Consider the following 71,843-nt stretch of genomic DNA (forward strand, 5'->3'; position numbering starts at 1 on the left):
GTGGGTGTGTCCCTAACATTCAGGCTGCAGTGGAGTATGCAGTTGTTCAGAGTACTGAAATCACTGAAACATGTTTGGGCTAGAAACTAAACATAGCATTTGCATTACATTTTTTTACTGCCTGTTTAGCGGGTCAGAGGGTCATCAGACCATGTTCTCACTGAAGGATGACCTTGACTTTGCATCTGATCTGTGACTAACTGATGACACTTGAATTTCTCCTGCCTGCTGGTCACTGGTGAAACGTTTCTCATTTGAACAAACAAATTATTGTACGCGAGAAAACAGTTAGACAACAAATTAATTCCTCAATGCTGAAATGAAATGAACTAATGATCTGCTGCTTGACGTTATCAAGTAAACCTCTGGCCTATTGTGGCCCTCACAAGGTTCAATAACAGCTGAATCAGCACATACTCTGGTTACAGAGCACTGAGTCAAAAATCTAATATGAATTGTCATCTTTGCGTCGCTCTGTCTGTTGGAAAATATGAATTTCTGTGAACAAAAGTCATCCCTGTCTCACTTAGAAAAAGACTGAGACCCTCTGCGGCACTGTGTTGAGCTTATCAGCCCAAATATTGGCCAGGTAATCATGGCTGGGATAATGAGAGAAACCAGACTCGAGTTTAAACAGGACAGGAAGCGCAAACACACGTACAATAAAGTGTTAATCATTACACTTGCAGGTGAGTGAAACCGGCAATCTAAAAATAACCACAGGGTCCAATAATGTTGCTTCAACGATAATGGTTTATTTATAGCACATGGCTAGCAGACGGCTGTCAGAAAGATCAAAAAGTCCCAGGAGTCTAAAGTACTAAAGTGATGGGACAGAAATCCATGAAGCGGGTTGGACAACATTACACAGCAGAAAACTTGGCAAGCACACCTGCAGGTGTTGGGAAATTGACGTCAACATTCGTGTGAAGAAAGCAGCTCCTGACTCGTCCGGCGGGTTTATGTTATAAATAGTGTCAATATGTGTTGCAGAGAGTAGATTCCTGCAGATTCATCAAAAGAACATATGAACACATTCATAATGATTCATTACTCTTTGAGTATTCTTTCAGTCGCCATGTCATTTAAAGTGGAAGCCAGTTGAGGAAGCTGGATGATGCAGTCAGAATGTCTCCTGGCCACACTTTGGTCAGGTGTTCTAGGGGACAGTAAGGCGTGTCGCCCGGAGGAAAACAGTGGGCACACTCAAGAGGTCATGTCACTCAGTTGGCCATGGGATGCAGCAACCTTGCCCTAGAAGAGGAGGTCACTTGGTAGAGCAAAGTCTGGGACTGGAACCCCAAGTCTTGATCAATATCAACATGAATGGAGAAATTCTTACTTCATTTATTTGCCACAAAATAACAGATCTTTTGGATCTCCTATCAGCCCTCACTCTGTGAAACACCACTGCAATAACATAGACACTCAAAACCTGTTGGTACTGTTATGATAACATCAACAGCAATTCACTCTATGATGCATTTTGCTCTCGTGCTTTGCGTACTCACAGACCTCCAGACAGTGGAACTCTCATGTATTGTGGTTGTGTTAATGGACTATCGTGTACTAAACAGCTAACCTGTTGGATTGGGTTATTTCGCATGTCTGCCTTCCACCAGAGCTATTTTGCTGTGTAAAACTGTCCAGCAGTTGGGGGGCGTGTGATTTGCCGGTGTGGATGATATTGTTGTTCAACCGTTCTATTGACTTTAACAAAAAGCTTTTCAAACAGCACAGTTTTGGGAAGCACTGAATGAGACAGCAAAATCTCAAGGATGAAAGGATGCAGAACTATGGAACATGAGCCGTGTGACCTATGAGATAAGAGAGCTCTGGTTAACCTTTCCAGTAAGTGTGGAGGAGTGAAACCAAGATCCTGCTGTCTCTGGTCCACGAGGGAATTCCTCTCCAGAGCACAGCCATGGCGCATGGATATGCAGTTTGAAAGTCTGTACATGACCATTGCTCCGTGTAAAATTGAAATAATAAAGAAGGTACAGCAGGTAAAGAATGTGTGCAACTGTATGCTTTGTGTTGAGAACACACACACACGACTAAGGCAGACAGTTATCAGCAATTTCACTTCTGAGGTACACAGACAGCTTGAAAAAAGAGAGACATCCAGACAGTATTACATTACATTAAACACATTATATTTCAATTGTCATAGGCCTGTAGACTGAGCGAGGGCCTCTCTGAACCACAACGGTCAGCTTTATAGATGATACCATATGACATGATCCCGACATGATCTGAAGTCATGATTTCTGACTCTGTTGTTCAGGTCAGAATATGGAGCTCCCTGCTGCTCTGAATTTCTCTGGGACTGACATTTCCCTCTAAACTCTTCAAGCTCTCTGAACTTGCAGCCAGAGTCAGTGATGGCCGGCGGAGAGCCTCCTGGTACTGGGGCCAGGTCTCGCAGACACGGTGCAAAACACGGCCGGTGGCTTGCACTCGCTGCATCAAGCTCTGCAGAGCGCCTCCCACTTTCTCTGGGGAGCATGATGTTTGGTACACGCCCTGTCGAACTGTGAGTAGCTTCTTCGTCCAGCTCTGCAGAGACACAAGGTGAGCCAGGTTCTGGCAGAGAGGAAAGAGACATGAGGAGGGACGTTGTAATAGCCTCAAAAACGTTGAGTGGCGGAAAAAGATTTTGGGTTGTCCCAAAAATGATGTGACTTTTTTTCAGTTTTGAACACATTCTCTTATTTGTTAACTCCGATATCAACAATGTTGAGAACTGACCTGTTGGAGCTGTTACTAGTTTTTCTGGTAAACAACAAACAAACAAAAACTGCCAAGATTTTTCATGATAATGTCTGAAAACTGTACATTAGGGCTAAGTGTATTCTGTGATGGCTAAAGTGCAGGACTTGTGTCCCAATGGAAAACACTAAAGATAAGGACTAATGCAGTATGTAATTATCAAAAAGAAAAAAGTGCACTCAAATTGCATTTCATTGCATTTCAGCACAGCATTAGGTGCTCATTACGATGAGTAATACAATGCAACACTCACAATTGCATGACGTGTGGCGAGGTATGGGGGCTATTTATAGAGTAGGACCATCTCAGCATCACATGACAGTGTGCAGTGTGTGATTTGTCTGTACCATCCGTTTTGATACAGTTGTTGAGAGCAGCTGCAAGGAGAGGATGATGTCCTCAGGCAGAACGGAAGATGAGAACCAAATTCAAATTTAGATTTCTTGCTGTTGCTTTGTTCATTTGTTCTGCTGGACATGGGATCACTTCCTCTTTCTTAAAAAGTGGAATATATGTGTCACAGTTCAGTCAGCAAAAAAGGATGATGCCAGACTAAAAACTTTCTAATCTTGTTTCCTAACCGCAGTACATTTGATTTTAAAAAATGAGGGATTGAAATGAATGAAAAGTAAGGCTTAACAAACAAGCTTTTACAGTGTCTTTGATGAGTGACGTGAACTTCCACTCAAGTGAGATTTCACTCAAGTCAGAGGGATTGCTGTCCAGAGGCAGCCTGCTTCTTGTTGCTCGGTGTTGGATGCGTTTTTTTGTTGATTCCTTTTTTAAAATATTGTACATTTGAATTCCAATACCACTCCAGAAATAAAGTTCTGCAGTTTGTTTTCAGACAATTTATTCTGAGGAGTGCCAGAAATGGATTTCATTAATAAGACATAGTTTACGATCATTGTAGTTTCCCTTCTGCTGCTTATGTTTCACTGGTTGAAAGAAAGACCAGCTTATACAAAGAAAGACGCAGAGTGAATAAAAAATGTTTAGACTGCTAAATTAAACTCTATTTAAATGGACTTGTCTCTGTTTTCAAAATTAAAGTTCAGTATTCATTATCGCTACATGATTCAGAATCCATTATTAAAAAAAACAAAACACTAGTTGAGACGTCAACCTTGTAACTAGTAAATAAACCAATGACAGAAGAGCACAAAATCTATAGACTTTAAAAGAGTCTTGTCTGCAACCCTCACCTTGTCCTTGATGTCTCGCAGGCTGATGAAGTCAGAGTCCAGACCATATCTGACGCTGCACAGTTCAGTGATTTGCTGCCTCTGCTGAACAAGCCTTTCACTCAAACCTGCCCGGCTCTCCTGTACCTCCCTGATCTCCTGCTCACCCTCTGCCACATCCTGAAGAAAAGGCTTCAATGTAAGGGAACTCTCTGTAAGAGCTAAGACAAGTACATTGCGGCTCACTCACCTTCAGTGTTTCTTGAATCTTTCGCTTCAGGCCGTTGATGGTGAGACTGAGCTGACCACTGCTCATCTGCTTGTGAGAGTTTTGATTGAGGATCTCACTACGCAGTTGGATGCTCTCCCTCCTGGCTACAGTTGCCTCACTCTCCCTCAGAAGTTTCTCCTGCTGCTTCTTCAACTGGTTCACTCGCACCTAAGCGGGAAAATACACCAGACACTCCTGAGATCGGTCTGGTGGAAAAGAATACTTGTGGGGCAGAACCGCATAGAAGTGTGACAGAGCCTGGTGGTAGATAGTAGTAGGTTGGTAGAATCAGAACCAGAGATGGTGGAGACCAAGACTAGATCTGTCTCATAGAAGACAAAGACACCAACAACAACCGATTGGGGAACAAGTTGGATGGCTCTCACAGAATGCAGAAGTGAGTTGGCTCGGCCACACGTGTATAAGATCAATCCCAGAACTGCAGACTGTTCCAACAAACATTTGTGAAAGAATGTGCCGTCTTCAGGAGCTCTGTGAATTCCAATGTGGAACTGTCATAGGATACCACCTGTGCAACAAATCCAGTAGTGAAATTTCCTCACTCCTAAATACTCCACAGTCAACTCTCAGCTTTATCATAAGAAAATGGAGGACTTTGGGAACAATAGCAACATAGCCGCGAAGTTGTCGGCCATGTAAACTGATGGAGAGGGGTCAACGGATGTTGACGCATAGTGCAAAGAGGTCGCAGACTTTCTGCACAGTTAATTGCTACAGAGACCAGGGTTTCCATGGCTGAGCAACTGCATCCAAGCCATACAGCACGTCACCAAGTACAATGCAAAGCACCGAATGCAGTGGTGTAAAGCACCTGCCACTGGACTATAGAGCAGTGGAGACGCCTTCTCTGGAGTAATGAATCATGCTTTTCCATCTGGCAATCTGATGGGCGAGTCTGGGTTTGGAGGTTGCCAGGAGAACGCTACATTTCAGACTGCATTGTGCTAAGTGTGAAATTTGGTGGAGGAGGAATTATGGGGTGGGATTTTTTTTCAGGAAGTTGGCCCCTTAGTTCCAGTGAAAGGAACTTTGAATGCCAACACATACCAACACATTTTGGACAATTCCATGCTCCCAACATTGTGGAAACAGTTTGGAGCGTCCCCTTCCTCTTCCAACATGACTGTGCACCAGTGTACAAAACAAGGTCCATAAAGACATGGTTGACAGAGTCTGGTGTGGATGAACTTGACTGGGCTGCACAGAGTCTGGACCTGAACCCGATAGAAGACCTTTGGGATGAATTCGAGCGGAGACTGAGAGCCAGGCCTTCTCCACCAACATCAGAGTGTGACCTCACCAATGCGCTTTTGGTAGAATGGTCCGAAATTCCTATTAACACACTCCCCAACCTTGTGGACAGCCTTCCCAGAAGAGTTGAAGCTGTAGTAGTTGCAAAAGTGGACAGACATCATATTGAACCCTGTGGGTTAGGAATGGGCTGGCACTTGGGTTCATATGTGAGTCAAGTCAGGTGGGCAAATATTTTAGGTCATATAGTGCAGTTTTGATGCCTTAAGTGAGCATGTACAATGTTGTTGTGAGAGGTCTGTCCAAACTTTTGTCCTGTACTGTATGTTCAGTGCAACAGATTTTAGTGGGCTGGTCAGGACCCAGACGTCCAGTGCCAAATGTTTGACCCAGGTCCACCCCTGCACCAAGGTGGCAGAATACTGTTATTATCATCCTGTTGATATCCAGTTTGAATGTAGTGTTGTTTTTGTATTTTGACTTAATACATTTGTTTTACTGTGTATATGAAAAATGTATGAATGCTGCTGGAGATTAACTGAATACATATTCAAGTTAATTTGACGTAACATTTCTGAAGTGTATTTTAAAGCAGTGGTGTTAGGTGCTTGACAGCCATACTGTACACGTAAATGCATTGATCAAATCTGACCTCACCTCCATTCGGTGGATCTCTGCCTTCATCACCTGGATCTCTCCCTGACCAACTCCAGAGTCCACAGTTGAATAAATCTCTTTGGCAAGTTGTGCCTTTCTCTCCCACAACATGATTTGTCGTCTGCGCACAAGAAGTGACTCCAGTCACAAATGCTTCTGAAGAAGACGCAGAACGAGCTGATTCCAAAACCTACTCAGCTTCAAGCAAACTGTTGATGAGTTGCTCCTTGTCCTCCTGGGTCTTCTCTTGTTTCATCAGGAGCTCGAAAGACTCTTGCTCTTCCTCCTGAACACACAAGTCAATAATTATGTCGCAGCAACGCTAGCCGTCGCCACATACTGAACATGAAAGCTGTGCCTTGAGTCTGTGAATGATGTTGTTCTCCATCAGCATGTTCTCCTGCTCCAAGGCTTCAGTCAGATGTCCACTCTTGTTCACAAGGACGTTGAGCTTCTCCAGCTCTTTTAGTGTCTCTGAATTCCTCTCCAGCTCGGCCTCTTCCCTTTGCTCTACTTCTACCTCATCTGTTCAGGCAGTCAAAAAGAACATGACTCATATCTGACCTTGCCATCACAAAGCAGAATAAAATGTGTCATACCCTCCAGACGAAGGGTCTTCTGCTTCCTGGCTGTGAGCTCAATCTGAAGGTTCTGTAAGGTGTCGCTGTTGGCCTGCAACTCCTCACTAAGTCCCACTAGCGTTCCCTGTCTGTCCATCCACAGCTGCTGGTTCCTTCTGATGTTTGCACCCAGGTCTTGAATCTCGCTGCTCTTTGCATCCAACTCAATTTGCATTGGACTAAGATCCTCATTCTGAAATGATAGAGAAGCATATTTGTGGAGTCTATTGAAAGCTTGACAAAGTACAATACAAGTCAGAAGGAACCCTCACCCCAGTGGAGGCTGCTATCTGACTGATCTTTCTGTTGTACGTAGAGATGGCCGTCTGTTTCTGCCCAATAAGTGTCACTGAAGACGCAACCTTGGCCTCACTGCCGGTGACCATCTTGTTTAAGGTGCCGATCTCTTCCTCGAGGGCAGTCTGGATCAGCTCCAGGCTGTCTAGACGCTGTCCTAACACACTGCTCTCTAATCCAGCACCTGCCAACTCATTTTCCAACTGCCACGTCAGGGAGACCTGAGGGGCAAAACACAAGATGGTTAAAAACAACAATAGGCTGCTGAATAGAAGCAGTATCTGAGAACGACATGACAATGTTAGAGAGAGCAGAACCAAAACATTCATTGCTTCCCGTGTATAAATAAGGCACAGAAAAATACCATGAGTGACACTCATCAGGTTTCCTCTCGTAGCAAGAGCTCAGACAGAAAATCTGTGATATTCACTTCCTCATCCAACCGTACAAGTTGATTCAACAAGTACCCTGTGGTCATTTCATTATTTTTTGTTTAACGACAGAACAGCTGAAGTCTGTTTCAACAAATTGTAGTCCAGCCACTGTCGAACCGGTTTCCCCAACAAGAGTAAATGTATATATGGCATGACATTTACTGTACAAGCATGGACCACAAGTTGCTTGGAAATAAATAAGCTTTTTCCCACACACTTGCATGTGTTTAGTTATCTTTATGTGAATGTAATTTGCACACGTAGCGCTGTGCACTAAGGTTCGTGCCAGTGGTCACTTTTGAATGCAGGCAAATGCTGTGACCTAATCCTTGTAAAGAACATTATTCCAGTGTCCAGTTTCACAGTCTTCTGTGAAAAGAAACCCAAACTCATATGACAATCCCTACATTGCCCACTGCTGCTGCTGCTGCTGATGTGCAGCACATGCTATCTTCACCTTCTCCTTCTTGAGCGACGCTGTCCTCTCAGCCAGGCGCTTGGAATACTTGGCAGCCTTATTATGGGTCAGCTTCTGCTCCATGGTGGCCATGATCTGGTCCTCCAGGTCCAGCCGCACAGCGTTTTGCCTCTCAAGCTGTCTCCTTTGATCATTCATTTCAGTCTGGTAGGTGCTGAGCTCCTACCGAAGGTGAAAAAGAGGAAAAACAGGAAACCATGATCCCCAATCCAAGGCAACCAGGAATAACAGAGGTCCGCCAAGAGATGAGGAGCCCAAAAGACCAATACTAGAGCACTCAGAGTTATTATGAATTTGTTTTTTTTTTTTTTTTTTTTAATTTGATATGCTTTTATCTTAGTAAACTCACCCCATCTAATATGCCCCTGCATTACTGCCCTTCCAGGAATCATGAACTGGTGCTCACCAGGATTCTGCATCATGTCATGCTGTCACAGGATCTAACCACATAGTCACTAGCGAAAATGTGGCAGAGCTGCCAAATAACGCAACAGTCACAAAGAAAGGAGAAGTGTGAAAGTAGGCCTGGCAAATGTACATTGAATGAATACATTTAATGAAGAGAATAGACACAGTCATATTTTTATCTTCATTCAATTATCTAAACTAATCTATTTCGTAGACTTTTTATTCTTACAGATTTTTCTACATTACATGTTTTTTAAAGACATTATTATGCATTAAATTTTCAGTTTACCACAGTCATGTTGTTTCCTTTATAATATAGCTATTTTCCTCAATATATTGCTGTAGTTGTGGCATAGTTGAATCAGGGAATGCTTTTGGAGCACAGCAAACTCTGAACTGGCATGTGCTTTTACAGGGAAGGCCACTTTGGTTAACACACACTATTGGCCCCTGGATGGCTCTTGGCCTCAGTCAGGTCTCCCGTGTCTCACATGTTGGGTTCAGTATAAACATGACACTTGTTTTGTGTGGTGTGGCAGTGCTTGTTTATTTTGGATAGATGATCTTAGATGAAGATCAGAGTATCAGGTTGACAAGCTTGGTGAGGCAGTTACTGTCATGGCTCCGCTTCCAGGCTCCTAGTCCTGGTTTTGCTTCTCTCCCTCTGTTTCCTTTGGCACACGGCTGGAGCCGATTACCCCCTGATTACGGTCTTCAAGAACACCTGGGCTCCAGCAACGTGTGCCAGATCGTTGTCATTGTTTCCTGCCAGTTCTCCAAGGCCCTGTGTGTTTTCCACATCCCCTGTGATGTTTCCTCTGGTTCCTGTGCTGCTGGACTCCTCTCGTTCCCCCGTGGTAACTCCTGATTCTCGTGTCTCTCCCTGTGTTCGGCTTCTTTCGTTCCATTTGTTAGCTCTCCTGGTTCTCGTGTCTCTCCCTGTGTTCGGCTTCTTTCGTTCCATTTGTTAGCTCTCCTGGTTCTCGTGTCTCTCCCTGTGTTCGGCTTCTTTCGTTCCATTTGCTGGCTCTCCTGGTTCTCGTGTCTCTTCCTGTGTTCGGCTTTTAGTTCTGTTTGCTAACAAGTTAATTTAACTCGTGGCTCTCTTTGTTTTCGTTCTCTTGTTTCTGTGCGCTTGCTAGTTCTTTTGTTACACTGTTTAACCCTGCTGCCTTGAGTTAGTGTTTTTGGTTTCTTGCTGTTTGCCGTGTTTCTTTGGTTTCTTTTGTAGTTTATTCTCGGTTTCATTTGTGATTTAAGTTCATTTAACTCCCGGTTCGGTGACGCTTTCTGTCTTGACTTTTTACTTATGTTTGTGCACTTCCGCTAGTATTGGTTACTCTGTTTTTACATTCTGTGTTCGCTCTGTTTCTCCCGGTTCGGTGACGCTTTCTGTTCTGTTTTAGTTTGTTTAATTATTAAATATTATTTATAATTCCCTCCTGCCTCCTGTGCCTATAACCACTTGCACTTGGGTCCTACACCACGTCCCCCTACGTGGCTTTAGCTCCCTCGTCCCTTCGTACTCGTGACAGAAACGATCTGGCCATAATTATGGACCCAGCAGTGGTGAAAGGCTGGCAGGAGGAATTAGACGCTCAGGCCACCAGTATAGGTAATATGGAGAGGATGACTCTGTCCATTTTTGAGGTGTTGGACTCAATAGCTCAATCAGTCACGCGGCTTTCCTCCCGCTCTGCTATGTCCGGTGTTCCACTTGCTTCTTCTGCTCTTCCGTCGGAGCCAATTCTGTCTGTTCCCGTCCGTGATTTTTTTTTTCGTGACTCTTGTGTTTCCCCGTCTTCGCCTCCCGTGGTCTCCGGCGCTGCTCTCAAGCCGCCGCCTCCCGTGGTCTCCGGCGCTGCTCTCAAGCCGCCGCCTCCCGTGGTCTCCGGCGCTGCTCTCAAGCCGCCGCCTCCCGTGGTCTCCGGCGCTGCTCTCAAGCCGCCGCCTCCCATGGTCTCCGGCGCTGCTCTCCAGCCAGCGGCTCTCCAGCCGCCGCCTCCCGTGGTCTCCGGCGCAGCTCTCAAGCCGGCCCTTCCCGTGGTCTCCGGCGCAGCTCTCAAGCCGGCCCTTCCCGTGGTCTCCGCCGCAGCTCTCAAGCCGGCGCCTCCCGTGGTCTCCGCCGCAGCTCTCAAGCCGGCGCCTCCCGTGGTCTCCGCCGCAGCTCTCAAGCCGGCGCCTCCCGTGGTCTCCGCCGCAGCTCTCAAGCCGGCGCCTCCCGTGGTCCCCGGCGCTGCTCTCAAGCCGGCGTCTCCCGTGGTCTCCGGCGCGGCCCTCCAGCCAGCGGCTCTCCAGCTGGCGCCTCCCCAGCCGGCGCCTCCCGTGTCTTCCGGCGCGGCTCTCCAGCCGGCGCCTCCCGTGTCTTCCGGCGCGGCTCTCCAGCCGGCGCCTCCCGTGTCTTCCGGCGCGGCTCTCCAGCCGGCGCCTCCCATGGTCTCTGGCGCAGCTCCCCAGCCGGCGCCTTCCCTGGTCTCCGGTGCGGCTCTCCAGCCGGCGCCTTCCATGGTCTCCGGTGCGGCTCTCCAGCCGGCGCCTTCCCTGGTCTCTGGCGCGGCTCTCAGGCCGTCTCCTCCCGAGGGCCCCTACGCGGCTCCCAGGCCGTCTCCTCCCGAGGGCCCCTACGCGGCTCCCAAGCCGTCTCCTCCCGAGGGCCCCTACGCGGCTCCCAAGCCGCTGTCTCCTCCCGAGGGCCCCTACGCGGCTCCCAAGCCGCTGTCTCCTCCCGAGGGCCCCTACGCGGCTCCCAAGCCGCTGTCTCCTCCCGATGGCCCCTACGCGGCTCCCAAGCCGCTGTCTCCTCCCGATGGCCCCTACGCGGCTCCCAAGCCGCTGTCTCTTCCCGATGGCCCCTACGCGGCTCCCAAGCCGCTGTCTCCTCCCGACGTCTCCAGCGTAGCTCACAAGCCGCCGCCGCCGCGGCCTCCCGACGTCTCCAGCGTGGCTCACAAGCTGCCGCCGCCGCGGCCTCCCGACGTCTCCAGCGTGGCTCACAAGCCGCCGCCTCCGCGGCCTCCCGACGTCTCCAGCGTGGCTCACAAGCCGCCGCCGCCGCGGCCTCCCGACGTCTCCAGCGTGGCTCACAAGCCGCCGCCGCCTCCCGACGTCTCCAGCGTGGCTCACAAGCCGCCGCCGCCTCCCGACGTCTCCAGCGTGGCTCACAAGCCGCCGCCGCCTCCCGACGTCTCCAGCGTGGCTCACAAGCCGCTGCCGCCGCGGCCTCCCGACGTCTCCAGCGTGGCTCCCAAGTCGCCGCCGCCGCGGCCTCCCGACGTCTCCAGCGTGGCTCCCAAGTCGCCGCCGCCGCGGCCTCCCGACGTCTCCAGCGTGGCTCCCAAGTCGCCGCCGCCGCGGCCTCCCGACGTCTCCAGCGTGGCTCCCAAGTCGCCGCCGCCGTGGCCTCCCGACGTCTCCGGCGTGGCTCCCAAGTCGCCGCCGCCGTGGCCTCCCGACGTCTCCGGCGTGGCTCCCAAGTCGCCGCCGCCGTGGCCTCCCGACGTCTTCGGCGTGGCTCCCAAGCAGCCGCCGCCGCCTCCCGACGTCTTCGGCGTGGCTCCCAAGCCGCCGCCGCCTCCCCACGTCTTCAGCGTGGCTCCCAAGCCGCCGCCGCGGCCTCCCCACGTCTTCAGCGTGGCTCCCAAGCCGCCGCCGCGGCCTCCCGAAGACCCCAGCCGCAACTTCCCACCCGCCACCTCTCCAGTACCCCAGCTTGTCTTCCGGGTCGCTGCAGCCCGGCTCTTCCAGTCGCTCCAATGGGCCTCCTCCTCCCCTCGTCTACGACGACCGTCCATCCAGGACTGGTGGAACACCAAGAGGTGTTCTTTAAGGGGGGGGTACTGTCATGGCTCCGCTTCCAGGCTCCTAGTCCTGGTTTTGCTTCTCTCCCTCTGTTTCCTTTGGCACACGGCTGGAGCCGATTACCCCCTGATTACGGTCTTCAAGAACACCTGGGCTCCAGCAACGTGTGCCAGATCGTTGTCATTGTTTCCTGCCAGTTCTCCAAGGCCCTGTGTGTTTTCCACATCCCCTGTGATGTTTCCTCTGGTTCCTGTGCTGCTGGACTCCTCTCGTTCCCCCGTGGTAACTCCTGGTTCTCGTGTCTCTCCCTGTGTTCGGCTTCTTTCGTTCCATTTGCTGGCTCTCCTGGTTCTCGTGTCTCTTCCTGTGTTCGGCTTTTAGTTCTGTTTGCTAACAAGTTAATTTAACTCGTGGCTCTCTTTGTTTTCGTTCTCTTGTTTCTGTGCGCTTGCTAGTTCTTTTGTTACACTGTTTAACCCTGCTGCCTTGAGTTAGTGTTTTTGGTTTCTTGCTGTTTGCCGTGTTTCTTTGGTTTCTTTTGTAGTTTATTCTCGGTTTCATTTGTGATTTAAGTTCATTTAACTCCCGGTTCGGTGACGCTTTCTGTCTTGACTTTTTACTTATGTTTGTGCACTTCCGCTAGTATTGGTTACTCTGTTTTTACATTCTGTGTTCGCTCTGTTTCTCCCGGTTCGGTGACGCTTTCTGTTCTGTTTTAGTTTGTTTAATTATTAAATATTATTTATAATTCCCTCCTGCCTCCTGTGCCTATAACCACTTGCACTTGGGTCCTACACCACGTCCCCCTACGTGGCTTTAGCTCCCTCGTCCCTTCGTACTCGTGACAGTTACCTTGCTGAGCCTGGTGAGGGCCAACTCGGTCTCTCTAAGAGTTCGGACGCAGGTGCTGTAGCGTGCTCGTAGAACTTCCTGCTGTAGTTGCTTCTGACTGATCTGATGATTGGAAGTGGCACAGTCCATCTGTGCCCAGTTAAGACGCATCATCAGTGTCTCGCTCTCCTCCTGTTCCTGTATGGTGGACTTCTTGTAACCCTCAAGCTGTCTGTCCAGCAGGATCACCTGGTGCTCCACCTCACTGAAAGAAACAGTGAGGAGAATTTCTCTGACTGATTCTATCAACAGTATTCAATAGTTTTTAGTTGTTTTTTTATACATTCAGTAAATAGGGGGAGGGTTGTTCATTTTAAAAGTACTTCTTGAACAAACATCCAAGCAACATGACCTTGAAGAGCAAGAAGAGCCACAAGAATGAATGTGAACAGACAAGGGAGTTAAAAACAGCAAGAACCCACAAAATCAGGCGACAATAACAACAGACAGCAACAGTCCACAGCACTGATAAAACAGTGTTAATGCTGCGGTGATGCGTTACCACTGCATGTTCATGAATTACTTGGGAATTCATTCACTTGTTGGAAGTTGGTCATCATGAAGACTTTTGAATCCAGTTGTCAAAGAGCCAAAAATATTTCTCAGACTGATGATTTCTCGCGTAACTCGGATATTTACTGGATTTTGTTTTGCAAAACAAATAAAGCATGACTTCATTTCAAATGACCTCTTGGTTATACACTGAATAATGAAAAATGAATGGATCAAAGGTCTGCAACATCAGGACCGTGTTCTCCAGTGACTCCCGGAGGCCCCTCAGGGTGATCTTGATTTATGTCAACAGACAGTCATCAAAACCAAATTTAAAACATGAACATGTGGTCCTCACCTTATGGCGGCCTGCATGGCAGTAAATGCCTCGTCTCGTCTCTTCAAAACCAGCAGACTGTTGTTCCACTGCTGTAGGAGCTGCTTCCTCACCATGGCTAAAGACTGTGTCTCCATCTTAACCTGCTCACACACGCCACCACAACCAGTCAATGTTTTGAGTATGGTGACAGACGTAAGTGAGTAAAAGTGTCTTCAGTCGAAGGTCAAAACGATTTCATCTATGTATTCATAGTTTTCTAGAAAAGAACTGCAGTTTATCGTGCTGAACAATTGGCACTAATGATCAGAGGCCAGAACAAATGAATGCGATTTTTGGAGACATTTAAATAAATGACATTCAGTCCTGAATTCAGTGGCAGGAAGTGAAGAAGTGAGCTGCCATATCAAGACAATGAACGCACTCTTTGTTAAAAGCCATTGCGTGTCCAGTCTTTACCTCTGAAAGTGACTCTCTAGCTGCCTGTGTCTCCTCTGCCAGCGCCTCGGTCTGGACCTGGTACATGTTGATCTGCTGGGTCACTTTCTCCAGATCATTTGTCAGTCGATCCACATACAGGTCCTAGTGGCGACACATTATTGCACATTGATTTGTTAACCACATGTGACAGAAAAAGAATTTTCATCTGGTCACCTGTTTGAGCTTTTGGTCTTCGGCCTGCACCTTCTCTGCCGCAGCTTTGTGTTTGACGTTCTTCAAGGTTTTGACTTTGGATCTGAGCTCCATGCTGACTTGTTTGGCAAAGAGCAGTTGCAGTGTCAAGCGTTTCATCTCCAGCTGCAGCTGGGACTCTAGTAAGCAACAGAGAATCAAACATAAATATAGTTTTCTCACCTCACCCAAGTAGCTCTTCATCAGCAAGCATCAACATGAAGCTGTCTAATATTTACATGGCATGAAAATGAATGGCTGTTGAGATGACCCCTTCGTGGTCATAATGACGCAGTTTGACAAAGATGCTGGTGCAGTTCTACACTGCCATCATCCAGTCCATCCTCACCTCCTCTATCACCGTCTGGTACAACAGCGCCACCTCCAGGGACAAGAGCAGACTGCAGTGCATCATGCGTTCTGCTGAGAAGGTGACTGGTTGCAGCCTGCCACCTCTACAGGACCTGCATGTCTCCAGGACCCAGAGACATGCAGGTGGGATCAGAGCCGTCCCTTCTCACCCTGGACATGGACTGTTTGTCCCCCTTCCCTCTGGCAGAGACATCCAGACCAGAACCTCCCGTCACAGCAACAGCTTCTTCCCCTCGGCCGTCAGACTTATGAATCTGTGATCAGCCCTTGTTATTTTATTTTATTGCACGATGTACCAAAGGCTTTTCCTAGGTCCTAGTAGATCCTCATTAACATTGGCAATAAAGTTGAAATGTGATCCTTTTTCATTCTGAAATTTAACTGACTATAAACATCCGTCCAGGGGCTGATGATGTGCTCCCATCACACACACTATTTCAGCCAAATTCAAATGATAAAGCCAGAAGGAGAGCGCATGTTCGTCAGGATTGAAGTGACACAGACATGCACCTGATTGGCTTTGAAGTTCATGCCTAGTTTCAAAAAACAGTTGAGTCGTCATCTCACACAAACTGTAGCTGTGCAACTGAGGTTATTAGCTGAGCATAGGCAAATGGTTTAAGTTGTGCATTGATCAGCAAAATGACTCAGTGGTTAGGGGCCGCAGTAATGTTGTAGTCAAGCCCACACCTATCAGGACCAAGACACCATCAAAACTGGAGAGTACTGAGACCGGACCAAGATATTTGGAGGTCGAGAGCGAGATAAGACCAAGACAAAACATCAGGAGTGTTGAACTGATCCACAAATGATCCACAGTGGTGCAGGCACACATTAACCAGTCAGGTTTCTACTGAAACATGCAGCACCAGTCAGACGAACAACAGTCTTCAGAGACCTTATTGGTGTTTGGGTATCCTCCTGAGACCTCTGATAAATATCATAGAGAATGCACAACAAAACTCAACAAAAGGCCAGAATCCGTCCTTTCACAATTATGATAGTGTTCTCAATTGGTCACTACCGGTCTTGAATAGAAATCCCGATACTGAGACAAGACCAAGGAAAAATGCTTTCAAGAACGAAACAAGCCGTAGACCCTTCCAAATCAGTGGTCTTGAGACTGGTCCTGAGACCAAGACCAATCGTGAGTATGAGGCGGGAGCACCATTCCAGGCAATCAGGCGAGGACGGTAGGAAGATAGGAAGGATGGTGCCTTCCTACCGTCCTGCATTTTGTAAATTCACAGATGGATCAGCAGCCATCGTCATTGCTCACCTTGCACCCCACTTGACGTTCATCTCTCACATGACATGTTCTCACTCCCAGTGCGTCATATATCTTATAACAGTCAGTTGAGTTAAAATTAGATATAGCTACATGGAAGATGAACTTCTGTAGAGGTTGGTAGTTTGTTCTAATCCTTTGGCTGGAAGAGAAGCACGGTAGGCAGGAAGAGGAGCGTGTCTGTCCTGCTGCCTCCTCAAACACGGTCTGTGAATCCCCTTGAAATACTTCCTTAATCCCATGGCGGAATGTATTGATATTGGGAAGTGGACTTTGGCATCCTATGCAGCATTGTAGTTTACTGAGTTAGACTAGTACATTCCACCTCATGCCATGGGCAGCGCATTGCGTAAAAAAGATTGGGGTTAGGAAAGTCATGGGGTGGCTCTCCTTTTGTTTGTCAATTGAATTGAATTGTCACTGAAGAGATCTTGCGGTTTGGTGTGGATTTTTTCAGTAAAAACATAGCTGAATGAAGAAGATAGCCGTTGTTGCCGCATCGTCGCGTTCGTTGTCCATTGCCAAAGTGTTGGACACAGAACTAAACAGTCACTCATCGCCTCAGGTGGGATAGCGCGGCCACCAATTTTGCTAGCACAGCATGGATGAAATGGTCTATGTGCGACCCCACCCCTACTTTAAAGTTTCACAATTGATATTTCATGATAAAAAAAAGCAAAATGGCTCACCTGTGACTTTAGCTTTTGCAACATGGTCATGTTTTATTGAGTCCCGTGATTTAATGGACTCAAGCTTCTCTTGTATCTGCTGATGCTCTGCCTCAGCCTGAATCTTATCCTGCTGACAGCCCTCAAGTTTGACCTGCAGTCTTGCAAGGTGCTCCTGAACCTGGAACATCTCCACACCAATCTCCTGCAGGGCCTTGGAGTCAGACTTCTCCATAGTCATCTAAAAGCCAAACAAAGAGGACACTGGAATCAAATGTCAATGTAACAGCATCACTCAAAGAGTCAATAAGAGACAAGAGTCAAAAGTCGATAGCCACACTCAGTGGTATTATTCTGTGTGGCTAGACGAGAAGTGTACGAGTCAGGATGCAGACATTGAAAGTGATGGCACTACACCCCCTCCAGTCAGATCCAACCAAAGAAAGAAGAGGAAGCTGGATCTCGAGGACACGTTACTCACCATCTCATTTATTCCCATGTTGATTCTGTCCAGCTGCTTGGTCAGCTGCCTGCTAAGAGCCGTTTGCTGCCTTCTGACCAGCGGCTGCAAAGGAATAACGCCTATGAATTAGCAGTGGCAGTTAGTTGTGATGTGCCACACAAACTCAATGATTTTCCTGTTTTAGAAACCTGTGTTGATAACAAATTGAGAATTTGAAGCTACAGACGTGTTCAGCATTCAGAATGATGAAGTCCTCCTCTTGCAATGGCCGCTCAGCCGCCATGTTCTCTGGACTGTTGTGTCCTGAAAGGTTCCACATCTCTGAATCCTGACCAGAGTTTTCTGCAAGAGTACAGTGAAATGCTTTCTAGATATTCAAAGCAGGGGCTTTAAATAGATGAAAACAAAGTGGCATGGTAAACAGAAGGCGCGACAATGTTTCATCAACATCTTCCAGCACAAGACTAAACTAACATAAGTTCATTCCACCTTCAGCCTTACAGTAAGTACAGTGGTGTACATGTATCTTACCAAATCTGAACTAAAAGGGAACAAGAATGGTTAAGTACTTCCCAACAAGATCAGATTTTTTGGGAAGCTGCAGCGTCACCGGAAGACTAATGCATGGGGTACCATAGGGCTCTAAATGGATCCCACAGCCCTTTTTCTCAGCAGTCTTCAGTCTTGCTGATAAACCGTATTCTCCTATATTGAATATACTTCAATAGGACTGACCTAAATGTCCCGTGTCGAGGAAGACTCCATGAGACGGGTGTGGCTCAGGGCTTGACTTTGGCCGTTGTGACATTGTTCGAATCTGTAGGCAAGAGTGTGATGTTCAGTATTGTCAATGGATTTAATGTGACTGACTGGACTCATTTAAAAAGAACGCAGGATCATACAATGTCAGATCACACCATGCATCGATCACATTTTATGGAGCAAACTGTCAAACGGCACACTGGCCAGGGGGCCCAGTGGCAACTGTCAAAAGAGCAGACAAACTACAGAGGGAGAAGCAATAGATATTGGACTGAGGGTGTGTTAGGGAAAGTGCTATAAAATTATAATTTTCATTCCGGTGGATATCTATAGAAAACCTAAATACACACTTTGCCACTACAGTAATTCAATTGTATGTTGTATTGTATAAAATCCAAATGCCCCCTACTTGAGAACAAGACCCCAAGATATGTAAACATCTCCTCTTGAGGCAGGAAGCCCTACTTCACCTGGAGAGAGCAATCCATCCTTTTCTGGTTGAGAAACATAACCGTAAGAGTTATACAAATGTCATGCAACTTGTCATGTAAGGCATTTACATTGCAGTGGAGGAGAATGAAATCAAAAGTGAATAATAACACCTGTTCTCACACTTACTGCCCTTAATGTTGCATTGAAATAAAAAATGAATGGATGAATGTTTATTTCAATCTCCTATAATGCAACGCAAATGCCTAACATGACAAGTTTTTGAAGTCTGTCCAAGTGTTATATCGCATGGCTTCTTAATCTTTACTTTGCATGTGATACAACCACTAATTATATTTACGTTATACAGAGCTCAAAATGAGCAGAGAACAGAACAGTTATAATTTCTGCCCCTTGTTGCCACTTTCCCGGATGGTGGTTGTCTAGAAACAAAACTTGGAGTTAAACAAAAGAAACAAACTAAATGTTATCTGGATTCCAACAAATAACAACAACAACAATAAGAGTCAATAATAATCAATAATAATAACAATAACAATGGGAGATAGTAACCATAGCCCATAAGGTGTAAGCAAGGTTAGTCAAAATACTATAATAAAAAAATAAAAATAAGATCAAATAAAATAAGTCCATCAACAAAAGTAAGGCCTCATCGTAGGGCATCGGATTTGAACTGTGTCCGGCAATCGCATCTATTACAAACTTTCTTTGGAGAATATTAGTGACTTTGCTTGAAACGCATGGCAAATCGAGATATTTGTGTGACACGTCTCTCATTCTCCATGTCCAAACACAACACGGGATATTACGGTTTTACATTTGAGGGGGATAAGTTAACTCACGGTGCCGAGAAACCACCTTCAAAACGTTAACGTCGCTCTAGTTTGCCAAGTTTGGTCGATTTTATGTTGCACCGCGCTAGCGCCACCGCGACCATAACCCCAGTGTGCAATAAAATAAACACGCAGTAATTTGGTTGAACTCCTTCTCACACTGCTCACCTCTCGTCTCGCCGTCACAGGACAACAGAAGCGTTGCCAGGCAACCGACAACATCCCAATGAATTGAACTGCGGTGGCGACAAGAGAAGCGGAGGTCGGAGCCCAACTCGCTGCTCACAACTCGGAGACATGAACGCACTCATACGTCAGCTTTAAGACGAGTCTGATAGTCCGAACGAATAAAACAGTGAGGCTAATAAATGGTGCTATTTACAAAAGGGGGGAACGAAGCAAAAATGAATACATAATAGCTGAAGTGCGCAGCGTTGCCTCCCTCTAGTGGCACTTTTGAGTGACTAACATTTGACAGGCGAAATCATCAATGTGCGACAATTCCAAAGCAAACGGTTGCTGTCAGAAACATGAGTCACAAAAGAGAAATATTTATTTGACACAAATACAAGAGGTACAATGACAGACCGACATTAGTGATATAAATTTGCTTCAATTGTTATTCATCAATGAATAGACAAAAATCAAACAAAAATCTTCATTCACCTTTAGAATTCTTCATTTTAACTTAACAACGACCATATAAACAAAAGAGTAAACCAAATCCCGCCCGTTGCAGAAATTAACTCAGTTGGACTGATCATCACATGGAAGCAAAATCCAGTTTGTGTTCCAGATTTATAGTGTTCTTGCAGAACAAAATTGGAAAAATGTAAACCAGACGACAGCGGCTATTTGGTGTAAATCATGGACAAATCGGAGTTCATGTGTGTGAACCATGACCTGCTTTGCTACTTCTTACGCTTTGTGTACCATTGTCTGAAACCTGGATCACCTTCTCACAGCTCCGTAACATTGATGCGCTAAATTCACACGATAGATTATTCTGATTCACATAGGAACAAAAATGATGACCAATAAGGAAAAAAAAATAGTGTTAAAAACACACAGAAAGAATGACATGTGCAAACATTCATAAACCCAGATCCAAAAATGATTGGGTTCAACCTGAATTACATCACTTGGCTGACAAACACTCACACATACATACCATAACCATTGAACAGAGACCTTTCGACTCTCTCAGGCACACGCTTCTACATCTATACAAGAGGAATCACGTCAGTGCACGTGCTGTGCTCCTGCTGTGCTCGTGTGTCCGCCAAGTTAATGATACCTGTGCAATCACTTTCACACGGACACGGATTAAGGGCATCATTGGCATTAAATAAGTTTGGTCAAAGCACAAGTCTCATACAGACCTGATAGAACAACAAAAAAGTTCTTTACCATACTCTGTCAATTACAACATTCGATTCGTCATCACTAACGCGCACAATATCAGACTATCTCCTTCAACCGTAAACATGGTCGTCTTCAGGCTGTATGGTGTCTGGTGGCATTTCATCGTCCTCCTTTCATCCCTCTGCGAACTTCAACATCTGGACTCGTGAACACTGTTCACGTTTGCCAGCAAACAAGGTCACATTGTTAAAGACTGTCCTTCATAAATACTTGTGAGCGGAGCAGCAAGTAAACATAGGTCTAGGCGTTTCCAACATACAATCTTGTTCCCAGTGAAGGCTAAATAGAGATGTTTGTGATACGTCTTCTCACAGTTGGAATGTCTTTATCAACTTTGGCTCCAGTCCGACTCTGAGACTCAGTAAGCTTAAGGAAATACTGTAAACATTCTTCACTGCTGGCTGGTGGTGTTCCCCTCCCGCTCCGCTGCAACTGAAGCTCCACCGTAGCTCCGTTGGTCCATGGCAGAGTGCATGATGGTCAACCAAACATCGTCCATGTTCGGCATCACGAAGATTTTCTGAGCGATGAGACAATGACAGAATGCACACACTCAAACATCGGAAGTTTGACTAGGCATTGTGACTCACAGTCACAGGAGAACTTTTCCACATGCTGACACATTATAGAAGCTAGATTAAATGGGAATAGTTCTTTTAAGTACACCTGAAACCCAGTAAGGACCAAAGCTGAACTGCACCAATCATATTTACGAGGCCTCCAAAAATATTTTAAAAAAAATCAGATCTTTTCAAATGATTCTGTTGGACTCAGTATGAGACTCATGAAGTACCTGGAATTCCTGATCCAGTTTTTTCTCAATCCAGTCAGTGACATGAGCCAGAGTCACTTCCCGTTCACCCAGTTTAGGTCGAGCCTTCAGTTCCAAGTGAGGTGGCTTCCTAAATCCATACCTGTTTGAGGACATGTGCAGTGAACACTTGATTATATTACAGAGTGGTCAAAGGAGAACATGAAGGTCAGACAATTCTGTACTCAGAGATGGTGTTCCTCCGCCAAGTAGCTCATGCCCACCCATGACATCATTTTGTTATTGGACTGCATCATTCTTAGCTTAGCTGGTTGGCCTCATCGTGAGTTACAGACCATGGGGGGGACACCACTTGGATCCAGGTGGTGTCTGAACATCCAACTTCCAGAGGTACCAGGCCTCCGAAATCCTCCGACAAATAGTGCAATAACACACTTTGGTGAGTTATTGCACTATTTGACAGTTAGTAATCAATTCGCAACTTGTTTATATGAACATTTCTATTGTAACAAACACTGCTACATATGCGACCCACTGAAAGACACTATCAGGTTTGGAGTCAGATTAAGTCTGAGCAACACACTCCTAAGTGCTACTCAAACACCAGCCCTTTTTCCCTGAATTAGAAAAGTTCCCCATCCCATGCCTTTTCTGTCTTCACTCTTCAATTCTGGTTAAAACACTTACTCTCACATCAATTCTGCCAAAATGTATTTTGGGATCTGACAGTTCATTTATGTGAGTTCGACCCACTCCTCAGTTCCAGCGGCTCCTCTGATCTGCAGCATCAGGAGTACTGATGTGTTTCATCAGGATCTTTTCGTTCACCGTATTGTTTAGTTGTCAAAAAGCACATTAAGTGGCCTTAGTATTTAGTTTCATATTTAGAATTAGCTCACTGAAAAATGCATTTAATTGTGAAAGAAAAAGAACCTTCACAAGCTTTCAACAACAAGGCTTTTTGTGAGAGGAGCTCTAAATTTTCCAGCTTCAGCACCAGTCTCCCTGAAAGCCGTCACTTTCACCAGCAGGGGGAGGAGTGGCAGCAGTCTGACTACAATAACAACAGGGACATCTGCAGCTCCTTCAGACAAGCATGCAAACATTTGGTCTCCATACACCCAGAGACAAAACCTCAACACTGCAGACTAGAAAACGTCCTGACTCACCATATCCTGTCGGTGGGTGGAGGAGGGATATTGACTGCTAATGTCCCTCTTAATTCCTGCACCTCCACTGTGAGCAGCAGCGGCGTGTTGGACACTTCCTCCATCTTCTTCTTGATGAACTCGGTCTCTGTTGCCTTCTGGAAGTATTTGGACTTGGCGATCTTGTCCACGAAGCGCATGATCTTGCTAGGTTTGTGGCCTCCAACCAAACTGTAAGCAGATAAAGTGCTTGTCAAGGCGGCCAATGGTGTGCTCTGCTGGGTACGGTAGATATGTTGGACAAAAATGATCACAGGCCCTATGACGTGATGTAGTACACAGATAGTGATGAGCAATGGATTCGGTATGAGAAAAATCTTGACCCGACATTTGAGACTCATCTCATTTGTATATTATGACATCATCAGGTCCATAGGGAATCAGATGACTTTCACAGATGTTTAGCTGATGCACAGGTGACACTATTCCTCCCACCACAGGTCACGCTTGTTTGTGGTGGGACCGTGAACTACACTGCTATTAGCATTGTATTTCCTCCTGCAGTGTCTGCTGCTGTAACACCATTTTTTCAAATCCCTGCTACCTTCGTCACAAAGAAGCGTTTCACCATGCTTCCACCATGTACCTCTACACACCAAAAGCTCCAGCATGTGCGAGTGGAGTGAGGAGTGAGTGAGTGAGTTCCTTTGTCCATTTATTCACTTTAGCTGAACAAGTTATACGCTGTGACGGCCCAGATCAGGCAGCGACAGATTCGACTGTGTCAACGGGAACATCCTTATGCCTGTCCTAATTTTGGAACAACAGCGCTTAAAGAGTCAAAGTAAATGTATTTAATGTAGGCCTCACCCCTCAGCTCCTGTAGGATCATTTGACAGCTCTGATGAGTCATCTTCATCGGATGATCCTGCGCTAGACGACTCCTCATCACTGTCGGCCAGGCAGTAGGTCCGGGGTCTGGATCTGAAGAAGACACACAAGAAAACAGCTCGGAACAGTCCTCGCACATGTTGCCATGACTGAAAACTAGGGATGCACTGAACATATTCAGCCACAGAATAGTGGAAAGAAGGGCAACAACGACTCACTGCCTGTTCGACAGGTGACCAGGAGCGGTTCAACACAAGTGACTTTTCGACCTATGTATCATCTTTATTCGATCATTTATTTTTTGACCATGGTCTCAAAGCACCAGCTTCGGCACATTCTGACCGTCGTTATGGTGACGCTTCAGTACAAAGCGTGAAGTGTCTATAGTGTTGAAGTTTTCGGTTCTTTTGAAGTGTTGGAGAGCAAGAATAGAATAGAATTAGTAATGAGTTAGTTAGTTCAACCAATCTATCAGTCTTTTATAGAATGGAAATTATTTTTATTTATTTATAATATTTATTTGAAAAGCAGTTTAAAACAACAAAATTGAAAAATATTCATAATTTAAATATCACATTTATTTGACAAACATTTATGTAAATACAGAGAGTTCTCAAGTATTCATGCAACATAAAAAAAAATATATATATATATATTAACCAGAGTGGATATTCGGTATTCTGCATTATTCGGCTTTGGCTTCAGATTTTCAATTCTGTGCATCTCTAATGAAAACCTACATCGATAATAGTGTTGGTTAGAATGGTGAAGAACAAACAGCTGAAGGATCACGCTTGCTCCCCCATTCTGATTGTCTATTCACTTGTAATATGAGATGGAAATGGATGTCTGATTGTCTGTTTACAAGAAAGCGGAACACATTCCCTCATTTACTGGAACCCTGCAGCGATCTCTGAAGACTGCCAAACTCCTCTCACTGGTCCACCATGCTCATAAAGGTGTTCATTTTCAGTGCTGAGAATTGTCTCTCCACACTCAAGCTTTGTTTACTTCTTCACAGTTGAAGGAAGTCAGAGTGAAATACCGGGATGTTAACACTTAAGGACATGGTCAAGTAACTGACCCTAGGTTCACTCAGAGGTGGGGGCAGGACATTTGACTGAAGTCTGTCACAATTTCTTTCAGACTTCATAACTATGTTTTTTGTAGGTAGCGCAGGTTATAACTATGTATTGTATGTATGAGTTTTCATACATCATTTCTCAACACTTTGTAACACTGTTAAATTTTCTTCATATGTAAAAAAATAAATTATATTAGCTCCTCTGTAAATATTGACTCACTGACTTCTTTATATTAACAATTTTACCTGCATTTCTACTGCAGTTTGAACCCCTCCATTCCAACTATATTCTGCTGACTATGAAACTGCGCAGCAGTTACTGGTTGCAAAGCAACCTTCTAAACCAGAGTAAAGGCATATTTCAATCCTAGTCCAGGGTGTTCCTCTTGGACTGAAGAATCATACCAATGCTATCGAGTGACATGAACTTGTCAAGAGATGAAACATGAGACACTGACAAAGATGAAGATCTAATGAAGGGCTCACCGGAAGAAGAGCGTCCAATTATCAGTCACATGAAAGGAGAACGCGGAACACAGAGAGACAAGGAAGAAGCAGGTTTAAAAACAGAACAGAAGAATGTGACTCGTCAGACTGGCAGGATATTTTTGTGTACAGTGCAAAAGAAACAAACAGGCACTCTTTCATAAAGGCCTTCAGTCTCACCCCTCTTTGCCAAACTCTCCCATTCGAAAGTTTTCTCCTTCCTTGCCAAGACGAATCAGGTTCATCTTGGTCTCCAGAGTCATTAGGAAGGAACCACTGTAGGACACGTCCAAGTCAAACCACAAACCTGCACGGTACAGGAAAGAACCACGATCAGATAATAACGTCTCGCTTTTTTGTGACACCACCTCTTCACTTTGCTTTTGATCAACACTTGCCTAATACACTACTTGATACAGCATTCAAGATGCTTTATTCCCTTTTTATTGAAACATAAAGCTGCAGGCGTTGCGGTTTTTATAACCTATAAAAATTACGACCTAATAAGAAGTGACGAGAAATAATACATTTCAAATAAGTTTTTTAACCCCCAACAGTTGAAAGTTGTGGAACTGGTCTGAGTTTGAGAGAACAAAAAGAAACCTGCTGACACGGCCAAACGTCATTTACATTGGTGCACACAGTAGATTTGTTTACACACAAGCAGAGTAGGTCACATTCTGATGTGGAGAACAGAAAGATTGTCTTTCATCCCTGTGTCAGATGATTACATTTGATTTGGCTGACCTCATGATCAGGGTAATTCAGTCGTGGAAGACTGAAGAGTTTTACCTCGATCGCCTCGTTCAGTAAGTTTACGAAAGTAGAGCTACTCCACGTTCTGTTCCACCATCGGTAAATTTGATTGGAATAGATTAGATGTCCTTTATTTGTCCCACAGGTGGGAAAATCTTCATTGATTTCTCACAACACTGTGACAAACTCATATAACACAACGGCACACAGGAGTCATGTTTAGCGTGGTTCAGTGGTTGAGCATCGGTGCACAACTGTAGCGTCCCCCAGTTTGTAAGTTGATATGACTTGGTCACAGATGCTGCCTTTTACAATATTTTACATTTCAACCAGTTTGGTCTCACAGTGTCTGTGAACTCCTTTGCACATGGACTGTCTTTATAAGGACTATTGAACTGTGTGATTTGATCCAGAGAAATGCCATTGCCTCCTCAGTTGGAGACACAATCCATTACTGCTCTCATTGCTGGGCTAGATGAGCAGTGCAGCATTGAAAACCAGAGCATTCAGCAGTTAAGGGAAAAAAGACACAGGTGTGGAACACAAACACTTCAGGGAGGGAATAATTCCGATCTGTATTTAGGATGACGAGAAATAATTGTGTTAACCTGTTAACTATATAGCATGCTGCAGTTCTGGTCACTACAAAGTCATTGGCTAACTATTTTGGTAGAGACAACGCAATGAAGAGACCAGTAGGTGGTCTAAGTTAAGAAGGTCACCAGGACGTAGAAGTAACTGTCCTACTGCTCTCAGGAACAAGGCCTATCAAACACAACAGAACAACTCAATGGAAGCGATGGAAATAATCAAGTGTATGAATGTAAATGTTTAGACAGGCAACATGTCACAAATTAACATAGCACCAGTGTTTTCTGAAAATAATAATGTTTGTTTACAGGCTCAGACAGTTGACAATTTCTGAATGAGACTTATGGCAAGTACTGTTTGATGGGTTGACATACCAGTGTTAAAAAGTTAGACAGCTTTATACTGTACATTAAAATAGAAATATAGCAACTCGATACTATTTCCCAGTTAATACAGTCAACGTGTTCTACTTAAGATCCTCAACAACTCCGAGGACTGGAACAAAAGCATGAATTAATTCTTGTTCAATCTCAGCTGATGCTGAGAAAGACTGTTTTGTCTAAGTGGATGAAGTTGCAATCTGCTACCGAGAACAAAGAGTTCATTCAGTGTTCACACGAATGGAATGATGTGACAGCTTTGTTCACTTCCTTCACCATTTAGTTCCATTAATGCTTCACAAAACTGCAGACAGGAGCACCACTCAAGCGAGCAAATTCACATTTTGCTTCATTATAATCCAACATAAACAATGACTTTATCACCTGCTTGACTTGAGAAAATAAGTACCAAAATCCTACCTAAAAATGGGATCTGGTCATTTTTCATAATCCTCTACTAAGATTTTTCCCTGAACGACATGGTGTGGAATGAATTGATATAATATGAGAAATGAATATGTGGTATTGAGAGAAGGTGCCCTGCTGTGGAGGGGCTTTTCAAAACATGGAGTATTCAAAGTAATAGAAAAGAAGCGTTTGTTTTCCTGCTCACTCTTGGGGAATCCAGCTATGTTGCACATTTGTTCTGAGGCATGTCAGTGTTTCCATGATAAGTGCAGATGAGAATCATCAGCACTGCAGTTGTCTGGATGAGTGAATGCCACTGACACACAACTGTGCTGTCATTGGTCATACCAGGAATGTCAGGCAAGAAACGGAACACGGCCAGTCGTGACAGTGTCACCTTTGTCATAGGGTCTACACTTCACTGCCTAATTTGATTTTATAATTCCATTAAGGAACAATAACAGGACTCAGAACAGTGGCATCACGACACAAATTATTCACTTCCGAAATAACACTGATATTGCAGCCTGGAGTATCGTCTGAAGCAGGGCAGGCCTGGCAAACAGGTGTAGCAGGCAATGAATGACCGGCGGGCCCTTGTATGTTCGGGGCTGACGTGAATTACAGATCAACTCTATAGCAGTCCATGAAAGTGACGTTTTGATAGACAGCATTGGACTTCAATTAAGTGTGTTGCGGCTGTGCTCAACAGACAGCCCCCTCATGACAAATAAAGTCATTAAAATAACTGAGTGGGCTTTTTCTGCTCAGCCATGGACTCTTGTCAACCACTGGGCAAACAAAGCGGTCTATTGGATAATTGGCAAACTATCAGCACACTGGTCCAAATCGAAAGTGGATCTGAACACTTCACTACCCTGAACTCAGACCGTGAAATTTCCCAATTATTTTGCTAAAATGGTGAAGGCAGAAAGGAAAGGAGGAACTGAGAAACTGTGGCAAAAAAGCAGAGGTCTGTTGGAAGATGGACAAAGACGCTCCAAAATGTGATTTATTTGCTGCTGCATTCTCAAGTGGCTCTGGAGCAGGTGGCGCCTGCTGAGGGATCCTCATTACAATCACTATACTGTATGTATAAGGTGTAGAAGGTGCATTTAAGGTGACCAAAATCATGGCGGACCACCCAAGGTCTAAAAGGGCTGGCCTTGTTTTTTGTCCCAGTCCAGCCCTGGTCTGATGCAACCCGATACGAGAGCAGAAATCAATACATTCTGCATTTGCTCCATCATATCTGGACACTACGCTGGAGACATTTTGGCGTATTGTGTGTGTGCTGTGAAGGGTAATTTACAGGTTGATTCAGCCATGTGGGAGTGTTTAAAGTGTTGCACTATTTTTCTTCAGATGGCTAGAACATCACTGATATCATATCTGGATATCATGCTGTGAACATTAACATGGATCCAGAAACTGATCATACTGTAATAACACATGTGTAGACCTGATTAGCACTACAGTCTCTGTCACCACTGAGAGCCAGCATCAAAACTAATCCTAATCTCAATTTTTAACATGTTAAAAATATTTTAAAATGCCCTCAGCACTGACAGCAGCAGTTACAGAGACACCTAGTCAGAGTTGGTTATATTAGACTGAGCCATGCGCTAGTCTAGATGAGTCTTCCGACGTATTTGCCGGGCTTGGATGGGATCAGCAAACCACAAATTATTTCAATTATCTTAAGTTTACACATTGTCATAGTCCACTCCAGCAGTGCTCCTATCAAATTCAGAGCCATATACAATCAGCAGAAGCCAAATGCAAACGGAACTGCAGCATCGCTTCCACGATCAGCAGAAGCTTGCGTCTATGCCTCTGTGGTCATGTGAAATTTCTCATAATGTTCATCTTTACCGACGCCTCTTTCTCCTTGACACCATGTTAGGTCTTTTAGTGACAAGGGCTTGGCATACCGGTGCCAGTACAGTCAGTACAGTGGCTGAGCTGGGCTGTCAGCTTGTACTCGGATAGCTGGGCATCAGGTGACACCAGTACAGCAGCTCAAGATGGCATTATTGTACCATTTGGCAAAACAAAGAAGGAAATCCACATTCAAGGATGGTTTCTTGTTGTTCCAGTTCAGTAAGAAAGGGGCGAAATAAGTGCCTTAAGCCCAGTGATCACAATATAAAAGCAGCCAGAAGAAACTTCACAAAAACATAAGCAATATTATAATGAATATGAGTGAATTGGAATGCCACAATCTTTAAATATCGTACCCTATGTTATACATTATACATTAATAAAATACAATGTGCAGTTTCACTGTTGATACATTGGCCATCGCAGTCCAATGACCAATGACGTAATTCATTGTCATTAATAGTGGTAGCCAAGAGCCAATCTGACACAGTGGAGGCGATCTGGTCCTCACATCACACCGGACCCAGGGATGGCCGCACAGAATAGCTGGAGCAAAGTCTGGAATGGACTCTTGGTATTGGAGATTTTTTATTATTGGACCGATATCTTATATCAATCGGCTCTGGGCAAGCCTCATTAAGAATATATGAATTATAAGAAGAATTTGTGAGTAAAAAAAAACAAAAAACTGCAGAGACTGACTGGATGACTGCGATGTGCCATACCTATACTTTTAATCCTATTGGTGATCATGCACTCACTCTCACCTCTGTAGTCGATGGATGGTTTAGACGCTCCAGTAATTCTGGGAGTGGCCACACCCATATCGAGTTCAGTTAGGGTCAGCTCATTCATGAAGTAAGGCAACTGGAAAAGACCAAGTGTTTGAGTCAAGGCCGTGTGAAGACTTGTTTGTGATAATGTCTTGGAAACACTGTAAACTGTCAGAAAGTGTTTATTACCGATTAAAAGCAGAGTAAAACATTCATTGGTAGCATGGACAAATTCACTAACCCGGATTTTACTGAGCTTCATTTGGATCTTTTTGGAGACAACTTCTGCCCAGTAAGGCTCGCTCAGGAAGTCCCAGGCGATTCGACCCAGAGCAGCATTTAACCAGGCAACAGACTCATCTTCCACTTCACTCTGCACTGGGGCAGATGCGACGGCCTGGAGCTGCCAAAAACAGGATTAAGGACCATTAACATCCACATATACCGTACACACACACACACACTGATGGAGTCGTTCGCTCATGGCAGCACCAATTCCTACTGTATGTGAACTAGGGCCTAATAACTTCAACGATCAACAAATAACAGACTAAAATGCTTGTAACGTAGAAACACAGCTGACTACATCAGAACCACTTGATGATTTCTGATGATCAAATGGTGACCCAGAACATGGACGTGGAGTCTTTATTTGCATATGAGCCTATAATAACCCATAACGTAAAATTGTTGTGAAGGTATTATTAATTACTTGTATTTCTACTTGGTATCTGCAAGTAGTCGTATTTGACATGGTGAAGGAGGACATGAGGTCTGTAGGTTTGAGAGAAGAGGAAGCAGAGAACAGGGTGAGATGGAGGAAGATGGTTCGCTGTGACAACCCCTAAAGGGAGAAGCCGAAAGGAAAAGAAGAAGATACTCATATTTGGTTGGCATAAAAGTGGCACTGGGGCATCCCTAGGTGCATCAGCCAGACTTAAAAGAACGAATTCTAAATAGAGGTATGTCACGGCTAATTCAGGAGCAGAAATGCTAATGAGGCACCTTCTTGTCAGCTCCAGGACTACTGTGAGGGCTGCTGAGAGTTGGGCTGGCAGCTGTGAGGGTGACTGTCTCCTGTTTTGGCAGTAAGGAAGCCATGTAGACACTATAGTCAAGAAGGCTGGTTTTGACACTGGCCCCGGAGTCCTTGGTCCTGGGCTGAGCAGCCAGTACATCATCCAGACTGCTGCGGCTGCTGCTGCGGCTATGAGAGGTGAGGGCTACGCACCATACCAGGAACAAAGATTAGATGGTCGATGATCATTTAAAATATTAGAAGTACAGATGTTAAAAAAAGAAAACATTACCACTTTTACTCTTTTTCAAAGCAGTCTTGAGCTTGGATGCCGTCAGCAGGCGCTGGAACCACTCTTCCTTCTCTCTTCCGGTCCTCCCGAACAGATATAAGGTCAGATCTCTGGTGGAAGCTGAATGTGAACGATCTGGACCGCCTCCTGCTCCATCTCTGTCCCGTACCGATGGCGCCTCAGAGGTTTCAAATTTGTCACCTTCAGTCTTTGACATGAAGTCATCCTGACGGCCCAGCTCAATGCGGATTGGGTACTTTTTGTTCCACACCCGCTTACGGGCCAAATTCTGAGGCACTAGTGACACCTGGAAGAAAAAAGTGGAATGTGCTTCACAGACATATATTTGATGAGAACTCCAATAAATTCATGTTCATATCCCCTGGTTAATCATAGTACAAGCTCTCACTGTATTTAGAGAGAAAGTACAATAGACAGACAGAATCAACATACTTGTTTCAGAAATAAGCCGTAGCCAATACAATAAATACAGCCGACGTGATCTTGTACAAGAAACACAGTTTTTCAGAAGTATCCGATTTTCGATAAGTCTCACTTTTTTTTCTAACTTTCACGGCTGCTGCAACTGATACTCAGGTGTGAATGAACAACTCAGCTTAAAACGTTAGCCTCTGCTCAACTATTTATGTTAGCATACCTTTTGATGTAGCCAGCTATTAAAAAAAAAAAAACAAAAAAAAACAAAGAAATACCCCAACTTTTGCAGACATGCCCTTTGTTGATGCACTCATGATTTTTATTTCTCCCCATCCGCTTATCCATAGCTGGGTCATAGCAGGGACTTCAAAAGGTTGTTCCAAACACCCTTCTCCTGGGCAACATCCAACGGCTCCAACTGGGAGATCCCAAGATGCTTCGAAGCCAGTGAAGAGAGAGAAGAGAAGAGAACTTTCGACCCTTTGGTCTCCTCCCAGCTGGCCATGCCTAGTACACCTCCAAAGGCTGGCATCCAGGGAGCATCCTCATGAGATGCCCGAAACACCTCAACTGGCTCCTCTCAATGCGGAGAAGCAGTGGCTCTACTGAGAGACAGAACATCTCACCATATCTCTGAAGGAGATGGCGGTCACCCGTTGAAGAAAACTCATTTAAGCCACTTTAATCCAGGGTCTCATTCTTTCGGTTACGACCAATCATGAGCATCAGTGAGGGTCGGGAAGAATATTGATTGGTAAACAGAGAGCTTTACCTTTTGGCTCAGCTCTCTCTTACACACAACAGTGCGGTAGAGCAACTGAAATACTAGCCATGCTACGATTAACTTCGGAGCAATTGACAGTCCCAAAAATATGGTAGAAACAGTCATTTTTTTCTTTTTTTGGCACAGTGAGACACTTCCGAATCTTTAGTTATGTCGGCATGATAGCAACGATGCATGTTTAAAGGACAAACAAATCGTAACTCGTCCCAACCATTGTCAGCTAAGTAAAAAACTACATACACCCTCATTTTTCAGAGACAAAAAAGGCGATGAGCCATTGTACAAGTGTGACGATGGCACTTGAGTGTTAGAGCTAGATTATTATTAACAATGATTCTCATATGTGCTACTTTTTCAGACTAAGACTTTTACATAAGACTTTCATGAAGAACTTCAAAATACTGCCGTGTTGTTCCGGCACTATTTACAATTAACAAACTTAACTTAAGAAAATGGGGGAAAAAAACATTCCCTTCAATTTCTGTTATGTATTATTCAGTAGTGTTGCTGGTCTACTTACATGAACAATATTAGAAAGTAAATGGGAAAGAAGACAAAAGAGGGATAGCTACATGCAGAAGAACAAAGAGCAAATCTAAACTAAAGGAACACAATACAACTAATCATTTATTAAAATATGACGAGAAAAGGAAAAGATGATTCCATACTTTGCTGTTTGTGAGGTCGTAGATCTTCTGGCTGATATAAGTGACATCAGGCTTTGGTTGGTTGTGCGTAGCTCGCCGGGAGATATTATGGTTGGGCTTGGACAGACGAATGACTGAGCCTTCCAGTCGAACGTAGACAGAGTGAGTGAGTGTGGCGTGGTAGGTCTCCGGGTCATAATTCGAGATCTCATTCATCCAACCCTACAAGGAAGAAAAAAAGCTTTACACAAGAAGTGAAGGAGGTTTTGGCTCGTGTTTATTTGAAAAGTAATTCCATTTGGATTTATTCAGAGGATGGTCCATGCTACGAACTGTTCATCACATTCGGCTACTCAAACGCTCTCACACTGATCATTCTGCCCAATAAATTCCACTTGTGTTTAGTAGTATTGCTTTGACATAACCAAGCAAAGTTTCTATGCCACCTAGTTTCACTGTCCATTTGGAAGACCTGCAGTACGTGAGCCTATCTCGGCGATGGCTTGAGATGCTGGATCACACTGTTTTCTCATGATGCCATCTAATTTGTTAAGCGCACCTCCTGCTGCAAGCCAACCCACAACATGATGCTGCAACAACCCACTTTTAGTTCAATCAGGACCTTCATTCTTAAATACACACTGTAATGCCTTCTACCTGGAAGAGTTTCAGACCATGTAGGTACAGGACATCATGACTCCCACCAGCTTTAGCCAGTCTCTTTCCACTTACCGAAAGAAACAATCGCTCTTTTCAACGTTTTACTTTCAACCTCCCAGCAGGACTATGAATTGATACATAATAAATATATTTTTCATTTTCAAGGAAAAGCAATCATCCTAGTAAATATCAATTCTTGATTTACAATTTCTCTGAATCAAAGACAGCAAAACATATTTTAATAGATGGTACCAATAGGACCCATACAGTTCCACTAATGCGACAAACTTGGTTTTTAAAAGTCAACAGGATCCCCCAATCTAACACAGCATGTGCATCAAGTGTCAAAAAACCCCATCCAAAACTGGGTCATTATGTTTTCAGCTATGACAGGTTGCCACACGATCATGGTTAGAATGGTACAGATTTGATATTTTTGTTTTTGTGATGTTAATATCGTGATTTTTTTTTCATACCATGATGTAGATATGATACCAATACATCATTAAGCCATATATATATATATATCATGTTTAGTAAATAAAATCTAATGAATTTAAGACAGTCTAAGTGCTATGATTACTGGCCAGGCACCTCTGACAGCTTAAATTGTATTACTTTATTTTACAATAGATTTAAATAATTCTATGTGAACTACAAGTATGCAGGTAATTGAAAAATGAAGCAACCAGAAGACCAAAGAAAGGCTTAAAAGCAAGAAACAATACATCTTGGTGGTCAATTCAAGGCCATCAGTTGTCTATCTTTATTAAGATTTACAAGGGAAAGTTGTGTTGGTTCAGTTGATTCCATTAAGACATTGCTAAGATATATATATATATATTTTGTTATCGCAGAGAGAGAGAGAGAGAATTTTTTGTCCATATCGCCTAAAATCAGCTGTTTATCAGCCTAATAAAGGCGAAAACATATGAGTTATCAAACACCCGCACAGATTCCGAGTCCCGGACCACTGCAATGTGAGCCTCCTCAACACGAGTCTCCCGCAGCAGCGGCTGCACACTTCAGTGTTCAGGGAGTTTACGCAGTTGTTTTTCAACGATGTTGTCCGTCTAGTTAGCGTTCAGACCCTTTACTGCCCGGAATTTATCATGTTTATGTGGAGTCGCGCTTTGCACATAATTTCCGTCATCTAGCGCCGAGTCGCCTGAGGCGAGAAGCTCACCCCTTGTCTCTGAAAACTCTTTTCTACGACAGAGTTTTCAGAGACAAGGTGCAGCTCTCCAGCTGGGATCAAAACCTGACCTGCTTGTGTTCATGTTGAAGTTCTGAGCCGAACACACTTTGTCTCCTTTCCCCCATCCTTCCCTTGACATCCTGGAGTGAAAAGCTGAGGGTCCAAGTTTTCCCTCCCAGCCTAAATATCTTCAATGCATCATTGGAGTCCTGTCATGTTCGGGCCTGCTTTAAATCCTCAACTACTGCTCCTGTCCCAAAGAAACCAAGGATCACAGGACTGAATGACTAGAGACCGGTGGCACTGACATCTGTGGTCATGAAGTCCTTTGAGCGTCTGGTTCTATTCCACCAGAAATCCATCACTGCTCCCCTCCTGGACTCAATGCAGTTTGCGTACAGAGCCAACATATCTGTGGACGATGCAGTAAACCAGGCCCTTCATTTCATTCTGGAGCACCTGGAGTCCCCAGGAACCTATGCCAGGATCCTGTTTGTGGACTTCAGCTCTGCTTTCAATAAGATTCACCCAGATCTGCTTCAAGACAAGCTTCATCAGCTGAACGTGTCTGACTCCCACTGCAGGTGGATTACAGACTTCCTGACTGGCCAGCTGGGGAAGACTGTGTCAGACACTCGTGCCCTCAACATCGGGTTTCCTCAGGTCTGTGTACTCGCTCCATGGCTCTTCTACATGAACTGTTGCACCTCCAGCCACCAGTCCATTAAGATGATCAATTTCTCAGATGGAGATGATAGATACAGGAGAGAGGTGGACCAGCTGGTGTGTGGTGCAGCCACAACCTGGAGCTGAATGCACAGCAGACAGTGGAAATGATCGTGGACTTCAGAAGAGTCACAGTTCCTCCATCCCCCCCTTACGATTCCTGGGAACCACTATGACCAAGGACCTCAAACAGGAGCTGCCCATCAGTCCCTTCATCAAGAAGGCCCAGCAGAAAATGTTCTTCCGGCAGCAGCTGAGGGAACTACAACCGCAGACTAAGATGCTGGTGCAGTTCTACACTGCCATCATCCAGTCCATCCTCACCTCCTCTATCACCGTCTGGTACAGCAGCGCCACCTCCAGGGACAAGAGCAGACTGCAGTGCATCATGCGTTCTGCTGAGAAGGTGACCGGTTGCAGCCTGCCACCTCTTCATGGCCTGTATGTCTCCAGGAGCCAGAGACATGCAGGTGGGATCAGAGCCGTCCCTTCTCACCCTGTTCACGGACTGTTTTTTCATCTTCCCTCTGGCTGGAGGCTACGGTCAATCCAGACCAGAACCTCCCGTCACAGGAACAGCTTCTTCCCCTGGCCATCAGACTATTGCATTTGTGATCAACCCTTGTTGTTTGTTGTTTATTTATTGAATTTGTATTCAGTCATTTTGTATTTTCTTTTATATTTCTTTATTTTATAGTTTTTATTTGTTTATCATGTTCATTATTGCACAATGTACCAAAGAACTTTCCTGTTTTTCCTACATCTAAATCTGCAGTTCAACCATATTTGTATTATATTTTATAATCTTGCAGTAAATTATAAACTGAGTCGCAAAACATATTACTGCTTGCAACAATAAAAACTGATCATGTTTACTCTGAGAAGAACCTCATAAAGTCCAACTTTTTAATCAAATTAAGTCAGACAGGATTTGGTGTCTTCCTGACATTTGACAACCAGTTTTCATTTCCCAGTGGGCCAGCACAGTCATACCACGAGAATTTCACCTTCTGATGTACCGAAGCACTTTCCTAGTTGGTGGGATCCTCACTGGCATTGGCAATAAAGCTTTTCTGATTCTGATTTGAATTATCTAATCCTAGTCTCAGAAGTAAAACAGGCAAAAGACTTACAACTTACCTTGTAGATGTCTGGTTCTTTGATGTCGAGTCTGGACACACCCCATAGTTTGCTGTGATATTTGGAATGTTTAGAGCCACAGCCAGATGGTGTTGGTCCTGTCAGCCACACAGCGCCAATGGCTAAGAAGAATCCTAGTGCAATTCCAAGCAGCATGCCCCCAATGTAGTTGGGCAGAGGTATAACAAAGTAGCCATAAACCAGTAGTGTGAGGACAGTGAGAGAATAGTAAGGAACAGTGGGTGCCACTGCAGAACATTCTGATTCCTCATCACCATAAGAATCAGAACTGACACTTAGTGCAGATTTAGTGTCAACATCAGCTTCAGTATGATCCAAATCTGTGTTGGCATCATTCTCAAATTCTTCACTATAGAGTACACAGAAGTCCTCGTACTCCTGTTTAGCTAATGCAGACATGGAGCAGTTTTCCAATGACATGGATAGCAAAGATTTGTTGGGGCTCTTAGTTTCACTACTGGGCAATACAGGTGATTCAGCCTGGACAGATGTAGCACTTGTAGGTCTCTCAGTCTCCAGCATATCATCTTCTTCCTCTTTGATGCAGTTGTTGTTGCTCTCAGCAAGGCCATTGAGTTCTGAGGTACTGGCAGACATAGACTTAGGTCTGTAAAGACTATTGCTGCTCTTTTCATCCATGATTTTACTTAGAAGCTGCAGAGGTTCATATATGACCTCAGAAAGGCGGCGCTTCGTGTCCTCAATTCTTGCCTCCACTTCTGCAACTTTGAAGAAGCTACGGTTGTCTGGCGAGACCGCGGGTGATGGGGGAGCTGTTTTCGAATCACTACTTGATGATGTAATAACTGTTGGTATCCTGGATTGTGCAAATTGTTTGAAGAGCTGCAAGTTAAGGCGGGACTCAGGAAGACGGTGAGGCAGGGGGGGTGAGCCCTGAGATGGGTCTGATGATAAAGACTTGACAAGAGTCTTCAAAGTCCTATTCCGAACTGCAGGAGTAGCCACATGGGGGACGCCGTCTCGAGATTCAATGTCAGACAAGGAAGCTCGAATCAAGCCAAAGAATGGTTTGTCACCAGAAGAAAAGCTTAATGATTTAGTGGGAGGTGAATTTGAGATGATCTGCTCCGAGGTCTGCAGTAAGGGTTCAGTCAAACCAGCTTGGGATGTAGAAACGGGAGAGCTTCGGCTGGGTTCAGGCTCGTCGTACTCTTCTCCCCTCGAGTCGACCTCCTCTTTTAAGTTCTCCTCGCAGGCTTCCAAGCCGGTTAATAGGTTCAAGCCATCCTGAACCACTGGAGCGGAGGAGTGTGCTGTCATGCACAGCTCTTCAACCTCGTCTTCTTCCTCCTTCCCAAAAGCAGAGAAGTGGATAGCGATAGACTCCTTTGAAACTGATCGCTGGACCTGGATCTTGGAAGGCACAGTGCATGGCCGTTTGTCAGTGGAGTGGGCGGGGTTTTCATGGTCAGAGTGCTGACTGGTCATTGCAGTACTCCCAGTGACTGGCAATCTGCCAATGAAGAACAAAAAGACAGAGCAATCAGAGAAAAATGCAACATGCAACACTCTAGTTGAATTAAAGTGAGGTCTGGAAATATTGTGACACTATGTTTTTAACTCCAAACACAATGGACACGGGCACGGGCACGGGCAAGGGCAAGGGCAAGACACACTACACCTGTAGGTGTAGGTGTAGGTGTTAGCCAATGTGCCTTCCGCTTTTCAAGGGATGTAATGGGGCCGGTTAAAAATCATTAATCACTATTTAAAACTTGGTTGCAAATGCTGTGCAGTCCATTACAGCCTGAAGTCTGGAACATCTACTGGTCAGACACTGGGTTTCATACCTGGTGATGCTCAGCCAGGCCTCTACTACAACTCTACTGCTTGCATAGACTGGAACTGCTTACAACAGTAATATGTTTTTCCTAAATCTAAATCTGCAGTTAAACCATATTTGTATTATATTTTATAATCTTGCAGTAAATTATAAACTGAGTCGCAAAACATATTACTGCTTGCAACAATAAAAACTGATCATGCTTACTCTGAAAAGAACCTCACAAAGTCCAACTTTTTGATCAAATTAAGTCAGACAGGATTTGTTGTCTCTCTGACATTTGACATCCAGTTTTCATTTCCAGGTGGCCCAGCAGTCATACCATGAGATTTTCACCGTCTATAATAACTGCGTTTGACAGTTGCTTTTTGTTTGAAATGAATTATACAGCCAAAAACATCTAGGTCAGATGTTTCTTTTTTGACTTGTTGCCAACAATTTAAAGTAGACGAGTCATTAATTTTCAAATAGATGGAAAAGGAGCAGATATTTCTATGTATAGGATATAAATGATCAAACAAAACAATCTAGAGTTCTCCAAAAATGTCACTGTATCTGGAAACAACTTTCTGAGTAGCAAACATATAGACATCAGATTGCCTCCCTAATGGAAATAATGAGCAAAATAAAATGATGAAAGTGTGAATTGTCTCATGCAGATTCCCTGCAACTATTCTTGCTCATTTTGCAGGAAAATATGTGACTGCAATGGTGCTGACGACTGCACTGATGGTGCAGCATACAGCAAGTTAATCCTCTCAGGCATACATTCCACTGTCTGGACCTTCTCTCACGACTCAACCTGTGACAATACAAAGGCAAACAGACCACGGCCATCCAGAAAAACAGGCACTTTATCCAGCTCTACTTGACCACTTTACAGATCAACAGACAGTTCAAACCCAGTTCTTGACAACAGCATTGAACAGGACGTTAAGCCGTGACAAAAACATTTTTTTTCATGCTGAATACTGAACCTTTACCCACACAAACGTGGACTTGTCACAAGACAAGTCCACGTTCTCACACAGAATTCAAACAACAACCATTAAAAACATGTTTCTCTCAGTGAGAGTCAATGACAATAGTGCTTAGAATGTGGCAAATTTCTACATAGACTGGCCAATTCAGAAGCACAAATGCTTTAAAAAGAAGATTCCAATAAGATCGGGGGGTTTCAAACTCAAACAGAGACCCCTGCTGCTTACCAGATTGTTGTGCATTTTGACACTGTAGATCTTCGGGCACAAAAATAATAAATATAAACAAGTGAAGAAGAACACCACCTGCGAGCCTTAACTGACTCCAAAAGCTCAGACGTCCTTTCATTAGAAGCTACAGTAGAAAGGCCCTGTTATCTGACAAATCTTTGAGAACATGATGGTTTCATGTGGCTGATTACCATTCAGGACCTCACAAAGCCAAGGTTATGCTGATTGAGATGCCACACTATTTCAGCCGTATCAAAGAACTAGACACTGCTGGTCCTTCCTGCCATTGAGAGCAACCTCTATGCCGACATGGACAATTGTGTATCGGTGCAGTCCAATGCACGACCCACTCTTTTCAACATGCTGCAACTCTTGACTTCTGCACCAATCACTGTTTTGTGGCTGACCACAGATTTTTGAAAAGCCAGACCACAGGCCGCACCAATGACTGTCTCTGCTGGCTTTAGCTACACCAGCTTTACATGCTGCGTGGAGAGCAGGTGGCCAGTTCAATGTGACAGATGCGATTTGTTTTGCTGAAAGAAAAGACAGACTGTGCTCCACACACATTGCACTCAATCACAATATGTGGCAGGACTGTGGTAAAATTGGTAAATGGTAAAAATTGGAAGCTGCATTTCTGCACCTTAGATTTGATAGTACCCAAAACAACCTTAATTTCAATTGCGGCTGGGATTCAAGCCTCAAAGAAAATAAAGCAATGCTGGATTAATATGAGCAACAAACTATTCAAATGAAAATATCTACATTAAATGACATTCCTGTATCAAGTTGATAATCATTTTATGTGGCTCAACTTAGAGCAAGTGTACTAAAATGATTTTGAAATGCTCTCTCATCTGAAGTACCATATCAGAAGCGCAATATAAATATTAATCTTTGTAGACATTTGTGGCAGAATGGCTTATGCTCAGTAGTTCCTAAGGGAGTGCCAAAATATCGATACTATGAGATATTGCCGGATTGACACTAGCGATAGAGATGAAAAGTTACATTTTTTTATTGTGTATTCATAATAGCACTTGTTTTATCAGATTGCTCAATTAAGGAAAAAAAAGTATTCTGTATATTGAGAGTACTTGATTACTAAATTACTGCAGAGCTGCAGTGCAAATCGTGGTGGATCTGGTGATACCCAGCCCTAGTAGCTACTTCTGAAATATAGCGAGGAAAATATCTAACCACAAGTACAGCACACTAGTCCCCACTGACAAAGTTAATGAAATCCCTGATCAGCACACCGCATGAAGGTTGCCTAGTGTGGGATTTCGGGACTCGCGGTGCAAATCTGGCAGTTTACTTGCAGTAGTAATGGCTCATCCCTTCAACAATGAGATTTAACTAATGAGCTGCAAAGCGTCTCACAGTCTGGCGATCACATGAATGCAACTGTGAGCGAAGCAGCAGCTCAGGCTTAATAGGCTCATGGCAACAAACCAAAAATTCTCTCGCCCATTGTTTGTGGTTGTTTTCAAAAATGCTGCAGACGAGCGGAAAACACAATGACAGCTGTGCCTAGTGGATCCCTGAGATTCCCCTGATTTTCTAAACCAATGTTCTACTTAAAATCAACCAATAAACAGCTAAATCCGGAGAGGATAAATCAAAGCTAGTGACAGACCTTCCATTTGTTGCCGTACAGTTATACATCAACGCCAATAGAGCAGACGGCTCTGATTCCAGTGATCATTACTGTTGGCTGGGTTGGTGTGGGACAGCATGTTTGTGTAATTTAGCGTGGGCATGTGCTCCATAGAGGGTGACTAATAGTCTGTGGAAGAGCGCAGAGCTCATTACAAATTCAAATCTCATATCAGCCAACACAACCAAAACTGCTCTCAAGAATGTTGTGGAACTGGTGTCATGGGTGGGGACCGAACAGTGACTGTGATCTGAAAGAGTATCAGGCGGCACCCATCGTTTTCCTGCTCACAAAAGATCACAACTACCAGCCTTGTTGTGCTCGCACAATAGAATTGATAGATACCAGCTAGGAGAAGCACAAGCTGATGTCTTCATTAAATGTGCATTGGTAATATGTATCATATTCAAATCTCCCAATTTCAACATGGTTTGTTCTCTAAATATTTGTAAGTCGTGTAAAGCGTATTATTTACTTCTCTGTCGGCAAAATTGATTCAGTGACTGTGATCCTGCTTCACATACCTCAGCTCAGAGGACGCCGAAGAAAATTGTGGATGTGTTTTGTTAGCAAAGATGACCGAACCCCTTCAACATCATGGCATAATGATGAAAGCTCCATTATGTGCCAGTTTATTAGCAAACTGTGAAACAACAATATTGCCACACAGTGGAAATCTATAAGGAAGCTCCTCCGCGCTACAAGGAGGTCAAACAAGCTTCTGAGCCAAACATTGTTGCACTACTTTAATATTATCAATACACCAATCAGACTCACATGAATCAACATTTAGGATAATAAACACAATTTATACAATTACTAAAGTGTTAATATTAGTATTATTAGATGAGTCATTCTGGTTAATTCCTATGACTTGGTCATTTAGAATCATTTACCCGAACATAGTCTTTGTTTGTCTGAAAGACTCTTTTACTATTTAATTATACATAACTTATCCCAGAAAACAGTGATATGTCTATTGAGGTGTGACAGATGTTTACTTTTTATACACATTAAACAGATGCAGCACATGTTGTGCAGATTCCATGAAAGCAATATCCAGATTGGAACAATGCATAAAATGAATGACTGTTTTCAAATCAGTTTTCAGAGCCCAGTTCAACTTAGTGAATGCATTAGAAACATGTCCAATATCAGTTTTGCCTTTTTCTTCATATATTATTTTAATATTTGCAATATAGATCATTAGACCTATGTTGCATATAGATCATAGAATGAAGAAAATCTCTTCATGCCATGATATGAATTTTAAGCAATATTGCCGAGCCCAAAGATTTTTTAATAGTTATCATTTAAATTTGTTTGTTTAATTGAATTGAACTGCTGAAATTCCTGTAGCCCTTACCCCAATACCCAACCCCAATTTGTGTCATGACATTTCTTCATGACTTCCATGACACACTGCAATGTGAAAACCCTTCAACAAGTGCATTCCTTGTTTGAGCTTCAGAGTACTGTGAAAGAAAACAGAAAAAGCATGCAATGTCACACATTACATCACTTCACGCTCATTCCCGCTCCAGAAAGCACAGCATGGCCAAGTTTCACTTCCTCTTCTCCTCCATTTACAGCAAAAAAATTAAGAAATCTCTGCAGTACAAATGAGCAACAGAAGTACGGGAACGTTATACCCTGCACTTTTGGTAATACACTCATATTATATATTTGAAGTTTATTTGTGTATTTTAGGCCTTAAAAACAAAACATGCAACATAAAAAAACTCAAGTGCATTCACGTTGCTCAACCCACAATAAAGGAATTCTTGTCCTTTTCATACAAGTCTGCTTTGCCACAGCAGACAAACTGTAATTCCAGTCTCGCTTTAAAATATCTCCACACTGCCGCTCTTCTACCGAACATGCCAATTCACTGCACATTTAGGCTGAACAATTTGGGAAAAACTTTGGACTGGATTTATTGTGACAATATTGTATTGATGATACCAGGGACAACAAGGAAAGTGATTCAATAAATACCATTAGTATTGTAATTTAAGAATATTTACGGTGGAAAAAAAATGGATAGTGCTAACTATGAGAATGGACTTTTATTCCAACATGGTGTTTTTGGTGTATTATTCCACTTCATCGGTGTGGGAAGAAGGATGGATACAAAGAGCAACTCTGTTTTCTGTGTTTGAGTGGGTTTGTCAAGACTGGGAAGCTGATGGCAAAAGATTTAAATCAACTCAGAATTCTGAAAGCATTCTCAAGCCATAATACTAAAATAAAAACACAATTATATTTGGTTCCTATCTGAGAGAAGTTCAGTTAAAAGATGAGCGATATTTATAGCAGAGTTTTATTTATACACCCCCATGTTCACCTCACCCATCTTCTTTCAGCAGTAGCCAGGGACTACAGTATTATGACTATGACAGTGAACAAGAACTCTGCTATCAGTGTGACATGATTCTAGCACCTGAAAGAGGCAATAATGACTGTGTGGGGGCAGGCTGACAACTTTCCTCCCAACATCAGCAAGGAAAAACCAGTGTCACGACAGGGCAGACCAAGAAATACACTACATCATGTGATTTAATGACTGAATAGTCAGCCTTTATTTATAATAAGGAGTGTGACAGGCCGATTTGAACAAGACGGTGATGAGCCGAGAAGCTCAGCACTGTCCACCACTGCTTATCGAATGAAAGAAAGTTTTCAGAAGAGAGTGTCATCTCAAAAGATTTGATTCTTGAGCTAGAAACTAGTGTCATGCCTTGGGGGCATATAGCATGTGACAGTCCTATTCTGAGTGGCAAAAACATTTGGACTGCTCAAGTCCTTCTCCTTTTTGAATGTGGCAGTGTTGTGATTACCAGAATCCCTAAAAATGAAATGAACTCAAGAACAATTCAGAAACATGCCTAGCCTCTTTAAATATAGCAGTCAAAAATGATGCAATGTATTTCACTCATCACAGACCCGACATGAGGCAGCAACTCACACCTAAGGACATATGGAGTCACCCATCCCTTTGTGTTTGGTCTATTGGAGGAAGGTCACACTCCAACATGGGGGATATACACGTTTCACACAGAAAGGGAAGACTGTGAAGTTGTAGGACTAGCTACACTCTGTAAATATTTTCCTCTACATCCCAATCATTCAGCAATAGAAAGAACAGGATTGTGGATTAACAGGTTTTCTATAGGTCAAAGCTCTCTGAGTTGCTACAGCTCCTAATGTTATGCTGTTCTCTCTGGCTGGTCCAAAGATGAGAGAAACATGAAACACCTTTTGGAAGGATTTAAGGAACTTCATTATAAAGTGTGATCCAAAAAATGAATTGTGCTGTTTTGTTTATGTTTATGCATAATAGCACTTTTTGTCTCTGCTTTGAATGTAACTCAACTGAAAATGTCCCAAAAGTGAGAAAAAAAAAGAGTTTTATGAACACAAGAGTGGCACCACAACACAGCAGATACTGTGAAGAATATTCACTGGAATAACCTCAAAGGCACAGGCTGCTCAACAACAAGCTATGGACATGGAATGATTGTGAACACATGCCCTAAAAACAGCACAACAGTAAGCAAAAGCACACCACCAAAGAACTGCACACTGCACATGCTGAAGCTCTGCTTGCGTTCACATCAAAATCAACAAAAAAAAAGAAAGACAGCACACGGAAAGGATGCTCATGTTTGGACTGACAGAGTTGACAAGACAAGGCTTCCAGTGATTTTAACATACATACACACATGGATAACCTTAACCAGGACTCTGACCCAAACTGTATAATCACCTCGTTATTTTAAAATCTTCATCCTCAAATTGAGGTTTGGACCAGCGAAAGGTCCCCACGAAGACATAAGGTCCCCACAAGGATAGTGTTCAGTCATGGACACATATTTCTTCCTATCTTAGTGAGGGCCGTCATTGACATACATTGATATAATGCTTTTCCAGGCATTATTTTTTGACATAATGCCTGGGAAAGCATTATATCAAATATAATGCCTAACCGTCTATATTTGGTTCGGCACCTAACCGTCTAAAACAAATGGCGAAACCTAACCGTCTAAAACAAATGGCTTAACTTAACCTTTACTCTTAACCAAACTAATTATTATAATAACCTAGGTATTTTGTAGTTTTAACCTTCAGAATGAGGCTTGACAACCGCTTGACTGAGGTCCTCAGTCTGTTGATTAAAAACTCATACAGATCCTCACAAAGCTAGAAGTACAATAACACACACACGATCATCATCTGTAGCTGTTAATGTGACTGAACATTTTTAGGGAGAATGTAGTAGAGGCGGGGAGTGGTTTTTGCCTGGGTGGCAGGATGTCTGCCTGAGCTGATATGACCTCGTCAGAAAACTTATTTGAATGGCTTGATCTGACAAAATCAACACTGAGTGCTCAGAGCTCAACACTCAGTTATTATTTAGAGGTTTTTTCCTCATTAAAACTATGTTTAAAACTATTATTGTGAACCAAAGTCCTCCAGACTCCCCTCCACTGTCACACGCCACTGAGCTGGAGGGCACGGGCTGTCGACTTCACTTGTGTTTATCAAATTTATTGAGAGATGTTGCATTCTCATCATGGGGATTAGTTTCAGATGTAAAAGTACGTCTTTAAGACGGCACACGATCTAAATCAACATCAAACTTCCAAAACCTCCATGTGCCTACAGTGTCATGGGCAAAGAAAACTGCAGAATAACTGAAGAGAGTTTGGCTGTTTTAGGTTTGTCTGTAAATACTGTAAAGTTGACTGAGGCAAATTAATGTTTAACATATTTTATAAGTGTATCAAATGAATATTTTATGCATTTATTCTAGCCTATTTCAAAATTGGAGAGCATTAACTTAAAAATGCTTGCAGTCTCTATGGCATTAGTAGAAAAATGAATAATTATTTATATCCATTATATTATAACACATTTTATATGATGGATAATTTAATATACAACAGGCACTTCAGAATAACACTGAAAAGTTATGCTTTGTTATCAGTTCCTAGTTTGTCCTAGTTTTGACGTCCAAAGGTGAGTCAATATTTCAAGCAGGTGTAGGGTCAACTGCATTATGAAACACATTCTTTTCTAAGAGAAGGAGGGGCACAGGTGTGTTGTCGAAGAATGAAGGATGAATATGTTCTTTTATGGAAGATAACAGTGATAAAGACATCATCACACCACCACTGTCAAACAGTGAAGAGAGTAGAAGAATGATGTTGTTTTCGTAAAAAAAAACAATCCTCACTGATGTGAAAAGCTACATCTGCAAAGATTTGGGAATGCCAACAGCAGACAAAGCAGAGATGTTTATTTTTAACCCTCCAATAGCAAGTGGAAACCGAAGAGCACGCCAGTGAAATTCATTTGATTTCCTGCACTAACGACAGAGTGTGACATCTCCTGTCACCTCACCTGCTGCTCTGAAGGCAACCCGAGTAACACCAACACTGCCTTGCAGTAGAGCATGCATAATGCGTTCTTGCTGTCATTGTCAGATGGTGGCTGAATGTGAATTTCAATCGGCTCCATATGGCAGGACTTTATAGTGGAATTGTAAAACTGCTAAAACCATCAACAGTAATTATCCACAACACATTTGTAGTCATATTTCTCAACTGCACACTGACAAACAATACAGTGCTCAATCATGTTTTAAGACAAAACTTTCCTGTTTGACCAGATTACCTGACATCAAGATGGCATGACATTACAGGCTACATGCGTCTGCAACACACTGAATGTGACTCAATTGTGAAGCAAAATCTTGACACTAATACACTATAAAAGTGTACTACTGTAACTGATACATGGTAGTTCATGAGAAAAAACAGATAATACAAAGATGAGTTGTTCAAGTTAGCCTCACAAAATGTCTCAAGCAAAGGCTTGTTACCTTAACATTTCACATGTTTCCGGACAACTAACAGCTGACATTCCACTGAACAAAACAAGTGAACAGAAAACAGACCATAATTTCAGGTGATTGTGAGATTACAAGGGAAAGGAAATGTCATAATTCTAACAATAAAAAAACAATGAGTTAGGTAAATCATTAATTAGATGAATAACCGCCAGGATAAAACCCACATGGAAGCAAGGGATGATCTCCACAGACAACACTAGTACCCAGGCCCTCCCTGTATGGCTGCAGCACTAACTGGTAAACCACGGTGCTCCACACATAGAAATCTATAGTTTCAAATTGATGTAAAAATATGGATTTAATTGTTTTCTACAATTATGGGATGTAGTAACTGGATAGAATGTATAAAACTACAGGGAGTCAACACCAACAGAGTCAGGGTTCTCACCAGCACTTGAGCAGAATGGGACCTCATACACTGGGATTTCAGCCACTACTCTGGAAAATCCCACCACAGGGGGAGCTATCGGGTTTTTCTGTCAACATGTATTGAAGTTTGACCCAATGTGAGTGTTCCAACACTGGCAGTCGACCAGGGCTCTTCCTTTTAAGGCAGACCTTTAGGGGAAAAGGAAAATCCTAGGCAGAACCCTGACAGTACAAAAGGCAACGAAGGGTCAAGGCTTTATACAAGGTTACCAGAAACTAGAGGAGCCAAATGACAATGACAGGAATGCAAGGGACAGTCAACAGAATTGGCTAATCTGACCCAAGGTAACCTTGTTAAGAGAAATGCTTATGTATGGATAAACTGATAAACAGTGGATACTTGCATAACTTTCTTTACAACGAGATGCATCAGTGAAATCACTGCTATAATACAGTCCACGCAAATGTGTCTTTCTGTAAATCAAGGTATGCATTTGCTTATAGCATATTGCTAATATGTTTCTGCTAAATGCCAATGCTGATTTTGATAGCTAGAGTCCCAAATTTACTAATAAGGTGTCTTCAGCCAAGGCAAGATGGGTTGTATTACTGAGATACCTTTGTTGAGACGCTACAGTCAACAGAAAAGCAAGGGAGAAGCAAAACTCGTCGTGCATAGAAACCCTGAACAGCAAGTAACTTGTCATGCATATGGCTTGGGGTCAATGTATGCTAAGAAACCTGTAAAACGCCTTCCTGTTATTGACTTTAACCATTCACACGTCAGTACTTCGTCTGGATCATTGGAAGCACATGCAAGGGAAGAAGCTTCAGCGTTCCCTACGGCTACCTTTGTTTGTGGCTTTCTGAGCAAATAAGAGGAGTTATGCATCATTTGCTTTCCCCACAAATATGTTTGCACAGGAAGCCCTTCAAGCAAGTAAGATAATTTAGTTATTAAACATAAAATATGGTGATCTGGACCATTAGCTTGACAGCCTTTAAAAGATGAAGATGTGATGTAAGATGTCAGTGTTTATTCCCTCACTTTCGCTGTAACTATACCACCCTCGTTCAGGTCAATAACGGATCAATAAAGAGGTCAAATTTACTGGCAAAGCGCTTACCTTGTATCCTCAGTGCCATTCAATCCAACCAGGGCCGTTCATCTGCCTACACTCCAATGTAGTATCACATATCCATCGAGTTCAGCATTCACCTTAGAAGAACACAAAGTTCAAGTCATAAGAACAAAAAAACAGCAGTTTGAAAGTTATCTGGGCTTCTGTTGGCTCATATGTCACGGCTGGAAACACACCACTACAGGAATTCATATCCGAGCGGTCATTGTCAAGCTAATAAAAACTGAGTGGTGAACTAGCAGCTTTGACTGACACTCATGACGACAGTCGAGTTACGGCAACAAGGTGCCACGGACGTCGAACTGCTCGGTAATGCTGAGTCTTTGTTGTTGGTTATCAACAAAAAACGTTTACGGTAAACTACATGAAAGTTCTCTTCGTGTTTTTGGATCCTGGGGGAGATTCAAACCCTAACCATGAACACAAAAAAGAAAACCAATAGGAGAAATACCTGTGTCATGCCGACTACATTTCTGTGGGAAAAGATCGGAGAATCAAGAACTCTGCTTCACAGTTTGGATTCAAGTTGCGACACTGCTCGCTGTGTCGCTCAGCCTGTTGACAAACTGACTGGACGGAGTTCCTTCAAGAAAAATGGGCTGGATTTGTTCAGACACGACTAATCGAGCTAGAGGGGCGTACTGGGAAATTATACGCCTCTCGAGCCTGATCATCGATGTTTCTGAGTGGCGATTGGAACTGCCTAGCAGAGATGTGCCAGATGTGAGTAAGTAAACAGTGAAGTCGGTTTGGTCGTTGATCGGTGTGGAATCATGGAGACAGTTGTTAGTCATTTTGAGGCGTGTTCATTTTCGAAACTTTCACTTTCAAAAATATCACTTGGGCTGCAATTCTTTCCCATTAAACATTAGATTTGTCACGTGTATCTAATATATGCTAATAAGCCACGTTCAAATAACATAATTAATGCAACATTTTTGCTGATTCCCTTCGTTGTGAGTATTTTAGAAATACACGTCCACGCCTAATATTGAAACGCACAAATAGTTGATTAACTGCTGCCATCTACTGGAAACTAATGGTACTTGCAACTGAGTTCAATCGACGGTAAGGCAGTAATATCTTCAAGGCGCTTAAAATGATTTCCAAAATACCAAACCTTTTGTCAATTGATGTGTGGTTAATTGCATCAAGAAAAATAAATCCTACATATTTTTAGGTCACCCGAGAATATTTATTTATTTATTTATTTAGTCGGCACCAACCACTATATTGTTCTGACCCGAGTACTCAGGTGCTTTGAGAGAATAATTTAGAAATATGTGACAGATGCAAAGACTGCGTGTCATGGTTCTTTCCAATTCATCTATGAGGGCAAACTGATAATAGGGGATACTTAAGAGAGTGGATTTCACATCGCACAGCCCAGATCTGCATCCTACCACTTAAGCTTGGTTACCATTTGTTGACAAGACGTCATCCTCCCTGAAAAGATAGCAGTGCCATTAACTTGGTCTGTCCCCATCACTGGGCTCCTGAATGGGAGAGTTTTTCCACCAACTTTTATTTGGCCATCCTGTATCTCTCTGTATTTCATTCTACCTTGACTGAGGCATTGGGACAAATCAAGATCTAGACCAGAGCACAAAAGGTGCAGAGCGTTCACCAACTCCTTGCCAAAGGTTCTCCTCTCCAGACTTGGTGGTGACTTCTCGACTCCTCCTGCTCATACTTGTGGTTCAACAGAAAACGTGCGTCAGCCTTTGAGTTTCCCTTTTGACACTCTGTTTCATTCCCTTTGTCTTTTGACTACATTCTGGACTTCCCTTCCCCACATTTTGATCTATTATGTTGCTGGATCGTTTGACTGTCTTTTGTGTGAGCTTAACTAACTCCTTGCACTCTTATAGAGATTCATTTGATCTGCAAATGGGGCCACCATTACACATTTTATCTGTTGTCCGTGGCCATTCATTTTCATCCATCGAAGGGAAAATATTAAGTCCCAGCAGCAGGTTGGTGGCTGACTCCCTCATGCTGGACATCTGTGTCATCAGGGTGGTGGTTTGGGACATTGAACGAGTTGTGTTGGAGGCCATTCTAAACCCGAAGACCGACTTCTCGAGTGCATATTCCTGTCTGCATGCTACGTGGACCTTCAGTTATTGTAGCCTGGTGTTACTCCAACTCTTGCTGCTTCTACCCCTGCTTCTGGCCATCTACATCTGTTCCTGAATCCTAGTCACACCACATGGTGGGCTCGCTCACTGGTCTACCTCTGACGTCAAATTTGAGACCTCCTACTCACACACCATGGTGTTCCCATCGACATTGTCTCTGACTGTGGTCTGTAGATGTGGTGCCAGTTTTGGAGATCCCTTTAAAAAAGCGCTGAGGGTAAGTGCCTCTCTCACCTCAGGATATCTTAAGGGTTAGCCAACTTCTCAGTAAGATAGGCCACTGTTGGCTGTCCGAGATGTTGCTACGAGTAGTGAAATGTTGGAATTTTTAAGTGAATTGAGTCATCAGCCACAGCAGCTTTGCTGCAAATTTAGTCTCACATGTCCCTTCTGAAGCTGGTGCCACCAAGCACCCTAAACACACCCACCGAAACCCACCCACGCGCCTTGCTCATTGACGACGATCATTGGCACACACAGCCAGAGAGATTCAGAAATGTTTCCCCAGTGTTTCATTGTCTTGACAGAGGTTTGATGTGCTGTACCCAGTGGAATCCGAATAATCAGTGGCCCAAGAAATATGGAAAAAACAACAACTAATAACTGTCTTTTTTTCAAAATTCTTTATTGTGTATATCTATAAAGCATGTGCCAAAAAGCCTGTGCAAACACTTCAAGTCACTTAAGTTGGGTGAGTCTCCATACTTTGTCCTGTAAACCAGGTCAGGTGGGTTCATGGTTGAAGCGCAATCAAAACAATCAAACATGTATAAACAATGAACACAAATGAAATCACTTTACTCAACTCGATTAAGGCCAATTTCCGTTCTTGCCCACCAAATCACTGCACATCCCAACAGTTCAATGCTTGTGAAAAAGTGCACAGTGCGTTGGTTCTTTAATGACTTCTGTCACACAACGATTTAATGGAGAAGGCAAAGTCCATGGTGTATGCCAGAAGTGTGATCCCAGCCACCACTGTCTCCATGACGACCAGCAACATCTCTGTAGGAGTGTTTTCCAGTATCTTTGTCACGCAGATGACTGTGGCCGCCATGTACAGCAAGACTCCGATCAGATTGAAGACACCCAAAAATCTGTCAAAAGGCAGAGGACAGCGGCCAGCGAAGTCACCGCATATCACCAGCAACGTGGTGACAGACATGAAGATACAGACAGACACAGCAGAGAGCAACAGCTGCCACTCAGGGACAGAGCTCAACGGGGAGTGGTTCGACTCCATGATCAAGGTGATCATATGACAGTTTCCCCACAGCTGGACGATCTTGAAGATGCCACATACACGACCCATATATCCTCTCTGCTCCTCAGCCTGGGTACAAATTAGGATGTAGGTCTCTGAGGCATAAGTGATGACTGTTAGACAGGAAGTCACAGCCACTGCCACACAATAAGACTGGCTTTTTCCAAGGTTCACGACCAACAGAGGATAAATGACTGAGGCGCTGAGGCACATGAGAGTGCCTAAAGCAGCCACAGTCACTGTCAAGTTCTTCCAGGAGACTGGGATGATGCTGTGAAACTGGACCAGGCTCAGAATATGGATGAAGAGAGTCACCGTGAAGAAGAAGCACCAGGTGAACATGCAGAGGATCCAGAAGGTATTAGCATGTCGCTGGACGTCGTCGTCGATGCAGTGTAGAGAGCCGGCCAGACTAAAAGTTGCACAAGTTGAAAACACTTCCAATGTTCTCACGAAGAAGAGAGGAGTGGTGAAGTCTTTCACGTCCAGTACAATCACAGGCATTTTTCAGTCTTTTGTCTGAGGTCATCCAAGTAATCAGCAGAACCCCATGAGATCCAGGATGATCAACTGAAGAGTCCTCAAGTCAACAAGAAGAAAATGTTACTTCCCGCTGAGGAAAAAAGTCTTCAAAGCTCGGACTTGTTTATGACAATATCTATATATATCTTTACAAGTTAGAGTGGAAAATGTGTCGCAGCTCTGTATCAACTCAGTTCTGCCCACTTCCTGTTTGAGGTTGCTGCAGAGCATCTGTCAGCTGCAGATGGCTAAATGATACATTCTAACAGAAGTGCTCAAGATATATTATTCAGTAAATCAGGATTTCACATCGCAGATGGGAAACACTTTGTCAAAGGAAACATGAATTTAACATATTTTTACTTCAATAAAAATCTGAATCACTGATATCTTATTTATTTATATATATTTATTTTCACTGGCACTTTCTTAATACATGGGAAGAGAAGAAGAATTCAATGTCTAAAATAAAATAAAAAAAATGGTGACACAAAAGCAGAAGTAAAAAAAAAAATAGATATGCACATTAAAATCTATAAAATGAGCATTTTTACATGCTTTGTCTGCAAAAAAAGAAAAAGTCACATAATCAATAAATGCGGTTTTGGCTTGGTGTCCTTTAGAATGGTGAGAGACAGCAACCCATCGAGAGTTTGTGCATGACAGTGCATGAAGATACCACTGCAGGAAGACAGACATTCTTCGAAGCTTTTCGGTTAGTAATGTGTAACAGGAACTAAAACATAGGCGGGAAATACTACTTTGGCACCATCTACTGGCGTTTCCGAGGAGTACGGTACATTTGTTTTCATATTAAATATATATATAATGGCAGACCGCTGAGGTGAAAGGTCGACAGCCTCACATTTTTTTTATTCAGAAAACTGTATTTGTTGCAGCTTTTACTTATTTATTCACTTTTACTTTTTTCAATGAAAGTCAATGGCTCCGTCTAATACCACTTGCTACTTGAAGTTATTTTCACCTGGATATCAAGTGACTTATCTTGGACCAGACTGAATGTTCACATAGAGTTGCTGAACGCTAGAGGTATCATTTTCTCGGTAAAATTACATGGATTATCGTTTGCTGTAAACTATTCTATTCCACTTCTATGCCATATGTGCTCCGCCCTCTACCGCTCTTTGTGGTTGGTTAATCCACATGGATGCACTGGGCTCGGTCCTAGACTTCGATTGATGGGCTCACTGCCCAGGTAGGCACCGCCCACCACCTATAACCCCCTTGTCTTCCGCTGTTCAGCCTCTTTTTAAACTCAGCCTTTGACTTGTGATTATCATTGGGTGCTAAGTACTCAGTAATATTTGGTACCTGCAAGTCATATGAGCTCGGTCCTGATGCTGCAGACCAGCACGATGCCTGTGCCACGTGTTTGGTCACAGCACATTTGCAGTTCTTCAACTCACGCCCAACAACTAAATGGTCATCACCGGAGGTGTGTGTCGAGCATGTCCATGCTCAGACTTCCTCACAAGGTTTGGATGTTGAAAGGTTGAAATTGCTTGACATGGCATTGTCGGGTGCAGTTGCTTCGACGGTATAGAGTGCTCCAGCTCCAGCCACTGACTTCTTTGTGAACTGGTATGAGTCTTAAGGCCTCATGCAGGTTAGTTGTGCTCTCGCTGGTGTTCTTTCCTTTCTCCAGGATCTGCTGGATAAAGGACGGGAAGCTTCTACACTGAACGTGTTTGCGGCTGCCATTATGTTGGGACACTAGTGTCTGGGTCGCTTCTCAGCGAGGAGTCATCCAATGCTTCTTTTAGGAGTCTGATTCCGAGAGAGTGTCTTCAAGTGGTTCTGGAGGGGCTTTGTAATTCCCTGTTTGAACCTTTGGCAGAGTCTTCACCTGAGGATCTGATTCTGAAGACAGCCTTGGCTACGGCAAAGCGGGTGAGTAACCTGGCGGCTTTGTCAGTCAATCTCAGGTGTACGTCTTTTGGGGGTGATGGGGACTTGACCTTTCACCCCAATCCAGCTTTCAAGACGAAGGTGATCATATTGGCGTACCTGTCGCAGGTGGTCATCTTGAGGTCTTTCCATCCTCCTCATCAGAATGACCAATAGGTAAGAATGCACAGGTTGTGTCCAGTCCGTGCCTTGTCATGTTATGTCAACAGAAGTGGAGGTCTCAGATAGACATGGTGAGAGTCTCAGAGGGAGACCAGTTTCTTCTCAGCCATTAAGAAGGCATACGTGGCTGCGGGTGCAGAGGTCCTAAGGGCCTCAGAGCACATTCTACGAGGTCCATTTCTTCATCTGCCACTCTTTCCTGCTGTGCTTCAATGGAGGACATCTGCCAGGCGGCATCCTGGTCATCGGCATCGACTTTGTTCACACTTACTTGCAGGGCATGGAGGACTCTTCTGTGGCTCATACTGTCATTTATGGGGCAGTTTTTTTGTCCTTGGCTGACTGGTAGGACGTCGGACGCTTGTTTGATGAGGTACGGCCTTTTTCTTCCAGGTTATGCTGGGAGGTAACTTATCCCACTGGCCTTCGCTGTGGTTTTTAACCAACAGCGAAGCACATACAACATAGAAATCTGGGTTACCTAATGCATCCACAGTTCTGTGAATATGTGCGTAGTCCCGCTAAATGGCTGCCCAGCAGGCCTGTCTTCTGCAGCTGAGTTCCAAAAGGGGCTGAGTAGCGGAAGACAAGGGGGTTATAGGTGGTGGGCAGTGCTTACCTGGGTGAGGAGCCAATCGATCACAGTCTCAGGCTGAGGCCAGCGCCTCGATGTGGTGCCAAGCTTGCTCATGTCAAGGTTTCAGTTTGTATATTCCAGATACAGTAACGTTCATAAGTTGGCAGTTTTAATGTTCTTGATGCTAATTGGCAGAGTCTGATGAGCTATTTTTCTCCATTTGCTGTCTGATGTCTTGTTCAATGCAAAACACTATGGCCTGTTGCTGCACATGAAGAACTGTGTATCTGTGCTGGGTGCCCAAGGATGCCAGGAGATCAGGTGGATGAATGACTCTCTCTCTCTCTACTCACACGCAGAGCTATATCATCTGTTCAACCTCAATATTTAGAAGAGCTAAACTATCATGGACGACTGGAGTAAGGAGAACAGAACAGGAGGAGCATGGTAGTCAACACTAGCGCATGAATAGATCCTGTAAAAGCTCGAGCTGCAGGAATGACAGTGTGAGGAAACAGCAGAAAACAGAGAGGTTGTCTGATGATCTGGCACGGTGGACTTCAGGCCTGACTAGTGAAGACAGGTGGCTTCATTACTGAGTGGTTTCAGCTGTGTGCCATTTACAGTGAAGCAAGTTAACAGAGCAAACATAGTAGCATCCCAGTTAACAAAAAGACATTAAATCAATGTTGACATTTCAACCAATTCTGACCATAAATCAATGTAATTCAGCATTGAATCAGTGTATGTTCTTCTAATGTTGAAATTGCAACATCTATTTGACATTGACAATCAACATTTATTTTTTATCCTCAACCAATCATAAGCAACTAAAAAATAACAAAATCCAACGCTGAATCTGTGTCCTCTGCTATCTGGGATGACTTTTACTTCCCCTCTCTTTTGATCATTTTCGTCTCATGATGTAACTCTTATGGTGACATTGTCTCCAGTCTTGCAGCACTTGTGTCGTCACAAGCACCAACACTGCAGCGTTTCATGTTACAGGATCCAAACATTGGATTCATGTGTGTGCATCACAACGCTTCCTTATATTTGCATGCATTTAGATCAATATAAAGAAGGTTAATGTAACTGCAAGGGCTTTGCGTCCCCATGTTGCCGCCACTCACCTGCATGTTGTTTTGCTTGGGTTCAACAATGTCTGTTGTGACAGATCAGAGAACACTGAACACATACAGCCTGCAATGTGTGCATCGTTAAAGGGAATCACATTCAGAAAACCAAGAAGCTTTAGAGGTATCTGATCACTGAGGTGGTGTTGTCTAGAGTTGTGTGGCGTCTCCTCTTCGTCCACTTTTATCCCTGACCAAGCTGATTATTGGTGACTGTTGTATGCCATTTGCATTTTGTCAATGCCACAACGCAGTCTTCCTGGAGCAAAGGTGCACACCATCATCGCTTCTGGGAGGCAACACTGCGACACAGGTAGGTTACCATTGCTTCCCTCATCATCAAATGTAGTATGACGAAGCTTTCATTTTCTCCGGCCTCAATTCCCTCACTGCCTTATGGTCTATGACAATTTCAATTTATTCTGTTGCAGTCTCTTTCGGCCAGACAGGCTGAGGATTTGTAAGGTAGAGGACCACTCCCTTGCTTCAAGTCCTCCATTGTTAATAACTAGAAAGTGCTAATCATAGTCTTAGCCAACTACAGACTGTAAAAACTCATTATGAACTATGAATTTTCTGAGCACATAGTTCCATCTACTGTGCACACGAATCTGAACTACAAAAAATGAAACTCTAGCTTCAGTGACGCATGTACTAGCTGTTGCCCAGCAGAAATGAAAAATAGAATGCAACCTCCAACCTTGCTTTATGTTCTCTCACAAAAGTGAGAAAGTGGTCTCGTACTATTTCACCAGTTCTGGTAGGAGTCTTACAAGAACAATCAATTTATTGTGATTGCTTCCTGTTTGCTGCTAATTTTGTGTTACTGCTGAGCTGCTGTGTTCGTGTGTCTGAATGGCTTGAAGAGCACTGTAAGTCCAGATTGGTTGGCTGCAGTACCATATTTACAATTCCACATTCTGGATGTTCTTCTAAGGAGGCAGCGGCTCTCTTAAAGAGATGGAGCTGTGCAAGAGAGAGTGGTCTGCCTTCAACAGATCATGGCAGCATGGTTCAAGTTATCTAGCGCAGTGTTTCACATTGTTATGATCTCAATGAACATGTTTGTCTATGTGCTTTTTTTTTTTACCCTACTTTGTGGGGACCAATTCTTGACAAAAACACTCTCACTATCCAGTGACTGTATGACTTTGTGGGAACATTTGGCTGGACCCCATAAGGCTAAGCCTCAATTTGAGGATGAAAACTTTAAAATATGTGGGTCATTATAATTGGGCACAGGTTGAGTTCAGAGTCCTGGTTAAGCTTAGCCATTTGTTTGGATGGTTAGGTTTTGGGTGAGAGGGTGTGGCAAGCATTATGGCAATGAGTGGTTGCCCCAAAGAGTGTGACAAACCTATGTGTGTGTGTGTGTGTGTGTGTGTGTGTGTGTGTGTGTGTGTGTGTGTGTGTGTGTGTGTGTGTGTGTGTCTGTGTGTGTGTGTGTGTGTGTGTGTGTGTGTGCTTGTTTTGCCATACTTCTTGTGTGGACATTTTGTAAGGACACTTTGGCCTGTCCTCGGGAGGGTTAAAACGCAAGTTGTTTATTATTATTGGGTTTTGTTGAAAGCCCTTGTTAAATTTAGCCATTTCTTTTGGATGGTAAAGTTAAGTGTGAGAGGCTGGGGACTGTGTGTGTGTGTGTGTGCATCAGTCTGTTTGTGCATGAACAGCACACACTCACATCGCTGCACGAAGGTGAACTGGTCTGAGTGTTTTGATGGGCGGGGCTTATATACAATTTCTAATGTAAATGTTTAACAGAAACACACTGATGTGTTCAACAGGGGCCCAATATCATTTTCTACGACGACTTCCTTGTCACCACTTGGTACTAAGGCCAGTAGTTTTGACAAAATGTCTAAGAACTGTCAACCTTGCATTAAATACAGATGACCTTTAACCATTCTGAGTAATTACAACAGTGATGTCATACTTCATACTTGCATGCACCAAGCACGTACAACTTACAGGACGCTTGTGCATGTATGCGGATGCTATTGAGCATATATGATGTATAGGTTGCAGGTAATGTCCATATATACTAGTTGACACTGGATGTGTAAGCAAACGGAGGGTGTTATATGAGCAAAGTTAACATATTTCTTTACAATATTTGTTTTCATATCATGCGTTCAGTGATTATTACTGAGAAGGGCCTTTGACTAAAGTCTCTCCGTGAGGCGGTGTTTGTGCTTCACCATAGGGTAAAGGAAAGCCACATGAAAGTCTGGAGATCTGCTCATTTATCTTCACTTTCCTCTCTCTTGCAATCAAACAATGACCCCTTCATCTACACCCATTCTTCACACTCGCCCCTTTTTTTTTCTAAACAGGTCATCTTAGTTCTTCAACTTGACAATCTCCTGCTGATGGAGCTTATCCACACCCCATTTCTTTCTCCTTCCCGTGCTCCTAGAAGAAAAGAGACAGAGACAAGGGGATTTGCCTCACGCTAGGTAGCTGTTTTATGTGAAGCATATGAGAAAGGCGAGAAGAAAGGAGCAGGATTTTTTGGCGAAGCTTGGCAAAGGGAGCCAGGAGCCCACTTGAGAAGTGCTGGGTCTTAGAGCTGCATGATTTGTTTGGAGACGCTGTCTCCAGCCAAAAGGGGGATTAGTTGCATACAGGTTCCCATGGAACCACAGCAAGGGAATAGAGGCTTTGGGAGGTGAGCGCCCACCACCCTCGCAGAACCCGTACTATATATACAGGCACAAATATGGACACAATATGCAAGCCTCTCTGGTTAAATGATGCTCCACTGAAAGTTGAAGAGCATGAGGAGTTGAGCAACCACTCATAACAAGAGAGGCTTATGAATGAATCTTTGATTCAAAGACTGTATTTGGTTAAATACATGACGGTGATGTTGGTTGACCAATAGCAGATTTTAACTGCTGTACTTTGTGCTGTTGAATCTTTTAATTGTTGGAAAGCCTCTTGGAACTTACAAACATTTGTGGGCCGAGTATGTGGGTTGCCATTGGTCACAGTACCAACTAGTTTATTCCACTATTGACTTGTGTTTGGTGGGTTGGATAATTAGTTGGCAGAAAGGCATATTGGGAATTCAGTGTTCTATTTATTGGAAAAATGAAAGCCCACAACAAATAACAGAACTCCACATGGCCACAACGGACCATTTGACCTCTCGACCCCTACACCGGAGCAAGGCTACTTGCAGTCAGCTTCAATTGTCTGAGCAGAGAGCAGAATACCTGGTCTAACAGGCCTCGACTGCAAACCTGTTGGTAATTTATCATTCAAGTTTATTTTAATTAAGACCTTATCTATTACATCGACAAACGTACACATAAAAACAACCTGAACGTAGACATATGGGCTGTTTGCTCCAGACTACATCCTTGTCAAGGACATGCATTGATAGACCCAACATGGTGCTCAAACGCCAGATTTTTTTTCCTTATGAGGAAGGGCCCTTCTGGAGCCCTTTGTCATGATTCGCTTTTATTTTGTATCACTTCTGTTTTTGTCTCCTTCCGCTTCCCTGTTTGTTTGGAGCTTCCCTTTTGGTTATGGCACATGGCTGGAACGAATCTACAAATCACCTGCAGACCCTTCTTAAGCACCTTGGCTCCAGCAATGTGTGCCAGATCGAATCTACTTCTTTCTCTGTAAATTGGCCTTCTAACCTTTGATAAGAAGATGTTTTCTGAGGAGAATGCTTAAGAAGTCCAGGTGTCTGTGGCCGGCCTCCTCAGGATGTGTCAGGAGGGCCTGTGTGTGCTGCAGCCCAGGTGACGGTCTGTAACCTTTGGCTCACCCTGACCGGGTTAAAGGAGAAGGAGAGGTGCACACTAACTGGTGTGCCCATGACGGATGACTCCCTCTTGTTGGGGAGGTTATTAATAAGATGGTGGTGACCAAGAACTCTAAAGAACACTTGGACAGCTTTCTTCAGAGACCTCCACCTCCAACTGCCCCTTAAAGGCCCGTCAACCGGGGACGCTGAGCAGAGGAGGGCAGAACACGCGACAGCAGCGGAGCCATCGAGAGGTCCAGAGCCGGTCCCATATACAAGGCGAGCTCCACAACCAGCCGTGGTTCCTACTCTAGGCTGGGAGGATGTTAGGGCCAGGAACCGGGAACGTCACGCCAGGTGCCCGGGAGTTCCGGCCAGAGGAACAGGGCCATCCCTGCACCACCACCAGTGTATAAATACTCGGCGAATAAACTGCAAAGAAAGTATGTTGGTGTCGTTTCTGCTCCTGTTGCAACAGTCGTGAGTCGTGTGTGTAATATGCTTTGTGCTACTGGTTTGGAGATTCAGGCTTCTCCTCAGCTTGTTAGTTGTGTGGCTAAAGCTATGTCTTCACACCGGCGCACACAAGAGCGCTTTATTAAGTAAGAGACTTTCGTCTTCACGAGATGAAGAGAGGTCCACTCAACAACCGACGAAGAAGGCTAAGCTAATGCCCACCATTTTGGCTCTCTCAGCGTTGCAGGTAAGTGTTGTTGCCATTTTGCACATCACTCGTCTCTGGGAGCCATATGTCGCCATCTGGGGTGTTCGGGCGGCCTTTTGTGTAGTCCAGCCACACCTCATGTCCCAGAATGCGAGGTCCAAGATGGCGGTGCCCTTATCGGCAAAGTTAAACAAAAACAATGTGTCAGTACGCAATCTTCTCCACGAGTAAAAGCGAGGGAAGCAGCGTCTTCTAGCTTGTTGATACCTAGTTAGTTATTTCGTCAGGAGCCCCTAATATGTCTTGATAAATACTGGTGGGCCATCTGTTACTCTAACTGCTCCGCAACTAACAGACTTTCATGCGGCGTGGCTGACACGATGCAGTCCGCTGTGACTGGGTCTGATGGCAGCGGCGCATCCAGTAGTGAGACTAGGACTTATTCACATGACTGGCCTTCAGCGGTGGGTCTGTCATCTTCGATTACACCCTGTCTGTGACAAACATAGACGTTTGACGTTGTCGTCCCAAGCGTGACAGGATCTGGCCTTCTGGGACTCCCCAGGCCTATAGGAGAGGGGTGTGAATTTGGGATGTATTCTGCGTTACATTCACCTGTTTACGGATGCGTCTCTAACCGGTTGGGGGGGGGGTACCTTGGGCCAGAACAGTGTTGGAGGGGTTTGGACTGGACCCCCTCGACACATAAATATTCATCACTTTTCACACCTGTTAAGAGGACAGCACGTCATGATCAGATTGGACAATTCCATGACAGTTGCTTAACGGAACCGCCAGGAGGGCGTGATGTCTCCGGCTCGACATTGGGTGACAGCCAGCATCCTGACATGGGCGAACAGTGGACTGTTGTCATTAAGGGATCAACATGTTACAGGGCGTCTGCACATGGCAGCAGACAGAATGTCAAGTTGCGAAGCTCTCGTGGATGAGTGGGAACTCTCACAGGCCACTTTGGAGTTCCGGTTGCAGACCTCTTTGCTACTCGAGCGAATGCAAAGTGTCCCCTCTGGTTCTGGTTCTGGTTCGTTGGAGAATCCGACACTGGGGGTAGATGCATTGGCGCATCCAACCTAGCCAAAGGGTCTTCTGTGTGCTTTTCCTCTTCTGCGCCTGATATTATCACTGTTGCACTGTGTAAGGACACAGGGTCTTTCAGTGCTGGTGCTGGCGCTGGAGAGTCTGGGTGCCAGATGGTTCCCAGATTTGGTGAGTTTGACTATGGGGACTCCTTGGCCCATTCCAGATTTTCCTGTGTCGCTGACTCAAGCGGAGGGAACAATTTCTTCCCGTCCCATATTAGGTCGCCCTCTCAAGGTTCGGAATTTTAAAGGGTAAAATTGGGCTCCCTTGGATTTTATGAATCGGTTGTGACAGGGCGGCCACCAATAAGGCGTACACTTCACTGTGGAATCTTTTTCAGAAATGGTGCGAGGAAAGAAACTTGGTGGCGTCATCATGCCCTCTTTCAGGAGTTCTGGGATTTTTGCAGGAGCTCTTTCTGCTCTGTGCTCGGAGGATGAGGCCTCCAGTCAGGAGCATCGTTCCACATTGGAGTCTTCAGATACTGTAGTTTTGATCACCTTTTGAACCGCTGTCACTATATGGATCGCACGCAGTCTCTTCGTCACTCAAACAGATGATTTGTATGTTTATGGTGGTTGTTCTGCTGGGATGGCTCTGTCAGCACGTCTGTCTCATTGAGTCTTTGATGCTATTGTCAAAGCTTACGGAGTTAGGGGCATGGAACCTTCCGTGGGTGTGAAGGCCCATTCCTCGAGAGCAGTCTCATCATCAGCTGTGTTATTCATAGGGGTGTCTATGGAAGACATCTGTCAAGCGGCATCTTGGCCTTCGTCTTCCACCTCTGCCAGGCAAATCTCAGGGACATGTCGGCAGGTTCGGTGGCTCATTCAGTGTTGGAGAGTGTGGCTGGACCGTCTCGGACCCCACTGGATTGGAGATAAGGGATCAGTGTTTTGTTTCTCTTGGGTTTGGCTGTTGGCTGTTGAGGAAACTCATCACAATGGTCTTAGGTATTGTAGCGTTGTCAATGAAGCAAGCAGCTCAAATAGCGTGACAACCATTTATTAAACCTTGAACCAGTGAACAGAGCGAGAGTCATTTGCATCACTCATCTTTTCAGACATGGTCTGAACATTTAAACATTACTGGAACCCTAAATAGCCCTTAGAAATTACCTAAATGAAACACTAATATTTACACCACAAGTTCACTACCCACAGTCCTTTGCGACACAGTTCACCCAGGTCGCTACAGTATGTTATCAATAGCAAAGCCAGTTAGAGGGCGGAGCACATGACATAGAAATGTTAGTTACCTGAATGTAACTTTAGTTCTATGAATATGTGCAATGCCCTCTAACGGTTCGCCCAGCAGGCCGTGTTCTGTTGCTGACTTCAAAGGAGGACGGGCAGCAGCAAACAGGGGGGTTTATGGTAGGGACCTGGGTGAAGAGTTAATCATCCAATTCTCAGGCGTGAGGCGGGGCCTGTTAGAGGGCTTTGCACGTATTCTTGGAACTGAAGTTCCGTTCAGGTAATTAACATTTTGCATGATCGCTCTGTTTTCTGATCTCTTGGTTTTCCCCTGGTGCCTTAGTTAGTGATTTTTCTGTTCTTTTGTCTGTTTCCGATTTTCACATGTTTTCCTGTCTCTTCTGGTTCTAGCTTTATCTTTGTGAGTACGTGAGTACGACCACGTTTGTGATTTTGTTTTCCTGACCATCATGTTTGTAGTTGTATTTTCAGATTGTTGTTCGTCGATCACCAGGTTCAGTGATGCCCTAAGTTCGGCTTGTTTTCGTTCGTGTACTTCTACCTGTTCGGTGACGCCCCCACTTTGGACTTTCTACTTTCTTTTGACCTCCTGGTTTGGTGACGCTTTCCTCTGACCTGCAGCATCACACAGGTACACACAGTGTTTCTGCAATCCTCTATAGCTGGAGGCAAACCAGGAACCATCAGTTCCTGGAGGACCAGTTCCTTTGACCTCTGTGAAACTGTGCAATAATTTAGTGCTACTTAAAATACTCAAAAGGTTGAAATTACTTCATGCGTCCTGACAAAAATACATGTGCAAAAACTAACTGTGTCAATGACAGAGGCAGCTGTCCAAATTTGCCATCCCTTGAGATTCAATTGTATCTTTTCCATCTGCTAACTTGTTGAATTTCAATTGTTCTCATTATTAGTTCTGTCTGTTTATCAGTAGAATATGGTGGTATTGACTCTTAATGACATTATCAGGAAATGTTGATTTTGAGACAAGGAAGAGATGATGAAACTATGGAGCTCTGAATTGCCATCGGGATCCAGCAAGCTGGATTAGTCACTCTGTTGTGATGTTCTTCTGTGTGTGCTATGGGTCATTCACACGACTTCTGGAAGGCTATTGCATGCAGCACCCACCTACCCACACACACACACACACACACACACACACACACACTCACACACACACACACTCACGTGCACACTGGACTTGATGACGCTCAAAAGAATATTTAGCTGTGGATAAGCAGAAGGTATGGCCTTATAAATTTCAAGGCCAACTGTTGAAATGCAACTGTGCTTATAGCGCTTTTGTCGGCCTGCCAGGAAACTATGTTTATTTTATTTTGAGAACGTGATGCACCAGAGGAACCTCTAAGGACAAATTTGTCCAAAAACAAGATACTTTTACTGCTCCACATTTTTGTGCCGACCACTGACATGATCCTGTCCTGGCTGCTTTGATGCAGAGTCCGATCTTCTTCATCTGGTGGTGCCACCCCAGGATAAAACAACTGGTGGCGCTCCTGTCAGCATCATATCATACCAGCAGTTCTCCTCAACCTCAAACATGCCTGACAGCATTCCATTACGGCACGCTAAGTCAAGGGCATACATGAACCCCAGCTGTCAAGTGCAGGGAATTCCTGCTGCTCCTCTCAAGGTCGCTCCCACCATTGGAGGCAGTGCGGCTCCCACGCTAGGTGTTAACTTGGTGTCACTAACACTTAAGCATGGCCATCCCAGTGTGTTTGGACAGAGTTTGAACTGTTGCTTTACTGCACACACCAGAACAAGAGCGGCTGATTGTCACCTGTTGTACCACTGAGTGCCCCGGGAGGCCACAGACAAGTGCCTCCTTCTGCGCATTAGGTCCAGCAGGAGAGGGCCAATGTGCTGTTAGTGATGGGGGTTTAAGGATTAAAGCACCACAAATGGCATCTTGTGGTTAAAGTGAGAGCGTTATCTACATTACCTGCAGTGTTGGGAGGGTTACTTTTAAAATGTATTCCACTGCAGATTAAAGATTACGTCCCCCAAAAAGTATATCGTACTGTATTCCATTACATTCCTCAATGCCTCTAATGTAATGTGAATACTTCGGATTACTTTACCTACTGTCATCATTTTAACAACTGGCTGTCAAGCTCAAGCTTCCTTGAATATAAATTATACACAGTATTGGCTATAGAGTAGCAATGACAAGGAAATCTCAAAATAAGTTGATGTGGACTTGCACAAAAACAAAACATTTTTAATTGCCTTTTTGAAGACTAGGTTAAAATGAAAGAGATAACCCAGCTTCATTGCTACTTATTAGGCTTTTATTTATTTACATATTTTTTATGTACCACCAAACACATGCATGCAGCATGGTGTCAGAATACATGTTCAAGACTTGACTCACCAAATGAATTAAATGAATGGCACAATTGCTGATCCACAAAAGCAAACCAAGAACATTTTTACGTGTTACCTCATTCCTTCTTAGTATTCGATGGAGTCCAGGTGGTTGTAAGCACCTGTGTCTGTCATGCGTTAGTCATTAATTACATATCACATTTCAGTAAAAAAAAGTAAAAGAATGTTTATTTAAATCCTCTGATACATTGTATTCTGATACACATTGAAGTAAAGTGCACTACCAACAGCATGTCATCAAAGCAATAGATCCAAGTCTAACGCTCTCTCTCTCTGTCTCTCTCTCTCTCTCTCTCTCACTCTCTCTCTCTCTCTCTCTCTCTCTCTCTCTCTCTCTCTCTCTATATATATATATATATATATATATATATATATATATATATATATACTGTATATCTATCAATGTATCTATCTATCTATACTTGTCAAGCTCATCATACAACAGCACTGTATTTGGTGACACGAGTACAAGCTGGAAGGCAGTTTAAACATAACTAGATGTGGTTGTTTGTAGCTCGTAGGTAAGTTAATTTGTCATCAACCACCAACTGTGGTTGGTATGCATGAACCTCAGGTAACACGTAAAAATATAGTAAATATCACAGCAATAATGCGTTAAAAACACTGAAGAGGTACATTAGGCTAGCAGCTAGATAATCACAACCAAAACTACATGGTAGTTGGCTAAAGTTATATTCTAAAGTAGGAAACTGTTGCTTCTTGAAGACCACAAACATGGAATTATGTTTTCTTTTTTTTTTTTTTTTTTTTTTGTGGCATTTGCCACAGCACATCAAGACAAATCTCACTGAATATTTTGTGAAAAATGTGTCTTGAATACTAAGTTGTTTCAACGGTATAATACAAAAGTCTGAAATTCTGGGCGACAAAAATAGTTCTGGTTTCCACACGCAGCCTTCCCATCTACTTTACAGTTTTCATTTCATTGAAATTGCTTCTTGAGTTATTGTGTCTTCCAGTCACATGGAAGGCGGACATGCTGCAAGTTCTTGTGCTTGTCAGGCGGAGGGACTCCTAACTTTACACGAATTTTTCATGTACCTATTAGGAAATAATGCAAGGTGATGATAATTCATCCAACAATAGTTTTGCCCCTGATCTTTTCCTCTTCTAAAGCCGGACTTTAATAGGCTCTTAAATCAACAGTGATGTATTTATTTTTGTTACAGAGGAACACAAAACAAGAAAACTGATGTGTTTATTGAAGAACAGGGAATGCATTTGATTCTGTGTTCAAGCATTGAAAGTCAGATAGATTTTGATGGGTGGGCGAATTTTACCGGTCTCATCAGATCCCTTCATAGAGTTGAGCAACTGGGCTGCGTCACACATCCAAACTGGAAGCCTGTGCGCCACATAAGGACGCTTTTCTTGCGTCTAACTTCAAGCGTCACGCTGATTTTAATTACAGCCAACGGGTCATTACAGGCGACATTAAAGTCAGTGAACACACCATGCTGTGTTCCTTGCTCTCCATTCTCCTCCTTTATCGCTCGGTCCAGTCCACACCTCCCAGTTGCCCCAGCCCTTTAATCCAGTGGAGGAATTTCACTCGACAAGTGATCAAAGAGTACTTGCACCATTCCAGGTGCATCTGTGGCTCGTGCTGTTGACAACCACCTCACAATTTTACCTCCTTCTTCCTTCTTGAAAAAGAAGAGAGAACTAAACAAAGCTGGACGAACTGCTGCTCATGATAGAGATGGTGAACACTTTATTTATTTATTTTGCTTTGTTTCTTTCAGAGGGAGGAACAGATCCTGTTTCTTCTTTCTTTGTGACAGCGTTACCCAGTCTGCCAACTGCGCGTCAGCCCATTTGAGGAGTTGTGTGACAGTAAATTATGACACTCTTGAGACGGACAACCAGCAGGAGATGAGGAACAGAGAGGAGATGCTTGGCAGGGTTTTGGGCTTTATTAAGGCTCAGCGACTGTCGTCAGCCACAACAACACAGCAGGTCAGTGTGTTTGAGTGAATGTGTGGAGGACACTGCACAAAGCATCATCCTCAACTGATAGGTGGTCTGCGAGTACAGGATACACATTATATCTAATAACTTTCTCATGTCTGAAAGTGTTGCTGTACCAGCTCCACACACACTGTTGCCCAATCTGTAGCTCTGCACATTGGATCAGTGATAAAGCACATGATACAGCACTGAACTGTCAGTCAACATCTTCCAGATGCTGCGGTTATCGTATTAGACCCTAATAACAAATGCTCCTGGATGACTAGATGGTTTGACCAGCTATTGTTCATTTCCAGTTTTCAATCAGCATCCATCCTCAGGCTTGCTATTAGTTATAAAATGATTATTAGCCTATCGTTACCCAGTCATTGGAGTAAATAGGCCTGACTTTAATTCACACACACCCATGCTGCAATATTGAACACTATATACAGAATAAATATAATTCAGTGAAATCCATCCAAGTGGTACGGCACTCAGTATTGATCAGAAACCTAGTATTCAATGGAGAGAAATCAAGAACCTCAACTTGTCACTTCATTTTAATAAATATTTGTCCAATGATTTACAACCAAAAAAAAAAAAAAATCCACATTGTCCACATTAGCCACAATCCAAGCAGGAATGCTTTGCTGTTGAAACAGTCATGTCACGATGTCACTTCCCTCTCAAGGCATCACACAACTAGAGATGACCCACTACCATTTTTTTTTACAGATTTACAGATACAAGATACATAATGTACAGATAATGTCTTCCGTTCGTCAGTTGATGTTGTTGATGTATTTCCACCTCAGGATGCAGAAATCTTTGCTATCTAATCTAATTTTCATCAAGGCTCTGTATGTGCAATAGATACTTTTCAGTGTAATAAACAGGAAGGTGTTGGGGCACAGTCGACCTGCGCCCACAACTGAATACGATGCACATATCGCTGCCCTTCTTCCTTGGTGCCAAATCTCAGGGCTCAGTCTAAGCATCAAGTGTGTCTGATTGACAGGTGGAGACTAAATCAAAATTTTAAAAAATGTTCACATCACCATAGACATCTGTATTGAAACAGAACATTACTGCCTTCCTTTGATGCCACAGACCTTGGTTCTGGAGAAGACAAAGTCTTAAATGTATTTCAATCATTTTGACAATGCACCGTCTAATTATTTTTTTTCTTCTCTTGCCTCAGAGAACTTCTGAAACAAGCGGGATTGGTCAAGTTTTAATAGTCATCACTTGTCGATGTTTTGCAGATTGCATGTCCACGATTCATGAAGGTGAAGCTAAAGGTGAAGGAAAACTGGTGTGGAAGGAGAAAACATCAGCCTATATTTGGAGGAAACTGCTTGTTTGCACCCCTTCAAAGAACAGCTTATGAAAGTAATTCTGACAGAAAATTATCCTGTATAAAGAAAATATATCAAACATGTTGAGCGACTGACACAGCGATGATCAGATTAAAGAAAATCAAGCAAAAATATCCAGCCACTGCTTTCAATTGATTTGAAAATTGATAGTTGTGAAAGAGAAAAAAAGAGAGGCCAAAGAAGCATTTTCTGCCTGTTAAATTGGATGTGCGTATGACAAATTTCAAAGGCTGTCAAAGTGGGAAAAAATGGGTAGTAGAAGAAGAAAGGGTTTGAAGAAATACATTTACATCATAAATGCACAGGCCCTCTTTCAATGGGCCTCTTCAAAACTCCGTCGGGCTTTTAATGGCTGGAAGGTTCAAAGCGCCACGAGACTCCCACTGCTCCCTCAGAGAGAGGTACAACAGTACGTGTGTGCATGCGTGCGTGCGTGCACATATCAGTCTGTATCTTAGCTAGTATCCATTTTTCTGAACATCATCACTTTAACTCACAACACAAGTCTGACAGAAAGACATGGATCTCCCGGACATTGAAGGGTATCGTAACAATTGATCGGGTCGTCTTCTTGGTGCTGGAACTGCTTTCTTCAGCAACATCACCCCCTCAGACACGACACACTAAACTACCTAGTGTTTGGGCACCACCTGCTGACCCTGGAGGTGAGCCATTATTTTTGAAGAGAAATGTGACAACAACTCTGGAGCAGAGGTGTGTTTGAGGCCTTCGCTGCTGACCGTAAACAAGGGGTCTTGAGGACCGGTTTGAGATCCCTGGTTGGTTTTTGCTGCAGCCTGGAGCAAAAGACCTGCTCTACTCCCTGTTTTTAATGAACATGACTAATTCTACTGTAGATTTGAGGCTAGCCCAGACCACATCATATCTGCTGTTGCATATTATGCCTGCTAAAAGTAAGAACACTGCTTCAACTTCCACCCAAAAAAGGAGAAAAAACCCAACAAAACTGATGTATGCAGTAACAGACTGGTGCATCATCTGCAGTGCTTGGCAGTCTGCATCTGCCATTGTATCTCTGCATTGCCATACAAAACATCCTCCACTACTATACAGATTTTTGTTCCTCATTTTGAAATGTTTCATATCAATAATAATGAAATCAAATGAGTTAGTATATCATGTGTAAGTTCTCAGCATGCTCGCTCTCCACTTTTCTGTTATTGTCATGAATTTCTTTTAATGAATTGCAAGACAGAATGTTCCACAGTACTCATGATACTCGGGCTTCCTGTTTTGGTCCAAACTCTGTGACTCCAACTTGGGCGGGAGAGTGTGTCAGTGGTTGGCTGTCTGTATGAGATGGACTGGCGACCTATTCACTTGCAGCAAGTAGCAACAAAAGCAAACACTGTGACCTCCAGAGACTGCATGAAGGAAAAGGCAGTCAACAATGAATGACTGCCCCAAATTTGACTCATCTGGTTGGTGGCCCTGGAGCATAAAACCAATCAACAGGATAGTCCTGGATGTTTTGCACGTATCCTCGTCTGTCTTGCTCTGAAGGATTTCTCAAAAGTGTATATTGGGGAATGTTGCCCTCACACAGAGAACACCGGATTCCAGTACCACCCAGCGCCTGTGAACCAGCCGTGCCCCACGGTCATATCCCTGCATCAAAGCTACAAATCTTTCTCTTTTTCCTTTAGCCTTCCTCCCTTTTCTCTGTCTCTTTTTCCAAGGTGGTACATCCAGCGGCGGCAAATGTTTAAACTCCATGTATCAGCCTCATTACGGAGCCTCAAAGCCTTCGATTGATTCTAAAGGCGCTCATTTGAATTTTTAATCACACGTATGTACAAGTGCTGTACTCAGCAACACTCCGACGCCAGCGTGCTCACACGCAGCCTCACATCTCTGCTCCTTCAGCTCTTTCAAAGTGTTCTGCCTCTGAAGTTCCCAAGTTCAAACATCCACTTAGGAAAAGTCTCAGCTAATATCACTGTGATGAATTGGACTGATAAGTGTGGGGGCTCAATTCACTGCCATTGTGAACACAGGGACGGTGGCGGTGGGCGGCGAAGCGCTTGACACGCATTAGCAGTTGCATTTGATTCTTGAACCTAGGTGGAACTTCAGTGTCACCGTTGGCTTTGAAGTCAAATATTCAGTTTGAGCGTAGAAAATATTATATATAATATATACAGTGATACATCAATCATCCCCCTGGGTGGATGTACTGTAGCTGTGTAGAAACTACTCACGCTCACTTACCATGTGCATACAAAGTCCTGGCTAAGCTACAGAGACTTTGTCACTCAAGCAATAACAGGGAGAGGGAGAAAGAATCCTTCAGATCTTCCTGCGAGAAGTACACCTTTGAATCTGAATTTCCTTGCAGAAAAAGTGCTTTGAAAATCTAATGCATAAACATTATCTTCTTTCCCCCACCCTTCTACTTCATGCTCCCTTCATTCCCTTCCTTCACCTAAAGCGCACAAGCTTCTGAGCGACTTTGGAAGAACTTCTCTTTTTTTGTGAGTCCTCAGTAACTTAAATAAGAGGCAGTTGGGGATTTGGTTATTGTTATG

The 71,843-nt window shown here is 43.8% G+C and overlaps 3 protein-coding genes across 4 annotated transcripts; all 3 read right to left on the bottom strand.

Annotated features, from left to right (window-relative positions):
* Positions 1 to 2,283: 2,283 nt before the first annotated feature.
* On the bottom strand, positions 2,284 to 18,188 carry LOC128753580 (coiled-coil domain-containing protein 40-like). The gene is made up of 17 exons (XM_053855363.1): positions 18,110 to 18,188; positions 17,601 to 17,716; positions 17,393 to 17,476; positions 16,940 to 17,152; positions 14,566 to 14,721; positions 14,371 to 14,493; positions 13,933 to 14,054; positions 13,044 to 13,287; positions 7,965 to 8,147; positions 7,049 to 7,294; positions 6,756 to 6,969; positions 6,515 to 6,681; positions 6,351 to 6,442; positions 6,157 to 6,277; positions 4,207 to 4,395; positions 3,978 to 4,136; positions 2,284 to 2,586 (listed from the first exon to the last, which is right to left on the bottom strand). Exons 1-17 carry the CDS (start codon positions 18,180 to 18,182, stop codon positions 2,284 to 2,286), a joined length of 2,805 nt encoding a protein of 934 aa, XP_053711338.1. The 5' UTR covers positions 18,183 to 18,188.
* A 1,773-nt stretch (positions 18,189 to 19,961) lies between these two features.
* LOC128753934 (testis-expressed protein 2-like) lies at positions 19,962 to 49,632 on the bottom strand. 2 transcript variants are annotated; one of them, XM_053856170.1, is made up of 13 exons: positions 49,499 to 49,632; positions 49,033 to 49,124; positions 36,921 to 38,415; positions 33,218 to 33,418; positions 31,328 to 31,634; positions 31,023 to 31,240; positions 30,259 to 30,420; positions 30,012 to 30,111; positions 25,406 to 25,532; positions 23,635 to 23,742; positions 22,786 to 22,995; positions 21,638 to 21,758; positions 19,962 to 21,364 (listed from the first exon to the last, which is right to left on the bottom strand). In XM_053856170.1, the coding sequence occupies exons 3-13, from the start codon at positions 38,388 to 38,390 to the stop codon at positions 21,236 to 21,238; spliced, it is 3,153 nt and encodes a 1,050-aa protein (XP_053712145.1). In that variant the 5' UTR covers positions 38,391 to 38,415; positions 49,033 to 49,124; positions 49,499 to 49,632; the 3' UTR covers positions 19,962 to 21,235. The 2 variants fall into 2 exon arrangements, with proteins under 2 accessions (XP_053712145.1, XP_053712144.1); XM_053856169.1 differs by having other exon boundaries at positions 23,635 to 23,748.
* Positions 49,633 to 51,842: 2,210 nt separating this feature from the next.
* LOC128754746 (myeloid-associated differentiation marker-like) lies at positions 51,843 to 53,140 on the bottom strand. The gene has a single exon (XM_053857582.1). The coding sequence runs from the start codon at positions 52,954 to 52,956 to the stop codon at positions 52,087 to 52,089; it is 870 nt and encodes a 289-aa protein (XP_053713557.1). The 5' UTR covers positions 52,957 to 53,140; the 3' UTR covers positions 51,843 to 52,086.
* Positions 53,141 to 71,843: the final 18,703 nt, after the last annotated feature.

Source organism: Synchiropus splendidus, chromosome 2 (assembly GCF_027744825.2).
Source record: "Synchiropus splendidus isolate RoL2022-P1 chromosome 2, RoL_Sspl_1.0, whole genome shotgun sequence".
NCBI classification, from domain to species: domain Eukaryota; kingdom Metazoa; phylum Chordata; class Actinopteri; order Syngnathiformes; family Callionymidae; genus Synchiropus; species Synchiropus splendidus.

Excerpts from the sequence above, each read along its gene's own strand:
- LOC128753580 (XM_053855363.1), bottom strand. The coding sequence starts at position 18,182 with ATGTCACAACGGCCAAAGTCAAGCCCTGAGCCACACCCGTCTCATGGA. Across the intron at positions 14,722-16,939 it reads ACCATGTTGCAAAAGCTAAA|TCCCAGCTGCAGCTGGAGAT; the intron begins GTCACAGGTGAG and ends TGCTTACTAGAG. Across the intron at positions 6,443-6,514 it reads ACATCATTCACAGACTCAAG|GAGGAAGAGCAAGAGTCTTT; the intron begins GCACAGCTTTCA and ends TTGTGTGTTCAG.
- LOC128753934 (XM_053856169.1), bottom strand. The coding sequence starts at position 38,390 with ATGACCAGTCAGCACTCTGACCATGAAAACCCCGCCCACTCCACTGAC. Across the intron at positions 31,635-33,217 it reads ACGACCTCACAAACAGCAAA|GTGTCACTAGTGCCTCAGAA; the intron begins GTATGGAATCAT and ends TTTTTCTTCCAG. Across the intron at positions 31,241-31,327 it reads TTTGAAAAAGAGTAAAAGTG|CCCTCACCTCTCATAGCCGC; the intron begins GTAATGTTTTCT and ends TATGGTGCGTAG.
- LOC128754746 (XM_053857582.1), bottom strand. The coding sequence starts at position 52,956 with ATGCCTGTGATTGTACTGGACGTGAAAGACTTCACCACTCCTCTCTTC.